The sequence below is a fragment of the Ylistrum balloti genome, unplaced genomic scaffold, assembly GCF_031769215.1.
Source record: "Ylistrum balloti isolate Yb309-2 unplaced genomic scaffold, AGI_CSIRO_Ybal_v1 Utg371024, whole genome shotgun sequence".
NCBI lineage: Eukaryota > Metazoa > Mollusca > Bivalvia > Pectinida > Pectinidae > Ylistrum > Ylistrum balloti.
The window spans coordinates 1-72,089 of NW_026782569.1; the positions used below are offsets into that span (position 1 = coordinate 1).

General features: G+C 33.9%; 2 protein-coding genes across 2 annotated transcripts; one reads left to right on the plus strand and one right to left on the minus strand.

Annotated features, from left to right (window-relative positions):
• The first annotated feature begins 731 nt into the window (after positions 1 to 731).
• LOC132560160 (uncharacterized) lies at positions 732 to 2,580 on the plus strand. The gene is made up of 2 exons (XM_060224812.1): positions 732 to 960; positions 2,303 to 2,580. Exons 1-2 carry the CDS (start codon positions 810 to 812, stop codon positions 2,554 to 2,556), a joined length of 405 nt encoding a protein of 134 aa, XP_060080795.1. The 5' UTR covers positions 732 to 809; the 3' UTR covers positions 2,557 to 2,580.
• Positions 2,581 to 5,866: 3,286 nt separating this feature from the next.
• Positions 5,867 to 40,186, minus strand: LOC132560159 (neuronal acetylcholine receptor subunit alpha-10-like). The gene is made up of 7 exons (XM_060224811.1): positions 40,096 to 40,186; positions 27,302 to 27,511; positions 23,424 to 23,605; positions 16,841 to 16,885; positions 15,942 to 16,051; positions 10,755 to 11,290; positions 5,867 to 6,804 (listed from the first exon to the last, which is right to left on the minus strand). The coding sequence occupies exons 2-7, from the start codon at positions 27,366 to 27,368 to the stop codon at positions 6,161 to 6,163; spliced, it is 1,584 nt and encodes a 527-aa protein (XP_060080794.1). The 5' UTR covers positions 27,369 to 27,511; positions 40,096 to 40,186; the 3' UTR covers positions 5,867 to 6,160.
• Between the last annotated feature and the right edge of the window lie 31,903 nt (positions 40,187 to 72,089).

Consider the following 72,089-nt stretch of genomic DNA (forward strand, 5'->3'; position numbering starts at 1 on the left):
ATTTCAGAACTGAGATATATAATTGGTATCGCAATCAGTGATATGAAATGGTCACACAGTAAACGTGAGCGCTGTGAGACCAACTCAAGTTGTTATTATGGTAGAAATACATCTTTAATACTTTGATAAATATCTTTTTATCAACATTAGATAATTACACGACAATAACAATCCCTGGTCACTTAGAATGTGTTGAACACGGAATCGTGGCGGAATATTCAATTCAATAAGCAAGCTTAATATATAATATCTTTTGATGTCGAAACGTGGCTTATGATATTTCAGATAGTATATCATTTATCTATTTATATAAAAAATTGGAGGGACAAGCATTCTTTGTAAATTATGGTCAGTCAAAAAATGTAGTACATGTATTTTTTTTTCATTTATTTTGATGTAAATATAAGATGCGCTTATCAATTTCAGATCGTGGATTTTATATAAAGTAATGAAGAGTGTTTAGCTTCTGTTTTTTTTCCCATATGAACACTTGAGAAACTATGTAGGTCAGTAAGATTTTATATTTTGCCAATACGAAGTCGGAAGTACTTCTACTGACCCAGTTGTCCAAGGCTGATCACAAACAGTTCATATGTTGGTTTTATTGGGTTCATTATAGACCATATTGAATTTCAATGTTTTACAAATATAAGTATATGTATCATGAATAAAAAAATCATTATTATCTGTAAAGTAAGTGCAATTTTATACCAAGTAATGCAAGTTTAAAATATTGTATTTTTTTTTAAAATCCACAGATAGTATGGACGAAGAATAGAAGGATACCAGTTGTTATCGGATCTAAAGTCATGGGAGACAAACGAGTCCAATTAATCATGGATTACGCACATGACCGCACTCTGTCCATTAAGAACATCAAAGTATCGGATGCAGGCTCATATGAATGTTTAGCTGATTCTAATACAGTCCCTTTAGCCATATACAACGTAACTGTTCTAGGTAAGCACGTGTAGCTACAAGGTTATCAACATTTCTCAAAACTGAGGATCGCAAACAGACGCGCCAAATCCGCTATAAATCGAGCTGAACACCCGCATGGAGTAATAAATAAAACAGTCAAAAAGAATTTAGGATTTTAAAACTATGGACGATTATTAGACTAAGGAATTTGTACATGTATTTCGGAAGAGTAAAATCATATGCGTCTTTGACATAATCCGTTTGTTATACGTTATAGCAAACGATGAGGGAAAGGGGAAGGGGGGAGGGAAGTGAGAAACAATTACAAAGCCTGGAAGTCACAGGAGTATTCCATGAGTGTTCGCTTCTCCTGCAACCAATCTAGCCGAGACATTATAAACAGCAAAAACATTATTCTCTAGATAGAAGACACACGTGGATCGTTAGTTGTCTCATGAGCCAAAGCTAACATTATACATATTGACTACTGACGTACAGACAAAATACGGTTCTCAGGAAAGTGTTATCACAGTGGATGTCACCCTGCACAAATCACTTAACCTCAGTTGCTTTGGATTGCACGCAGCGAGGCTCCCGTATGTTGTTCTATGAGGTACCCACCAGCTGCTACAAGGAAACCAACACACAAAAACATTTCATTTGTTCTTGCAATACATGTTAAATGTTCAATATTGTGGTTGATTGTTACTATGCCTGTTACTTCTACTGCCAATGCATTTTTACCAACTTCAAAAGGTATCCATCTTCGTTGGATAAGACCTACAAAAGATACCTACCGTCCGCTACACATCTGGACAAGTGCTTCAAAGTGCAACCCCAAAAAGTGTTGTTGATAATGATATGATATGAGAGAGAGAGAGAGAGAGAGAGAGAGAGAGAGAGAGAGAGAGAGAGAGAGAGAGAGAGAGAGAGAGAGAGAGAGAGAGAGAGAGAGAGAGAGAGAGAGAGGGGGAAGAGAGGGACACAGAGAGAGAAAGAGAGAGATAGATAGATAGATAGAGAGAGAGGGGGACAGAGAGAGAGAAAGAGAGAGAGAGAGAGAGAGAGAGAGAGAGAGAGAGAGAGAGAGAGAGAGAGAGAGAGAGAGAGAGAGAGAGAGAGAGAGAGAGAGAGAGAGAGAGAGAGAGAGAGAGAGGGGGGAAAAAACATTAAATATATCCTTAGAAATTCATGCTCGGCCGAACGGACACAGCGCGATGGCGTTTTTTATTTGTTTGATTGTTTTTGTTTACTTATTTACTTGTTTTGCTTTTGCCTTTGTTGTGTGCTATTACAGATGTCTCTGAGGCTTATTTGCGAACAAGTAGTTAAAAATTTGATCGGTTCATGGCAAGTAATCTTTTAATTTGCCTTTTTATAGCCAATGAAGAACCTCAAACAATGACAACTCAAACCCAGAAGAACGCCATGACAACTACACAAATGGTGATCAGCTCAGAGGAGATTTCGACGGAAGTGATTACTACTTCCACCCTGACAAGCCGACGCAAGGGAGGCAACAGTACTAGCGTCGAAGAGAAACTTGCGGACCCGAGTGGGAAAGGAGGTCGCTTACGTCATAACCTTGTGGTGCTTCTTACAGTTATGTATTTTGGGATTTTTTGGCTGTTGTAGAATAAAACTTTGTTGCAAAATGAAGTTATTTTTTTCTGTTAATGCAATATTGCGGAAAATGTTTATATATTTTTGCGCGAGAAGGGCATGTATTGTACAAGTATCAACACAGCACAGTATATCACGTTATATCACAATATATACATGATACTGTGCAACATGAAAGGAAAACTTTGAAAAATTCGAACATTTTTGATAAATATTCCAAATCCTGTGATGTATATTCTAAACATTATGTTTTATATATATATATAAAAACATATTCAAAATATGTGCTTTTGTTATAAAATTTCTACAATTTTTTGTTTAATATTGTGACACTGTAGTCTTACATATACATTTATATTCGAAATATTGTATTTTATGTTTTAAAACTTTGTACAATAATGTGTTTTGTATTTCATATTTTGTGATAAAACATATACCGCACTATATTGGGTATAGATAAAAAACAATTATAGTATATAACACAAATGTTACAATATAAATAATGTGATTTTTTCTTCATATACAAACCAAAAGAGTACATACAGCTTTTTTGACACACATAATTTAGAAATTTATGCTGGGCTTTTATATCATGGTGCTGATTTTTTAAAAAAATATTTAGTCATCAAAATTTTAAAAATAGACAGAATTTGTTGTTTTGTAGAAAAAAAAAGTTTTAACTTTTTGGTCAGATATGAATTATTTGTTCATGACTAAATATGGGAATTGACAAGTATGTTTAACGGCTGACTAAAAGTACAATTTATTTGTATTATTGCAACAGAAATACAGTGTTAGTCAATTTGTCGTGGCTTATGTACAATTGCCTTTAAATAAAGGGAGGTACATGTATACTCGAGTTGGTCACAGTTTTCAAACCACTGCCTATGGTTTTCATACTGTTGTTAGGTTTTTTTTTTTTTTTTTGTAAATTTTTTGTTTGTTTTGTAATTGTGATATAATTAAGTGTCACATACAGATAGACCATTTAGAAGCCTGGCTGAATCTGATAAAAATGACAAGATTGGTTCTGTTTTCAATGGGTTAAAAGTTGTAATGCATTGAAGGGATTTTCATAAGGATCTCCATGATATTGTTTGACGATGCTTTCTGTATTGAAGAAAAGAAAAGACACTAAGATTATTATACAGAACATAGAAACAGTTTTAATTCACAATTTCAATCACAAAATTGGACGCAGGATTTAACACATCAAGTGAAATTCATAGTTCATCAGGCAATGTATTAAGATATGATCCTAAAAAAACATAATATTTTCTAATAAAAACACTTACAGTACTATAGACGCTAGACATATTTTCCTAAAACATGAATAGTGGCTTAAAGTCATTATCATAGTTGCATGTATGCACGGTTTAAGGACATGCAGATTTTAAGTATTCCGAGCGTTAAATTCATAGATGGCGTCTATAGAGTATCTGAAATGACAATCAAGAAAAAATTCCAGGGCTGCAGAAACGACACAGGTATCAAGACCGAAATCCTTTGATTTCGAAAATATGTAGGAGAGGCCATTGTATAAATTCAGCTGACGTAATTAATTAACGGATTGGCTCAAGTTGCTCTCAGCACAGATCTTCGTAAATAGTCGGATGCGCGAGAGAAGATATTTTACAACGTACATATAACCATACATACAACAATACAAATCTTTACCTCCTTGAATTTATTAAAGTAAATGTGGTGTGAGACTTTGAAATCCAAGAAAGATAAATCTTGCAAAATTAACATTAAGCGTTGAAGTTGGAATCAAAATGTAGTTTGCCGCATTTTTGCTTATATCAAACTGGGACGTTTTCAACGTTTGCATGTAGTTAGATAATAAATTTGTTTACTGGACATATTTATCATCTTTATACTTAATCATAAGTACCCTCGGGCAATACCAGCTCGAATGTTTGTAAAAAGTGCAGAATTAAGTATCCGGTTATGTTGAACCTCATCTTATACACAGCCGAGACATGGATCAGTCGGGCAGTGTAATTATGACGTTAAACTCTCATAAACACAATGGCCGTCTGTTACAGCTGTGGTGGGACGGCGGCAGGCACACGTATACTATAAGTACTCTAGATATGGTGTATATTGCCTAAATCCGGATTCACGAAGATCTACCTAGTCAGGATTCAGCACGTGCTATATGATTGAATATATCTAACTCGGCACTCGTGAAGTTCTATAAAGTGACACGTATCGCCTAGAAAATTATACATATTTTCTGATACAACATTTACAATATATACAGGTACCATAAAACACTACAAACAAGTACTGCTTAACACGGCAAACGTATAACAAAGAAACGCAAAATTATGTATGGGTATCTTGAGACAGATAAGTGGCATAAGAAGTTTCCCCTTGATCGGTATGAAGTAAAATCGTCTATGAAATTGTCATGGTTCCATTTAAGATCGACTCAATGACCATATACTGTAAACAGCTATCCTTACATATCCTTCGGAAAGGTTGTTATACTATTTTTTTAGACAGCGCACAGAACCAACATCGAAAAATATGATGAGATGAAATAACTTCTTATGGAATTGTGAACAGAAATCTTGATTAAAAAAATCTTTAGAAATGATGTCGGACATTAGGTAGTTAGACGTGAAAAGATAATTTCAGAGTGTAAACAATAATGGATAAACAAATCCATACCTGACGTATGAGATACGTATCCTATACCATACAAGTGGTCATTTCAAAGGTTCTTTGTTATTTTCATGGATGGAATTTTCCATATCGTATCATCCATGAAAGAAATGTATCCTTTCCGTTTCAAGCTTTTTATAAAACTATAAAAAGCAGACCATCGAAAAAACAATTACATTCGTCTATACTCACTCTCTTGAAGTTCATTGCGACGTAACGCCCAAAGGTAACTTTGCTTCATGCATGAGTTAATTTTACGAAAAGGTCTAGCATCGATAAAGACACATAATAAGTACCTTTTACATTTCTTCTATTCAAAATTATCTCTGAAAAGTTATTTTATTTTCAAACAAATGGAATTTATAAATCTTAAAATTGTTTATATTTATGACAACTCAATTTTTGGAAATCTGGTGACTACAATATGTAAAGGTTAAAAAATAGTTATATTTTGAAAACAATACATACGTGTGCAAGAAGGTAGGCAATAAGGATTACATATCATTTTCAACTATGTTACTGATATGTTGCTAGCGCATATACGTGTACACTATGTGTAGTTTCATTCTCTATACAAAATGAACACTCCGGAAGCAATATGACTTCATAAGGTACTCCGACATGACGTCACAATGCCAAATGAACACTACCGAATAAATGCGTTACTAGAACATAGATGTATATACAGAAGTTGGTGTGTTACAGTCAGTGTTGTCACATGAAAAGTACAACTGACAAGTATGGAAACCCGTATGTAAGCATGAAATGAATAGCTTCATAAATGACCTGTTCATCAACTAGCTGATCTGACACACCACGAATGACGTAAATACAACGTAACTGGTGCAAATTATACGTCATAATCACAAGATGAATAGCAGTACATTTTTGTCATGAAATATGATTCAGTAAATATGCATTGGATATGTTGGGATGGTACGTCTTAATCAATTGATTTGTTTTGCATTACATTAGGGCACAATACAAGTAGATACAACGACGAAATAATGTTTCCGAACAGAAATAGCCAGAAAAGGAATCTATCGATCACCATAGCGACCTCCTCCCATTGTTTCTTTAAGTCCTCTTCTCGTTGCCTGGCATTGTTTTGGTCCAAAAGGCACTTCAAAGTATCTAAAATAGCTCCGTTGTAAACATCCGGTTTATCAACCGATGACTCACAACATTTGTTCTCATGACTCTTTTTCAGCGACCCCGGATGTGACCGTTGACGCATATGTTCATCGCAAGCAGATATGATAGGAGTAGAGGCGGTTATTTGTTCGTCATAACCCTCTAGAAACTTGCGACGTTCCTCCTGGCAAACGGTGTTTTGAATGTTTCCATTGAGTTCGCCATTCATGGGCTTGGATATAATCTGTACTACGACCGGCCGTTCTTCTTCATAATAGCATTTGTTGATGTATTTGGTCTCCATGCAGATTCCTTTTGAAAGACACATAATGAAACGTTTGAGTCCAGTGGGTACTCTCTTATTGTATGAACCGCGTGCATGGATACTGGACACACTCACTGCGACAACGACGGAACCGGAAGTGAATGACATCGTTGTTATCAAATATATCCCTGCAAAAATACATACGCGACACATAAGATACATACATGTAATTCATATAGATATGTTATTTATTCTAGCGCAAAATTTAGAATATATCTGGATCCCATTGCGTTTTTAACACCATAATATCAATAACAATGATTTCCAATACATATATTTTCGTTGATTCGTACGTAATTGTAGCTTAAATATTTTGAATCTACGTCAGTTGTTTATTGGTGTAACTATGGTAAGCCTGGTAGCTATGATGACATTAAATTCAGGTCGTATGACTCGGTCTATATTACCTAGAATTGTCACAGTGTAAAACAATAGCAATGATATCTGTCCAAGTAAATCATACTTTGATAATTTATATTTCGGAAATTTGTTTGGATGAAAGTGATCTAAATGAAGCATGCATTAGGATCACTAAGGTTGCTGTAAACCAAATACATTGATCCATTCAAAGTTTGAAGTGCCGACCATTTCGTTTCTCAACGCACGGATTTTACATACATCGGAGTTAGCAAGGTGTAGAGTCATGAAACAGGAATGTAATGACATTCTAGAAATATCAAATATTGATGTATTGAATTTCGGATCTTAGAACGTACCAAGGACAGTGTAATTTCTGAAAAAATGTTTATTGGCTGCTAAATGAATTAGTTAGGCCTAGAACACTGACAAAGAAACACTTGATTCCTGGGTACGACAGGAAATGCCTCTTATAGAATATAATAATTCTCTGCATAGCTTACATCAATATCACATCGGGTTCTACATGTGCGGGACAGAATGATAGCACACAGCCTGTTTCAGATGAAACTGTCGTAAGCTTCACTTAGGTCACCTCAGCCAAAAGCTCGGGATGACCTATTGAGATCACCTTTTGTCCGGCGTCGCGCGTCGTAAACTTCTAACATTTTCAACTTCTTCTGGAAAAGTCCTGAATCGATTTCAATGAAATTTTACAAAAAGTCCTTCCATGGAATAAGGCGCATCAAAATTGAAAATTATATGGTCCCCATCCCCCAGGGGACTGATATGGCATTCTAATGGTATGCGCACTGACCTCAGCTGACCCAAAAGGGCTGTTGGGCGGGGTCAAAATTGACTGAAAATCAAAAAATCAATACCAAGATAATATACAGCCAAATTTTCTTCATGAATTGAAGTGTCTTACGGGGCTTTGTAAAATTTGTAAATTTCATGACACCAGGGATCACATATCCCCTTGGAGATTGGGCAAAATGAACTATATATGTTAATAGGAACAATAATTTTTTGAGCATAATTTGTTTATTTTCTTTCAGAAATAGTTGAAACTTGGTAAGACGTTTTTACTTAGTATTAGCTGTTGAAATGCGCATATTGACCTTGACTGACCCCTAGGGGCAAATTGGCGGGGCCAAAAATGAGTAAAAATTTACTGAAATTCCCGAAATGTTCTACTGTTCCAGGAAAGGAGATTCTATATAAGAACATTCATATCAAGGGTGTAATTTCTTTCAATTCAAACTAGAATCCAAATTAGAAATTTGAGAAAGATCTATACATTACGTCTTAAGAAAAAGTGATTTACAAACTTTCGAAGTCAAAATCCAGGATGGCCGCTTGTGGGCCATTTTGTTTTTTTCTGATCAGTACCAAATTCGAACAGACACAACCAGGGTTCAAAAGGGAAACATACGCATGGAAATTGAGAAAGATCTATGCTGTTGTTCCGAAGAAATATCGATAACAAACTTCTTTGGATAAAAATAGGATGGCCGTCTGTCTATAAAATTAAGAAAGGCGAATCAAGTACTTCTTAAGAAATAGCGATAACAATGTTTCAAAGTCAAAATTAAAGATGACCGCCTTCCGGGCCATTCGGTTTTTGATCAGTCCTAAAATTACATGGGCACAACTAGAGACCAAGAGAAATCTTCAGATAAATTTCAAGAGAGATCCATTAAGTGCTTTTCAAGAAATAGCGCTAACAAAAATTGTTTACGGACGGACGACGGACCACGGACGCAGGGGGATCACCATACGATGGGCTAACAAAGTAGGAACCCACCAACATTATGCACAATGAAAACACACGTCGTAGGTTTTCGATCTACTTCATTTGTTGTTTTCATGCATTTGCTTTAAGTATGTAAAACGCTGCAAGTATGAATAAACATGGCTGAGGTGTTTCCAATAAATCCAACGAACACTATGGTAATGAATGAAACTATGGTGTGCAACCTATAATCAGAGGAATTGAAGACCTGAAGAGTTAGGTCCCTTATCAGAATCAATACTAAAGACGAGATTCTTGTTTGTAACATATTCGTGTGCTGTAATGTTTATTGTTTATCAATTGTACTCCAGAGCGATTAGATGTCTGTTTCAACTATAACTAATCGATGGAAATCGGCCCAAGTGTTGCTGGGAGTGTTTGATAAATAGAATACATTTTCTCCAGTATTGGTGACTATGTCTGACCATATCTCTCAGGCGTTAATTAGATGTACACTTGTTTTAACAGCGTGCGTGTTTAGAACAAAAGCAAAAACGGCACTGATCGGTCAACTTGACAGGAGACGACAAATAAGTTTCATATTTCTTGTCTCTATCTTCCATTTTATCTTATATTCTTTGAAATATTGTAAAAAAATGTGATTATAAATCGATGTCATAATATTTCAAATTACATAATTTGTGTTATTTTTTCTTTTTGCTTGTTTTTGTTCAAATTATTTTCTTTCGATATACTGCAAGCCAAGTTGATGAGACATTGCAAAAATCCGGCTTTACAGAAATCGAGACTGACTCGTTAATAAAAAAACAATGTAACCCAAGATCACGCACTGTAGCACGAGAGAAAACATCAGAAATGAAACAAAAACCAAATGGCTATCAGATCTAATGATATATGGGGAGATTTATCTTTTCTTTGAGATTATTGATTTGATGATAGTCTCACGTCTCCACAATTACAGGGATGCTTGTATTTAATCAACGCATGTGAACCACTCCTGTGGTTCGGTTGGGAAGAATGATCGAGAAAAATCACAGGCACTTCGGAGCCGGAAACATTATTTTACAAATTTTTGCATAAAAGTGTATACAAAACCGTTAAAGACTCTTCCTTTCTTTAAAGACACTTGTTCAAGATGTGATGTAGAACAATGTTACTTTAATTCGAACTCTTCAACGTCTGATATGCATTTGCCTTGTAAAAAAGAACTCATTTAAGTCTATACATAATATGTATGACATTTCGATTAATGCAAAGCTTGTTTTTTTAAATAGAAAAAAAAAAAAAAAAAAAAGAAAGAAAGAAAGAAAACAAAGTCACTTGAAATGTGACAGAGTTTAACCAAAAGTCACACGTATATATCTGGTTGGTTGTCCTATAAAAATAATGTCTTTATACATGTGCTTAACAGCAGGGAAAAACTGATATTTTCCTGGTTCTCAATAGCCTGTGTTAGACGCTTTACACGATGCACTACACAGGCACACTTCTATGGGAGGTTTGTGAAACAGAACCCACCAAGATTAATTATCAAGTTCGATCTGCTGTCAAATAGAGCTTTACAGGCATTTGTCCCCTCGTAAGTACTAATAGGTTCTGTCCACTGGAGGTTAAGATATCATATCGTGATAGACTTGTAGGTTTTTTCCATTCAATGCATAGTTTTTCGTGACAACAATAAGAAATGAGATAATAAACGAATAAAAAAATATAATAATTATCATAGATAAGTAAAAAAAAAAAAAAAAAAAAAAAAAAAAAAAAAAAAAAAAAAAAAAAAAAAAAAAACAAAAAAAACAAAAAAAAAAAAAAAAAAAAAAAAAAAAAAAAAAAAAACAACAACAAAAAAAACAAAAAACAAGTGATGATACCACTTTCCCCTCTGGTTTCTAGCATAATTATTTAAATAATAATTTATTTGCTATATATAGGTTTTTTCAAATATCATTTGAAGAACCAACTTACCCAGAAGCGGGATGTAGAAGGAGGTGGCGGGCGTGTTTTCTGCTATTAGCAGCATGAAGACGGATAAAGATAATAACACAGTCAACCCTAACGTCACCTTCTCTCCACCATCGGGGTGCAACCAAAATCCTAGAAGAGCTAGTGACGATAGCATCACTGATGGTATGATAACGTTGTACAAATAGTAGGTCGTGCGCCGCCGGATGTGGACTGTAAAAGTGACATCTGGGAACGGTTCCTTACAACAAGGGTAGACAACTACGTTTCGAACAGCTTTCGTGTCAATCAGTTCCCATTCTCCATGGCCAACAAAGTTTGAAAGGTCTATAGGGGTTGATCTGTTGAAAATGTCGACTTGAAAGCCATCATATGCCCAAGATCCCATCTTTAGTTTACAGATTTGGTCGTCAAATGGGAAAAACGTTATGTCCATTTCACACGAGCTTTTCAGTTTAACAATTGGTGGCCAGAACACCCGTCCGCTGTATGACACCATTGCTAACGCCTCCATGTACTTTTCGTTGTAGTTAGAGGCACTGTAACAACAGAAAAACAGAGTCATATCAACTGTCCAGACACATCAATTTCACTGTGCGCTCGTGTGACTGCTCTTTTGGGAGCCATTTCTTAACAAAAGCCTTCGGCGAAAAACCAAATCATTTTAGTTTCTAACGAGACCTCGACGCGTGTTTCCCCAACAGAGAACAAACATTCGTGTTGATGAAAGTTTAAAATAAACCTTACAACGAATTCACAACATGCTTTAAGACACTACACAGAAAAAATTGTTGCGGAAATATCAGAGGGACAAATTAAATTAATTTTTACCGATTCATTAACATGTTTCCATAACTAGTAATTATTTACGTAATTTAGACAACAATATACATTTATACGTCTCTGAAAAACCTAAATGTCCGACAGATTCTCATCGAATCAAAAGACATTAAAAACTAATTTTACCCACATGTACCCTCTAGATGGTTGTTTGTTTGTTCTTGGTTTGATTTTTATATTTTTGATTTTTGTTTTTTTACTTGTTTTGTCAGGAAGATTTTTATCGAAATAACACACGTATCACGTCGCCCATTCTATATCCTTCATATTAACGCATATACGAATAAGACAGATACACACCGGTGTGTGGTAAGGAATCTTTCTCGAAGGTAGACCTGTAAGACGTCTTGAACATCTGAATATGTACAAATAATATTTTTCGAAAGGCATATCTATTTCACTTAAGGTATAACGTTAAAAGAATGCCTAGATTGTATTTGTCTTAATCCGGCATAAAAAATTGATTCGAAAAAGAACAGTATATATATATATATACGAGCCAGATCGGTTCCTAATTGTAATGTAACTGTTAACTCAAGAAAACCATTACCTTAAGCAAGAACAAATATTTTCCAAAGTCGTGTCTGATTATTTGTGTTTGATATCTTGTCGGGTTATGAAGTGATATCTTGACCAAGGTAATTTTACAGGACAGAAAGTATGATAAGAATAACGTGGTGTCTGAAATGATGAAACATATTATTAGTCAAATAAGTATTTGTTCGGATACGTGTGCTATCTACGATAGAATAAATATGATCCTGATGGAAACATCAAAAAGTACGTTTCTCTAAGATACTACGTACGGCATTTCTCTATAACAATATTCAGAACCAGTGCCTTTGACCTCATTCTTATCCCCTGTCACATTCAGAATTCCTCTTCATAACCTATATCATTCAGTACTTTTGCTTTATCCATAACTCTTCGTTTTAACTAATTAAATAACCTTCCTTTAAACATCATTCAATACCATTGTTTGCGACTTCATGTAAAACCTTTCCATTTCTTGTTTACCTCATACAAAACAAAATTCATTGACAGACAATTCCAAACCCCTCTCTTAGACCTCATTCAGAACCCCTGCCTGTGACCTAATTCAACATCCCTGCTTGATCTAATTCATAATCCACTTTTTAAATGGACTCCAAGGATGACCAGTTGCCATCAAAACTCCTCGTATACACGGTCGTTTCGTTCTTGTTAAAAAAAAAAAACAAAACAAAAAAAAAAAAAAAACAAAAAAAAAAAAAAAAAAAAAAAAAAAAAAAAAAAAAAAAAAAAAAAAAAAAAAAAAAAAAAAAAAAAAAAAATAGCTTATTTTTTTAGGAACATGGCATTATTTCATTTAATTGATCAAGATCCGCATGGCGGACGTCGTTGATACATTAGAAGACGCTTACCTTATACAGGACGCTGTGTAAACGTCTCTCCTTATATTGCTCTCGTATAATCCATATTAGTTAATGTATAGTTCATGTTTTTCAAGAATTCTTAAATAACATCACAGACAGAGCCGGTGCTCCTTCAGCCAGAGTTATGTTTGAGTTCAGGCAGTAACTGGACGTAGCGAGAAACAGTACGTTGAACGGTTAAGAATAGCGATATTCCTTAATCAGAGGGGTTATTTTAGGAAGTTTTATGTACAAACATTGTTTATAAATGATAACTGTCATCGACTCTAACTGGAAAAATGTAGATCTCCAAGGTAACATGAATCAACGGACGCCTGACAAGTTATCTTTTCTAAATTTCTTAATTCCAGAACAACAAGAATATACCACTTGTCAACAAAATCATCATCTAAATCCAAAGTCAATAAAACGAGGACAAACTGATCACTCCTGAAAAAGCAACTATGAGAATAAGACCATTTATTCCGGATGAGTTTTTTCAACAACACGCGCCATGTAAATCTGTTTTAATCCAAGTTACGTCACATTCCCAAATGATATCACTGTAAACAACAACAGGAACCATTTGGCAAATGTAAACTAACGAGTATCAAACACGTCCGACTTCATATTGCACGTGGAAATCGAATATATTTCCTAGTGGGATTACAATAGCGACCGTAAAACGTCCCCATTATTTTTATCTACCTGCATTTCTCCGAAGCATGTGTGTTGTTAGTTTGTCTGCTAGTTGCCGACATCTTGCATGAAAAAATGTGAAATTGAGATTAGCCCCTGAATAATGAATCAAAAAGACCCACCGTTAAACTCAAGGAAAATATTGGAGAACGCTTCTATGAGGTGAACTGAGAAAGGAGTCAACTCCATCGATGTTTGTGAAGGGTGAATGAGTCTTTTCTTTTATCGACGACACTCGCCAATAAATATGATCCTTTACATAAAAGTGTCAATGTTTATGCTAGTAGATGCATTTTCTTTCGTTAGGTTATATGTCGAAATATTTAGTTTAAGTCTTTAAGTTTAACTTATAAAAAACGTGGATATATAAAAATATCATGATTTAGTTTCCATTTTTCATATGAAGTTTTCATTTTAACCTCGATTCTGTAAAGGTGAAGTGAGAAATGAGAGTTTTATAAATACAAATGTAGCAAATGAAATGGAAACTCGTGAAATATTATGTTAAACTGATAACTTCGATGTTTTCGTACGATTGATATAAAATACAAGGAAATAACATCATGTCAACATAATCAAAATCCAATCTTACATTCAATACATCTAGGTGAAATATGAACAAAAGGAAGATTTACACGGAGAATTCTTAAAACTTACAAGGAGAATAAGACCAGGTGTTCCGGAAGAGTAAGTGTCGTCTACTTAATCGACGACACTGCCACACCAATCCAAGTCACTCCAAGTAGGTAATGGCACAAGGTTTACCACAACAATCTTAATGACCATAAAACGTCCCCATAATTGTTGACGAAGATATTTTACTCAATATCTCTTCATTTGATAACTCACTTTGTACGCATCTATGAAATTATGGCGTCACAATTGAAACAATTGTTATAACCTGTATGACAATAATCACGGGTGCTACACACTGATAAAACAAATATGTAACAGAAGAGACAAAACTGGCTATATTTTTTGGTAATCAGATTAGCATTGAATCTGAAAACAACATCATCATAAATAGTATTTATATAAAAAGTACTGAACTATTTAAATATATACACTTTGTCATAAATTAGGGACTAACAATCTCTTAGACTGGGCCTAATTTTGTTCGCTATATTTAAGGAAGATATTCAATGGGAACAGCAACAAAACTTTACAAAGTCTATAGGGAAAGAGATCTACAGAACCGAAAGTGAAAGTAGGAGTGTCTTTATCACTTTTTGTAGATGTAGTTTGTAGTCTGACCATTCGAAGTTCCACTAAGGACATGCAAACGAAGTTTATATTTTGGAGGAAAACTTTCCCAAACAGTTACACCGCCACCACCATCATTGTGCCTATGCTATACCGATGGATGTGCCGTATTTCTTGGTATCCAAACAAAAGTGCTGTCATTCGGACGTAGTAAAAGGTACTTTTTCATTCGAGAAGTGGCCTCTTCGCCAATTCATTATCTGCCATATCCGGTGGTCACGTACCCGTTGCAGTGTTGTTTGTTTGTGCTTTCAAGTTAACAGACGATGTTTTACTGGTCTTTTGTTCCCATGCGAACATTGACATTCCCTGTCCTCTGAACCTATTTGCAGTGGTGAATGTGGCTCGCCTTGCCTGTCTCCACGAAAGTCAATTTTCTCTATGTATAGTCTGCAATGTCCTGTTTATTGTTCATTAACAGAGAAATGACAGAATGGTTGACATTAACAAGGCATTCGCTTTCCTGTATGCCATACCATTTCAGGGGCTTGCAATGTTTCAGCATTTGTTAAGTTTTGACGTTCAGTTATAAAATACCATCTCACTACATGCATGATGTACTAGTTATATCTGTACAAACTTTGCTTAAAGTGTCAAAACAAACCTTTTACGTTGTTAGAGTGCGGGATACCTGAATTTAATCCTCCTTAAGTTTAGTGTATCGCCTGGTGACATACGTCTCCAAACATGATAAGGAGACATTGCAAGGAGCAAGACAAGGTTTATTTTCACAAAAGGAAAATTAAACTTTTTCTTAAAACATTTATACTCCAACTGATGGTCCCTAACTTATGTATAAGTGTATGTATTCAAAATACTCAGCAACTCATCAATATAACACAATCGTTATGTAGATATTTCCCTCGCTTTTTCCCGCCTTGTACGTTCTGAGATAGACATGATAATTCATCATAATACTGAATGGATTTATGGTTTGCTTTTGTAAGTGTAGACATTAAGTAATTTCGATATACACATTCCTTCAAGTGTTTACCTGTTGTAGAGGACGATATCGGGCAGCCAAAGTTTCGTACATGGAATTCTCAATACTTCTAGTCCGTTATAATCCGCTGGGTCCCAGGACAGCTTCTCGTCATGCCATTCCTGTTATACAAATAATGATAGGTTAATTAGGAATTTACATCACAAAGGAATCGACACTGCAGCTAAAACGTACTGATTTGTGAATTATTAAGAGAATTCAAATAATTGTAATACTAATATAATGCATCTATCTCTTCTGAGCCATGATTTTGACTTTTGGTTTTACACTTGATTCAAATTAACCGTAACGCCATCAAAATACTATCTACACATTCCTAAAATAATATGACACACATACAGAATAAACAGCTTACAACAAACATGCATTCCTGCATTGGAAAAGATCCCATTTCCGTGTACGATATGGTGCTAAATGTTTACAGTGCTCCTTAGAGTATTTAATAGATTTAATGTTATTAACAAGGTTCCTATTTTGAGTACATGAGACGGATTTGATAAGACTTAAATAACATGGCAGGTGTTGTAAATAGACCAAGAGAGGATTCTTTTTGTCAGACAATATTTTTTGACTTATCTGTCCTTGTGCTATTTCGATGGCTTCGCGTAAATCTTTATTTTGATCATATTAACCCATCGTTTCAAGTTTTTTTTTTTAGCGATGTCGCTGTTGTCTATTTTATTTTGTATTTCGTACACTTTCATTAAAATGTCAGAAAATCCAACAGATCTAAGTTTGACAAAAATAAACATATGTTAAAAACTAATTGATAATACATAAAGTACGTATTACACAATTTTAATAGACGAAAATTATATTATTGTTCTTTAATTGTAACATAGATCCCGAAGGTGTGCAAAATACTAGGCAGATAGTAAGTTTAGTCTTACCTGGTCAAGCCAGACGTTGATGGTTAACACTTGATTCCGTTCATCCTGTAACAATATATTAGCAATAATCAACGTAGGTATCCAGACACTTTAAAACTCCAGAACATGCACTCGCGTTTATGATTAATTGAAAAACACGTTCAATACTAACATGTACTATGAATAGATAATTTTGTTTTTCGTGCAAGAATGAATGCAATTTTAAAAGTTTCAAAACTACAGATGAAACAGGATTATGACAGCTGAATTGATTTCCAAGAAACTAGATACAAAGCAACAAATAATCTGAAGACTGTATAACAAACCTGTCATCCATTTGGTCTTTAAAAAACTCCAAAACAGACAAATATTCTACAGTATGAATGTCTGACAAAGGTAAATGTATATGCTCCAGGCTGGACGTAGAAGGAATGTACATGGTCCCTATTATTCAAAGGCTGAGTAGAGACAGATAGTAATTAGTGATTATTTTCCCCCAAATATGAAACAAACCAAACTGAGGCCATTCTGAATCATTTCAAGGCTGTGTATTCTTAAGACAGGTCAGATTGCTATTTTTTTGTTTTGATACTGAGTGTTAGTTTTGCTTTGAACGCTCTATTTAGTTTTATTTTTTATTCTTATTTAGCGACCACTGGTAAATTAAGACCGATTTGTCTTTTTTTCAGATCATTTATCAAGAGACTATTTAAAATATCAATCACGGACGGTTAGCAAATGTAAAGCATTATGAAATACCCTACAGACAAAAAGAACAGTCATCGTATTTAGCTCTATTCAATGTAAAGCTTTTAAACCTATCGAATGACAACTAGCAGGTGTTGTATTGAAATATATTACTACTGCATCATGCAATATTATGCAACGCCAAACGGGGAAGAGATATCGTTAGTTATTGATGCAAACAATAAGGCATTATATTACAATCAATTTTCTGCGTGACATAAGCATTATGTACAGTTGGCCAACCAGAAACGAAAATCAAAACCAACCTTAACAACCCCCTCTCTCCAATTCAAAAAACGATATAAATACATACTGAAATGGTTGCCAAAGTAAAGATGATTATTGATATATAGAGGATATTAACACTTGATTGCAATATTTTGTTTTGAAAGTGAATAATGTTTGGTCATATCTCTAATTAAACTAACAGTAAATCTCTACTTGAAAATTAAGGGTATTTTGTATTTACACTTTTCTTCTGTAAAAGAGTCAAATTGCAGAACGTGAAAATTAAATATATATATATTTTTTATTTCTCACAGTCGCCTTCTGATATTTAAATCCCTGGCGTCATTGACAAGTCCTATAAAGAGGAAACAGCTGTATTGTGAAGTTTAATTAATCCATTTTGTGGCTATGTTGTTTAATTTGTGTGTTTGTGTGTGTGTGTGTTGCATCATGCTATTCACAGGCAAGCCTTTCATACAAATCACGGATTACATTTCCAAGGCTGCAATATTAAAATATCATCATCAATGCGTTGTGAAAACATCATATGATGTTAAGATACATGTTAGAACATAAGTGAAGATCAATGTCAATTAGTTAAGATAAATGTGAGAGAGAAATGTTTCTATAATATTTCGATAAATTCTAGAAAATGAATTGATGAATGTACAGAAATATCGGTATTATATAATGCTTGGTAAACGATTAATGAATGTGAAAGTTAATGGTGACGAAATTCAATAAATGCTTAATGATCTTCAAATTAATTCTGGCAAAAAATGAGAATTTTTGGCACAGAGTTAAGATTAATTATGATACAAATTAGGGATGGAGTTAAAAAATGGGACAGAGTTACAATAAATTATGAGATAAAATTTAGGATGAATTCTTAAATCAATTAAAGATACATGGTAAAATCAGTGTAGGAATTACTTCTAAATGTTTTTGAAAATGCTAATGATTGCATTTCAGTCGAAAATATTTGTTTATTTGTGTTAATAACGAGCATTCCACTATTTGAGAGAAAGAGAATAGCATTACCTATTTATCATCCTCCGCAGACAGGAAGCAAATTGCATTGTATAAAGAAATAGCGCCTGATGAATTCTACACTCTTTGATGCATGTCTTGGAACTATGCCAAGTAACCAGTCTGTCGTGTGAAGCAAGTATTATGACTCCTACTAACACGGTAAGTAATGAACCACAATAATATTTTCTCCCAAAATAGATAAATAATGATAAAACATCATGATCATGACAAACAAGTTCTCATTTATATAACCTCACTTACTGTTTATATTGTTAAGATGCACATCTTTTATCAATCAATCGATAAAAAACAAATATTACTGAACTTGTGTCAGTATTGAACCCCACACGTTGCGTGAGCTGCATTGGAAACATAGATTAACTTTAAGTGCTATATCGGAAAAAAAGGATGTGCTCTGTTTGTAGACTGCGTTTATAAACTTAAACATAGAAGACAAACCAGACTCTGATTGGAACTGAAATATGTCATTTACTTAATTAACAAATGTTGACCGAAAAAAATTAAAATTACAATTTTCTGTTAAGTACCTGTACAGTTATCAACTGTACTCATCGTTTCCCAATCAGAGATATTTTAAGAGTATACTCAGGGCTACAAGGATGGGGATCAAATTACGCCGCCATGTAGCCATATATACAATTGGAAATGTCTGGCTACATCTCCCATTCACATTTACATTATTGTAGCATATGATCTGTTTTGCTGCTATAGTGACTTGACACAATCGTCCTTAAATTTAAAAAGCTACATGTACACTTGAGTAATTATTGTCAGGCTTTCATAGATTATAGTTATAACATGTTTGTACGTCTGACTGTAGAACCTCGAGGAAAAAATCTTGTGTCGGAATCAATATGTACAAATCGTGTGAGTTCCTTTTTCCTGTACCGGACATTGTCATCAAAGATAATGTTATATAAAGCGAATCGGTTATAAAGAGCATTTATGAGATTTAAATAATGTCATACCAAATGTGATATAAAAGGTATGACTCAATTGTGCTTTTAAAAATGTCTTTATTGTGTTGGTCTTTCCTTGTACTTTTCCATGACCATCCGTGAAAACCATTCTTTAATTTATATATAGTGTCCGTGTAATTGAAAGATTATTTGTTATAAACAAAAGATGTGATATTAAATGGGTGCAGTAGAGAGTTCGATATTAAGCGTTGCCATGGTACATACTTCAACAACTATCTAAGCAATGAATGTTTGCAATGATGTTGGTATATACACATAACTCCAGTTGTTAAAACTGACAAACGTAAAATCTTCATCCTTGTTATTAAAATCCATTTGAATACACCATCTTAGATCAATAATATTTGTTCAAACGAAAAATCCGTCTAGATATCATATTGAAAGCAATGAATGTTTTTATGGGAATAACTGTAAAACTATTTGGTGAACTATTTCTTATTAATATCGATATTTCAAGAAACTTATTTTGCTTAACTTTACTATTTCACTCTTTTGAATAATTAAATTTAGTTGTATTACAATTACATAAATGACGTTATCAAAAACTCACAACATTATCTACACGTCTTACTGGAAGAGTTGTTTATGTTTAACGTCGCACCAAGAGCCGCAGTAACTAAATGATGGTCTTCCCATGTATGCAAAGTAAACTCATTTGTTGAGCGTGTGTGTGAGTCTTCCTGAAACTGAAGTCGATAAATAGAGCATCTAAACTGAATTGCAATGTGTGCGTATGTCACAAAATATGTGTTAGGAAATATACAATGTGTATGTATAGGCTGAATCGGATATTATGATTTTGTGATATAAACCGACTATGTTATAATAAGCGAACGTGAGGTACACGTGGATAAATATATCGAAATTGTGTCTATCAAATAATGCCTTTTCATTATTGTTGATAGGTTTATTTCCTACTTCTACAGATATTGACATTCTAGCATCAAACATGTATAACTTAAGTGGAGAATGGCGGAGTTATCTCATTCTTGTAATTACTTGCACCGGTTTCGTAATAGCAAAATTGCTCTACAAATTTTAGAGTGAATTCACTTAACCGTAATTCTAACGACTTCATAGCACTCATCTTAAGTGTAAAATAAATTAAGGAATGATCTTAAGATGATACGCACGTGCTATGTAACCATAAATTTCAGATTAAAAGAACTATTATTTAGATTTATGAGTAACTTTGAATAGTTTATACTGTGATGAACTACATTGCCTTTGTACCTTAAGAATCAGCGTTTGATTCTGACTTTAATATCTAGGTTCACGTTTTTTAATGTTTCAATATCACGCAATTCATGTGATACAAGGTCGACAACAACATGATTTTTATACATGTAAGTGGTTCCTCCCCAAATGGACTATATATTGCAAAAGCCTCTATGAAAATGCACAATATGAACTAACAGCGGGTCATTTATGTGTAAGAGTGTTTATTTTAAAGAAAATAAATATTCTTATCACACTACATCTAAACAATAGAATAATTGAGAAAACATCTATCAAATGTTTAAAGTAAATAAAAAAAAGATGTGTTGAAATGTACAAGCTTCTTAAAAAGTGAAAAAAAAGTCATCTATATGTCCATATCTTATAACGTGAATATTATTGAACTGGGAAGAAAAAAAGTCTGGCATTATGATTGGACCATTTGTTGGAAGACTACATATCTCACAGAATCTTTGACTACGTCATAGAGAGTAAAATTAGTAACTAGTTGTTGATGTTTGGGAATTCAAAACATATTTCTGACAGCAAAGGTGGTAGTGAAATACAAAAGTGCACGAAGGTTTGGTTTCAGATTGCTAAAGTAGATCACACAAATAAACTGTGACTACCATAAACACAAGAAATTGGCCCACAGTATGTATTATATCTCGCCGTATGTTACAGAGAAAGCGAGAATGAAGTTTCCCACAGCATGGATGGGTATCCACTGTAATTTGATTTAGACGAGAAGGTCTTCCAAGGGAGAACGCGTCAGTGATGATTTAGACCAAGATGTAAAAACCGCAATATATATCGTTTCATCTTATTTATGTATAGTTAATGTAATAACGTTTTCTTTTATTTCGTCGTAAAAAGTACATTATTAATATGTAACAACAGACTATTATACCCACAGGCGGCAAGTATTAGAAGAGTATGTCGGCTGATTTTAAACCAGTCTCATGGGCCCTTCATGAAGAATGAACTAAAGATAGGATAACCCACAAAGAAATGATCAAACAAGTCAAATGCTTTAATAATGGAGGCTAATTTGTGGAAAATGTTATAATCCATACGGTTAGTGGGTTCTTTTTACGATGAATTCGCAATTTAGTGTTCATTAAATATATGAGGCAAAATTCACAAATAACATTTGTTGCTTTTTGCGTGTTGTAGATATTGGTTTCAACATGATATCAGAGTTTCATACTGATATGATACTATTGAACAATTAGATTTCATCGATTAAATTCTCAAACTGAAAAAAAATGAAATAATACAGTTTGTTGAATGCCTTGCAATATGATTATCTAATTTAAGAAAAGGTGCTTTCTTACAGGACCGAGTACTGATGAACGACGATTATCGATCGGAAGGGATTCGGGAGTTTTCGTCATAGTTTTTCAGCCTCTTTCACAGTTCCGCTTCCTCCCGATCACTTCGTCATTCAAGAGTCTGGTCAAACACAGAGCGGCGTTTTTGTAATTCCGGTTTCAGTTACTATGTTAATACCATGATAGCAATGCGTGTTCGATCATTTCAAATCCGTGTTTCAAAGCAGTGATAGCTATATCTACAACAATTAGTATATATTAAAATAACCTAGAACAGAAGATGATGAAATTATCCTAACGGATACGGGAAAGGAACGTATGATTTCGTCGCAGCCATATTTATAAGATCGTGTGTGTTGTTGACCAATGGAGTTGTCTACCAGATCATGGTATAACGCGTTTAGACATAACAAAATCACATCATAAACTTTGTCCAGAAAACGAGACTACATAATTTTGAAGTCACTCCTTCTTCTGATTTGTTCTCGTTTATGTAATTATCATAACTCTGCTATCGTATTGGAAGAATTTTTTTACGTGCAACTCAAATCTGTACATTAAACAATGTTGAATACTATTAGATTTAAAGTATTTTAGAGTTTGAATAACTCCAATATCTCTTTTTATTATTTCGATTTAGATTACAATATAACCTCGTTTTAGCGAACTCTATTTCTCGAAGACACTGTTTATTTCGAAGCATCTTATGGTTTCACACTGAATATTCAAGCTCAAATGAATCGAATGCTTGGATAACTCGAAGTTTTCCCATTGTCTCGCTGACTTCGAGATAATGAGGTTCGACTGCATATATTTTTTCTATTTCACAATAAAACTGAATATGAAATATCTTATGCCAGCAGCCCTTATTTGACCGCTGAAGGATCGTCAAATTGTGTCTATTGTTAATATGAATACAAGTTAGGTGACAGATAAACAGAATGACCTCATATCAGAGGATGAACATATACTCCTGTGAATACAGTCCAAATCATCACTGAGTAAATGGGATGTCAAAAAGCAAAATGAAAATAGAAAACTTACGACATCAAATATCTGTGTGATGGTAAGTCCGATCTTGACGTTAACCGGATGTGACGCATTATAGACGGGTCGTGTTTTGTTATTATAAGACCTCATCAGGATCATTAGAAGTCTTTGTTCATCGGTCAGTCGGGGGTTTGTTTCCTTCAGGCAAGATTCCATAGTCTCGTTCTTCGTGTGAGCTGAAAAATAAATGTATGGACAGAATCCGATATTTATTTACACAAAACACGAGTTTGTCTGGACGCCTCTGGTCCGTTTGTTAACGTTCGCCATTTGTTCCTGAAAGGCAATTAGGCGGCAACCTAATGGACATGGCGTATTATCGTAAATCAAATTAGGAATAAACGCAATAGATTTTTATTACTCAAAGAACTGTATTGTACGATAATTTTCTTAATGTAAAATAATTAAATAATAATTTTACGGATTTAATGACTCCATGAAGGATACTTTTTTCATAAATGAAATAAGATAATGAAAACACTGATGAGAAATAGACAAGCGCACAACAGTGCATGGTGATGATTAATGCTAGATTCTAAAAGTACAACTTCAAAATGCAAGGATTCTATGTCTTATCTTCGTACCGTAATATGTGACATTTATTTGATGTACAGGCTCCTTAACATCTAGTAAAATGGTGCTTATTCAGAATTTATGTTCCCATGTTCTATTTCTGAAGAGTCGATCAAAAACTTGATTTATAGGAATATGTTTGATTTTTCCACATGTTCGGTATTTCTTTTCCACAGAACATACATATATCTAACGCCCAGATGTGTAAGAGCATGATCGTGTGGGAGCGGAGAGATTTGTTATTAAGCTGAAACAGACGCTTTACTCAATATCGTCCCGCAAACTACAGGTCTATAAAATTCAGAAAATACAACAGACAAGCGTTTTGAAAGACACAACTGTTAATACATATATCTATTTTCTGTTTGTTTGTTTTTTCTTTATTTTTCAATAAAGCTAATTATAAAAGCAAAGATATGGATATGAATTCGTCTTATTCGAATTTGTGTGTATGCATAAGCCAATTTGTATATTTCCGTGTTGTAAGGTCTCACTGTCTCGTACCAACGCATATTTTAAATGAATAAACCATGTAAATGGTACATGTATTTGATGGGAAAACGGTGACATTTCATCTGTTTTTATTGAGAGTACAGATCTTAAGCAGACAAATAACTAATGCCATAATATGTTATTTACTATTTAAATGGGCGTGCATTTTCAAGTGATTATTGTACGACATTATCAAAAATGTTTTCTAACGAAACTATGACAAAGTTATTTCCAGTCATACTCGTTTTACAAAGGACGATGATGGCTGTCCAGACATTTCTTGCTATGTGGTACAATAGAGTACTGGCGCTAAGTCTTCAACTTGAAGGAACTTTGGTAATGTTTTAATCAAGAAATATATAACCATTCATAAAAAGGCCTCAACCAAATTGTTGAACAATAAACAACTCCTTTCGTAGATATAATAGTACGGTTTCCACCTAGAGAATTCCTATTTCCGTAACTTTTGGGATATTGTTAAGAAACAAAAATCAAAGAGACGAGGCGTTTTATAATCCAGAACTGATAAAATTTTCGAACATAGAATCAGAGGAGCACGTGCTGTTATAAAGCCATCTCCTTTTAAGTCAACACATCAATGCACAGATTTTTGCACAAATTCGTAGTTCAAACGCCGATGAAGATTGCAAGGTATATATTTTCAAACAAAAACATCAGATTTATGAATTAAGTATAACGGCATTTTAATAAAGAAAGGGTTTAACGACAGCTAATACTTTTTGGCATCGACTTGCTCTGGGACAGTGTTTGCAATCCTTTTATGCATATAACGTAAACAAGTGTGTGGTTCTTGTGGCATATCAGCGAGTACATTGTACTAATTATCACCCGACATAAGTAAATATAACGATTTGTGAGAAATTCTGCTAAATCGTAAAATGTCCGATTGTCTGGAAATAGGAAAAAAAAAACACTTTTTGACTTTAAATATGTTCACAAACAAAATGAGAGCGTCAGATACCGACAACTTCCTGGTAAATCTGACCGAGTCACACAGGCACCGCCGTCACTAATGTCTACTTTAGTACAATTTCAGTTTGACTCCGCGTCATTTTATTGGCAATATCCTGCCGCAAAAGGTTTTAGAAAAAAATTCTGACGTCATACTGTGTAGGCTAAACATAAATATTACAAATACCTTTGAATTGAAATAGCAAATTACAAATTTGGATTATATTCTTTTTTTGTTGTGGTTAAAACAACTTCATTTTGTTTACTTGTTGACAAATATGTATTGGCGGAAAGTCTTGAAATAATATTACGTTCTTTTTCATAGGACTACTGACACGAAACAACCGTATTCTACTTAACCTGCGTGAGTACTCCAACAATGTAAATGTACTATCTGTAAAAAAAGGTTGAAGTATTTTTATGGTGCTAGATAAAGTTTTATTTATTTCATTGAAAGCATACCATTTAAAAAAATTGTTTAGCCTTATCGTCTAATAGAGCCCATAAATTGAAAAGGAACATTAATTTTATCTTTATTAAACTACTCTCCCCTGTCTGATTTCAAGCTCGGCGCACTTAGCGACAACAGAATTAAAAAAAAAGTATTTTAAAAAAGTTGCAGGTAGCACAAGATACTGAGTCTTATCCTGAAGCCGAAGCAACAGTATTTCAGTACAAAATGCATTCCGAATCGTATTAGAAGCGCTGAACGCTCAATTGAATTACAGGAAATAGCATGAACCACATTAGTTTAATGCTGATATCTATATTTCTCTATGTGTTACCTATTTGGTAAAAGCAAAATAATTATGATAGAAACTTGAAGTTTGAATGCAATTATCTGGAATAACTCTAAGGAATTATAGATATCATTACTGCATTTTGAAATTGTGGGATGTTGGGTTTGAGGGATTACTAGTGTAAAACATTACCGGTGTCACTGTAGCATCATCTTCTCACTTATTTGCAAACTCAACCTTCATAAATCGGCGTGTTGCAGGAAAATCGCAGATATCCGTATGGACTTAAAAAGACTTATTTGTACCACATCGTAAATAATTTCAAAATATCTCCAAGTTAGTTTCTGTAGGTCACCAAAACAGTATTATCTGAACATAGATTAAGTTTCCGCAACACGGAAAGAGGACGCGAATATAACATATAACATTATGAACACCTAATGCTTTCTGTAAATCATGCATTATATCTAAAATTTGATGGTATATTAGCTAGATTTATTGTAATGTATCTGTCTCTTGCTACGATTACGCATTAACGTTGGTGTTACTGTATCCAGGACCACGCGGTCAGTGCAGTCATATGACACAACATTGTCAAGAAGTCTAATATAGTGTTGCTTTCGATGTCTGCGGTACGGTGTGCCACGTGTAGAGTCATGTGCACGGTAGTACAGAATACGGACACTCATTGACATTACAGAATGGTCCGTGAAGTTGAAATTTTGATGTAAATATTAATTCTTTTCACTGCTTATGACGATGCATACATTGCCTGTCATTTTGTTTCACAAACATAAATTAAAGCACACAAAATCACATTCAATACCATAAACAACAATGGTAGTTTAACAAGTTGATTCATGTGATAATTTTAATGTAAGTAAATGGAGTCAGTACTTATCAATAACTTCTCGTACCAACGAGAGTCAAATGTGACTTAAGTTTTGTTCACATTAATTTCACGTTTGATTCGTGTGCGTTTGATAGTATGATAAAAAGAACGGAAGTTACTTGGTTTTCACAGGAACACTTCAGTGCAAATGTAGATATAATGATTTACCGGCTTAGACGTCCCATTAGCCTGACCAAACTTACCTGACTTTGCGGCCAACAAACACACTGCGACAAGTACCGCCACCTGTCGTGTTGTGTGTTTCGCCATGTCCGCACCGACCTTCTTGCTACGTCACTTCCGCATCATATTCAGTGGGCACTGATGCCGTTCTGTTTATCTTCTCATCTCTTCCAGTCATTCAGTTGCACGAAATAGGCAAACATTTGCTGCATGTTGTTCGCATCATAGTCCTTTAAAAAAGCACACAAAAACAATCCTGTTTACACAAACAATACTTTAAGCAGTAACAACAATAATATGTGTTGACAACCACAGCGTAGTGTTGAACAATCCAATACAGGTAATGAAGCTAGATCACGTGTTAAACAGTGTTGTTACAAGTCACGTTGATAAGAGACTGATCAATGCTGCAGTTTTAGCTACACAAAGCATACAGGAGGCAATCTGTTTTCATATTGCTTGCTTCTCTCAGTTTAAACTTGTAGTACCTGCTCGTTACTTGTCAAAGTACTGTTTATATGTTGATACATTTAACAATCACTTAGCTCTGTTTTGTATGACTTATACTCAGGTATAAGCCGAATACAAGACATTAAATCATCAGATGTAGTGTTTCGATTAATTTCATGATTTAATCCGTATTGCGATTTGTACATGCACGTTATTATTTCTGATTAAATAGGAAAGTTATTTTAAACAAAGAAAGCAAACCATCCTTCTAAAAAAGCTTCCTTTATCATACAGTGTGGACATGTTACCGCCAACGCTTATACTAACATCTCATCTCCCAGTGAATTCACCTCTTGTTTGGCACGGTGTGCTAATGAATGCGATCAGAGAACACTATGCTAAACGCAGGCTTTGCTGTTTTCACCAGCTCTAATTGATAACACCATTTTCATATGATGTAATTTTGAAAAAAAAATAGTGATACACGCCTTAACATGCAGTTCTCCTCCTCCTGGATCATTAGGTAAATGTGTTTTTTCTATTTGGTAAACAACAACGGAACGTATATTACAAAGTGCCCTGTGTTCTGGTGCTAAATCCTGTTAATTGAATTAACGTATTGACAGTGTAAACAAGCAAAAAGGTGTCCAAATGTTCAACACAAATTCTAAACACTCTATGAAATAAATCCATGAAACATTTGACCGACAATGCCTAAAACATTCACAAACACCGAATTAAGCATTTCTGTGAAGTAGATTGAAAAGAAACATCCCATAAAGCTGTACACTACTGCTGAAAATAGACCGAAATAAGCGTCGTCTTTCTCAATAAACGTCATGCCGTATTACTGAGCCTGTATATAATCACTGGCCAGCACCATAGTAATATTTGTTCGATGGCCACAGCACGCGCCTCAAGTCATGCTCTCGTGCAGATGAACGAGATACTGTTCAATTTGCTACAGTGCTAGGGCCTTGTTACTCCGACAAGGTCGAAAAATCAGAAATGATTAACTGACATTGAATGAAGGTCAGCGTGGAGTGCAGGGAAGCGTAACGATGTAATACAGTTACCGGGGAGAGTCTACTCTGCTAAGCATGCTCTTTTGTTCATCGTTGTTTTTGCCTCTATTTCTTTTAGTTTTTTTTTAGATATATTCCATAAACGGAATATTGATGACGTTCATTTTAAAAATATTTGTATTTTTCAAACGTTATTTTCCGTCGTTTTAAGTTTTCTCAGCGTTGGTTTTGCATTTACCATTTACGTTTCTTTCTTCTGTTTTTAGGGGTCGGATAAAAGATTCTTACCTGAGATATTATTTTAGTTGCATGTTTGTGACCGATCCCGAAATTTACAATAAAAGGTAATGACAATTGCCAAAAGCGAAACAGTGCTGCACAAGACCTATACCACTGAAGTAATTAAAGAAAATCCCATACAATACTTATCGATCAAATTTTGTTCTGTATAGACTCCAATTTTACAGCGTTTTGTTAATTGCATTAAAAGATAAGTTACTCGATACGCTATTCGAGATTCTATAATTACCTTTCAAAGTCGTGTTGCTGCGGCAAGGTGGCATGGAAATTGTTTGACACGAGGAAGTGTAGACTGATGTACCGTGTGCATCTTTATTGTTTACCAAATCAAATGTGTCAAGTTGATTATATATAAATCATTCCAAATAGATTCCATTTCTTAATGATACAGTCCAACGTAATTGGTAGTTGTTAAACAGACAGTTTGAGTAGGAACCACAAAATTAACATATCTGTATATTACATACCATAATGTCCAAAGTTTTAACTTGCCTAACACTTAAGAATATTTCATCTTTGTTCATTTATCCACTAACCCACAAGGCATTCTCTTCATTCGAGTAATGGCACGATTCAGAAAATACACGTATACGTGACTTTTTTCTGAAATTTTCATATACATGAATGCATGCATTTGAAATGAGGGCTAGTGCATCAGCCCATCTAGATTTTACAATCCAAAATTTCTTTCGCTCACTTTGGATTTTTCTCAGTCATCTCCTAGATTAAAAAAATGAGACATTCATCATCGTTCATGAGTCCTAGGAGGACGAAAAAAGCTTCATGATGAAGTTTTATGTTATGGCTCTACCGTATCTAATTCTAAATTTGTACTTGTGTCCGTTTTTCTCCTCTTAACATTATTGCTTAGATTTGTTGCAATATGATTTCGTTTTATAAATTGTCTACAATTTCATAAAATCAGGGATTGCACATTCGAACGGATATAACTGTAGTCATACTCGCTATGTCTTATGTAATTCTGCTATGCAGTACATACAAAGTTTTCAGACAAAATAAAAACATATGAAACATCAGTTCCAATTATCAACCTAAGCTGAATTTTCTGCGTATTCTTTTGTTTCCAGTCTGTCGAAATGATAACAGTTAACATCAGAATACAAAGATGTAGGTGATAAATGTCCTAGAGATGTTCGTTATGTCATGCAATATTTCATATATCTGTTGTGCCTAAAGAAATGGGACGTGCAGTCGGTATATTCCCCACAATAAATGTTCATAGTGTTATTATATAGTCTCTTATCAGCAAAAATTCTCCCTAATAAAATAATGATGATAATAGTAAATAATTTTATTATACTGTACTGAATGACGTCGAAGACAAACTAGATGGTTGGTAGGTCATCGGAGACAGCAGCAATAATGATAGCTTTACTGTAATAATGCTAAATCGAGAAATCTAGGGGATTAGCAAAAACAGTCCACACCAGCGACAGGCCGACTAGGACTATGTGTCTCGAGATGCCCGACGATCGATATTTCGGAACCATTCTGACTTACAAATGGCTGCGAACATCCTTTATCTAACCCCAAAAGGACAATTTTTCGTGACGCGTTATCGCCTGACAAAATATGTTAGGTAGGTTGAAACGACTTTAGCACCCCAAAACAACGAATTATCATGACCATGTGCGCGTGACTTAATACTTGCGGGGAACGCTAATGTGTATTTTACCCTTTTCCGTTTCATTTAATGTATTGAGTGAAAATTACACTGTAAGCATATATCGCCGTCTTGTAGGTGTCTAAAATCTTCCCGCCAATTTTATTTTATTTTGATTGGATTTTCTTTCGTATTTGCGTCTCTATATGCATAACAGACACAAATTAACAACTTTCACATGCGTTTATATTCTACCTACGCACCAATTATCGCTTGGTTTCGGAAATAATAAAATACCACTTCGAAAAGAAATCGTTTTGCAGAACCGTGTCACATTTGCGTGGTGTTATAATAGATTTTAATTCCAGAGCTGTATACACCTACAAGCGTTACAAGTTTCAATGTCATATCATACCCTAATCATCTTTGCGGTCTTAAAAACACGTTTGCCCTCAGTTTGAAACAAGACAAGTAGAAATAAAGGGGGAGAGTATGCATGAATATTTCTCCGAATAGGGGCCTTAACGAGGGTGATTACTAAGAGATAGGCACAAAATTCTATCCAATCAAAATACTTTTGAATATATGATAAGTTATAATAGTTGAAATGATTATGCAATTTCGCTTGTTTTTATAATTATTTGCCAATAACAGTAACATATTCCGCATTTAAAGAAATCAACAATCGTTACGTTAGATATCGTGAAAAAGGAATCGCATAAAATATGTCCTGGTCTCAAATCGGTTCGTTTGAAATTCTGTGTCATGAAGCTATCCGTGAGCAATTTCATTTCATCATTTTGTGGATTAAATAACAAGCAAGATGGATGTTAATTCTATTCTTGTTTTTATCTTTATAACAGATCGTCTTTAGATCTTAATTCTAAATTCAATACATGATATGAGGTTTAATCACTCTACTTCTTCTAAAAATTAAAAATATTTTGCTCACGAAAGAAGGTTGCTCCCATTCATATATGCGCTTTCATCGAACTCATCAAAGACATTGTCAATAGATATCTAGCTTTTTTCACGCAGTATACATATTTGTAAACATTCGTGAATCAGCTTAACATAGTTCACATAACATATCGGCACACTGTATCCATTACTTTAGAAGAAAACCCATATATCTGTTTTCAGTGTGATGTTCTTACAAAATAGCGTTTAAACTGTAAATAGATGATTTTTCAAATTAGGGACATATTGGTCATGACCGATGCCCAAATTTAAAAAAAAAATAAATATTTTGTGCTTATAACAATGCTCCACATATTTACGTTCGGTCCGTCAAAAAAAACTGCAATTGAGACAAGCGTGTGGAATGGCTTTAAGACTAGTATATTAAAACAATAAATAATGTTAAAACGCATACAACCGATAGAAAAATATTAAACCATGATGTCTCAAGGTCAGGTACTGCAGATCAAGATTTCATTGAAAGTATGTAGCAGACTCCATGGGGATATTGTAAGCGCTTTCTATATACAATCAAGCTTGTGACTACAGCTGCAAGGTAATGTATGCATGCCACGGGAACGTCATCAAACGTCAATAAAGCTGGGAAACATTTCCACGTTGTGTTAAACACAAATAGAATGCCTGGTTTATCTATCGCTTCAGGGATAAATAAAGTTTAGTGATTACAAAAAGAGCGGCATTATTCCAGACTTCGGATGAAAATAAACTTGTGTTAATTTTTTTTGAAAAGTTCAATGCAATTCCATCTGGACGAGATGGCCGTGACTTTCATTCGAATAGTGGCACAGTTAGGAATAAACACTTATACTCGAAGCTGATCTGAAATCAGATATGTGTGGCAATAGATAAATTATTGGGGCCAGTCCACATCCCTATCTAGATTTTGAATTTTCCTTCCATCACTATGGATCTTCCCAGGTCGCCTCGCAGTATTACAACTTAGAGCCTTAGGCATCACGGATAAGGCTTAGAAAGAGGAAATAGCTGTATGATGCAGTTTAACTCATAATTTGTCTCTGATGTATTAAATCAATTGTGCTGAAATGTGCTATTCACTCCTGTGTCTGTGGTTTAACTTTTAAATTTTAACGGTATCATATAGAAGTATAGAAAGAGTTATTACTTTATTTCATTTCATATTGAGTCCTAGAAGAATATAACAACTGTATGATGCAGTTTATGTCATTGTTTGGCTCTAATGTTTTACTTCTATTGTAATGAAAGGTGCTTTTTACTCTGGCGTCCTTGGTTTAATCCTTTAACTTTAATGTTACCATATAGAAGCAAGTTTCATCGTATGTGTTATACAATTGTATTTTGCGTTATTGTATGGTAATCTATTGGTTAAGTTATTAAGTTTTAGCGATAACCAGATAGAATAAAGGTCTTCAAAATAAATTAATGGTGGATGTGATATTCTAAGCCCGGTTCACAACATCACAGTACATAATATCGACAGCTGATCACAAAGAGGTTAAAGAGATGCAGGTCAACGAAAGCGAGCTTTATGGTCGTCATCTCGTTGGAGAGTGTAATGTTTCTTGTGCTACTATACATCTATACGATAATGTATGTGCGACTGGTGAGTTGATTTATATAACCTAGATTGATGTGACATATGAGGTAGATGAGACTGACCTTTTTCCAGAACATACGACTTGATTTGACTTTGCTCATAATGTATTTATCGATTATGTGTATAAGTCTTTGATGGGTCAATATTCAGACTGTTTAACAATTTTTGAGTTTTTGACTTCCTTTCTAGAGTTATCAAATGTTGATATTCATGTATAGAGTATATAAACACACAAAAAAATGTGGTTGTTTATTTTTCGCAGAAACCTTATGTGGATCTCCCTCTCTCTCTTTCTGTCATATTTCGAATTGTTTTTGTTTTTGCTTGCGTTCGTTGCGTAATTTTGTATTATACGTAATACAACTGTAATTACATCAAGATATCAAATAGTGGAATGCTACATGAATTATGTTGTCAAGTATTGATCATCCTGAATCTGAGACACAAACATGTTTAAATTTCAACACTGTCCTTCAAGAGCATATCAAATAATGTGTTGGGAATATCAACAATTTCCCTGACACTAGCTGAAAGAACGTGGACAAGTTGAAAATGCATTTTACATCTAGCTGTGATACAAGCATTAAAACCGTTAACATGAACGTAAAAGCTGACATATAGAGGATGCAATGTACTGTGTTACACTTTGTCTAGCGGTTTCATGTTTGAACGTTCACAACATATACATTTTATGGGTTTTTAACCCTTTTGTCAATTATGCATATACACTGCACTAAAACCACAAAATTCCATACAATTCGCCGGCGATCGATACACTGTATTATGTATTAATATCATTATTCATATATTTACATTGTTGAAATAATAAAACAACAAAGAATATACAGACATGTCAACAGAATATTCATTCAAAATCAAATTTGATGAAACTCGATCAAAATATGAACAATTTATTTTTATTTTTTTTTTTTACTTTTAAATGAAGAATGAGATCTGGCGGTCCTAAAGAGTAGGCGATGACAACCGAAACACAAATTTTGGTTATTGGTTTTTCGAAGGAAGTAATATTAGCACGTGCTTACAAGAATATTGCACAAGGAAATAGAATATTCGGTGATAAGATAACTATGACGACAGTAGAGCTTCTCAATAATCTTTATCAACCAGAATCTTTAAAGAGCCTGTGCTGTTGGTTTTCGATATCTTGTCACATGACAGGTGTTTTTACCCCAGATTTGAACAATTTAGGACCTTAGCATATCACTGATGAGTCGCAGAACACGAAACAACTATGTGATGCTTTCTACTGAAAAACGCTTTTTCTTGTGTGTCTTTGAAACAGGTAAAATTTCAGAAAGTATAACGAAACATTACTCGGATGCAAAAGTGAATTGTCATGAAATTCACAGCTCGATTTCAATTTAAGCGTTGCTTTAAGCTTGGCATTGAATGAAACATTAACATGTTTAATGTTAAGCAAGTTTAGGCTATTCACGTGGTTGATTAGGGCTTTCACACATACAGTTCAATTTAGTTGATTTTATGATCCATACTAAGGAAGTTTCAAATAAAAACATAGACAGAGACAGGCCTGCTTGCTGTTAAAACCTCATCACTATCACTGCACAAGACATCTTAATTGTTAGTAACACGACAACGATTTTTGTTACAAACATAGGCAAAAAGAGATCCAGAAGATGTTAATGAATATTTTGCCAACATCTAAGGTCAACACTGAATAACAATTCTTACAATTTCAATTATTTTTCATATTACACAAAATATACAAAAATTTCAAACGTCGATAAATAAAACAGCCAACAGACTTTTCTTTCAAAAATTGAATTCAATGAAGTTAGGGAAAAATATAAACAAAAGAAAGATTTACACGACTGGAAAAAATCAGAATAAGACCAGGCCCCACTTGTATAAAACATCTTAACTTGAGATTTCCTCAAGTCGAGATTTTCCTCAGCTGATATCTCCTCAAAAACGGCTTGTATAAAATGTTCTCAAGGAACAGGAGGAAGTCATCGGCTAGGATGTCCTGAAATTCCTTGAGGAATTTTCAAACAAGATATTTTCAAGGAGATATTAGCTGAGGAAAATCTGGGCTTGAGGAAATCTGAAATTGAGATATGTTATACAAGTGGGGCAAGGTGTTTTGGAGGTAAGCACCTAATGCTTCATCGATTCCACTTGCCATTTAAACAACGGTCAACTAAAATTACAAAATTTGACAATTCTCATTCATAAATATGTAATAAACGCTGTCATTTTATTTCGGTGTTAGTATAATACTACGAAAAATAACGTTTATTTTATGGTTTTCTGTTTTCTCCTTCCTAAATCTGTGAGGGATATGTCTTGTTTCAAGTTACATAAGCCAAATTGTAAATCATTATCATTCTACGTTTCTACCATATTTTGCATTCAATGTTCTTTTGCAGTATGTTTAATGTGGAAAAGTATTTATATGATGATCGGACGATTTAAGGGCAGTACCAATTGATATCATAATAATACAGGTTTTTATTTTATCGACGAAAAGAATAAGTATATTCGAAACATTTTACAGATAACTGACAAAAATAAAGTTCTCCAGAAAAGGTTTGTATTTCAGATATATTTACGATGGTCGAGTGAAGCATCTGACCTCGTTAGCATTACTGATAATTTGTAGGAGTGTTTCCAGATTTTTTATCAGGGAATTCCGGCTTTAGTCCACCACATAAACCTAACTGTGGCAAACTTCAATTGTCCCCGAGTGTCAACAGGACGTGAAGCAACAAAAGACTAGACTGAATGTGAACATGTGAAAGTTTCATAAAGAAGTAGAAGAAACGAGAACATGCTGATAACAAAATTTGCATTGGGAGTACACATGTAAGATATGTTCTCCGAATTTTGTGTTTGCTTTCCTCCGTTGAAAAAAAGGCACCCATAGGGGCAGATCACAATAAAAGGCAATGCTTGTATACACGGTGAATCGCTTAGTGATGAAATAAAGCTGATCATTTACTGAGCTCTGTGTGAACATACCGTCGAGAGAATAGTGTACCTAGTATTCCTTTTTCTAAAATGTCAACTGCTATTTGTTGTAAGATGATAAAATGAAGAGAAAAAGAAAGCCTAGTATACAGTACACATAAAGGTACATTGTGCTCAGAGCAACCTAGCTAATGAGCCAACAGATCGAAAAACAAGATTATAAATATCGACACCATCATTGACAGGCGATACCATTCGGCGAGATTACTTACATTGTAAAACCTGATTTATTTTACAAGGTGCACAATATGCAAGTGCAAGCCAATGACAGTAAAATAAAGTATCCGTTTCGGTATCTGGCACCGTTGCATTAAGATTTGTTAAGTCATATTTGAAATATTTAAGTATCTTAGATAACTAAAATCACCGCTCAGAAAATGTCAAGGTATACTTGTTGTTCTCAAGAAAATATAAGAATAGTTAAGAAAATAGAATTCTTTATTACTTATTTTGAAACCTGTAGCAGTGCACAGATATCAACTTTACTACAAGAAACTCTCTTTAGAGTGTTTTTGCCCGTAATTTGCGCGGTTTTTAGTATTCGCAGGATATCTGGATCATTAGCAATGGCTGGGCAAGTCATTAACAAAGAGGCTTTTATGACGTCCTTTATCTTGGTGTTGTGCAATTCTAAGTTCGTTAAGGATAGGACCAGACAAAAGACATCTTTAACTGAGATATTTGAGTAAGATTTTGCGTTTTATTAACTACATCTCCGTCATGTAGCAGGTACATTGGAATGGTTTTTTTTCATTCTCTGAAGAATAGCTATTGAACAATTAAATATTCACGACTCAATCCTATCGATTTTTTTTATAGTAGTTTTATTCAGCAATCCAAGATGGCTGACTCGCATAGAACGTAAATGTGGTATCAATTTCGCTATAAAACTCCAAACTGTATACACTAGACAAATGTTATATCACATCGTAATTCTTATATGAAACACTGCATGTATTACCATAAGGCTTTAAAAATAAAACGGCATACTAAATTACATAATAAACTGGAAATGGCTGATAATATATAAAACATACACTGAAAAAAAATAATGCGTTCTGTTGTGAGGATTTCTTTCCAGCGACACACGCGAATCAGATATAATTCGAGAGATTTCGATTATCATACTAGTTGAATGCAAAGGCCTTCATTCCTTTGAAGAACAGTTAAATGTATTTATAAACCAGTTTATATGGGTAGCAAAATCAAAAGCTTAAACACGTACTGTAGTGAAAGAGAGCTCTACCTATTACCTAAAATTTACCCTAACTTAACTGTTTTGCAATTTACGTCTGAGAAGTTTTGCAAATACATATAACAATCCTTCAATGCAACGATCTCATTAAAGATCGATTACTCAAAGCGGAAATGATGTGTTTTATGACGGTACATCGGAATAGAAAGCAGAAAAAACCTTCATAGAGGCCAATCTGCCAGCATTTCCGAATCATTCTTATTCTTCCATCGGATGCAATATTCTAATTTTAGTGTCTCTTTAAAATTCTAGGGAATTGTTTGTTATTCAATAAATATAACCCTATGCAAATAGAAACTGTTTGTTTCAAACACGAAAAAGAGGTAGGGATAGTAATCTAATGTCAAGGTCAACTCTCATGTTTAACACGTGTAAACACGTACCAATCACATCACGTGTAAACCTATATTAACATACCCTCACATGTTAACCCACATTGTATGTTATATCATCCGCTTTGTCAATTAGAATCATTTCACGTGTAAAAGCAAGCTAACATTGTCTCACTTCATGTGTAAATTCACACTAACTTCACATCACGTGTAAAAGAACGTGACATGTAATCGTTTTTCATGTACGATCTCGTTAACATCACCTAATATTTAAAACTGCGATAAGAGCATCACTCATTTTAAGCCATGTTGAAATCACGTCACGTGCATAACACGTCACATGTACAATTAACATGATGTTACGTGTATCAACACGTTAATATCCACTTACACTCAAATTCACGTTATACCTAACATTACGTGTAAAACCAAGGCAACATCGTCTTATGTGTAAAACAATGTTATTTATATGTTAAACCCGCATAATCATTTAGTACAATTTCACGAGAAAAATCATATTAACATTGTCTCACATGCGAAACCATTTTCACTTTAGGTTTAAAATCACATTTGACATCAAGGAAATACCAACATGACAACATAATATTAATTCAAACTCAAATTCTATAAAATCAGGGGGGGGGGGGGATGAACAAAAGAATGATTTACACATAGATAACGTATGACTACGTTAATATCACCTCTCATGTAAACCATGGTACCTGTTAGATCATCTAAAATGTATGATCACGTTAACATCACCTCTCATGTAAACAACGGTACCTGTTAGATCATCTAAAATGTATGATCACGTTAACATCACCTCACGTGTAAACCACGGTACCTGTTAGATCATCTAAAATGTATGATCACGTTAACATCACCTCACGTGTAAACCACGGTACCTGTTAGATCATCTAAAATGTATGACCAGGATAATATCACCTCACCTGTTAACCACGGTACATGTTGGATCATCAAATGTGTGTAACCACGTTAATATCACCTCAAGAATAAACCACGGTAGCTGTTAGATCACCTTAAGTGTATGACATCACCTCACGTGTAAACCACGGTACATGCTGGATCACCTCAAGTGAATCACCACGTAAACATCACCTCACGTGTAAACCACGACACCTATTAGATCATTTCAAAGGCATGATTATTTCAACATCACCTCACGTGTAAACCACGACACCTGTTAGATCTACTCAAAGGCATGATCATTTCAACATCACCTGACGTAACGTATAAAATCACCTAAACATCACTCCACATGAAAACCACGTCAATATCGCTTTACACGTAAACCAAGTTACAGACAAGATCAGCTTATGTGTATAATGACATTAAGATTTCATGAAGAACAATTATAAAATCACTGTACGTGCATAACCATGTTAACCACACTGCACATGTTATACAACGTTAACACTACCTCACACAACCTTCTATTCACGTGTTATAGCTACATTATCTTCACGTCACGTTTTTAACCAAGTTATATTCACGTCACATGTACAACCACGTTAACTTCACTTCACGTGCAAAACCACGTTTATGTCATCTTACGTTATTAATAATATTAACATAACTGCACATGAATACTACTCACGTTTATCGTCACACTAACCTTATCTGACTTAAACATTAACGTCAAGTCACGTGTTCCACCACGTTGATAATAATCTACGCTGTTCTTTGTTAGGAAGCATCTTTCACAATTATTTTGTCAATAAATTTAACCTTTTACGTAATTGTTTACGGATAATTACCATTTGCAATTAAAGAACACTGCAGCAGCTTATTAAACACCGGAAGACGATAATTAAGAGCTCCTTGCTTGAAGCGATAATAATATATATTACGATGTGACAACTATGCCCTTAGGAATGCTGAAAATTTCATTTGATTTCAAGCCAAACTAAATAATCGCCATCTTTTTATTCTTTATATTGAGTGACATCAACATTATATGATATTAGAATATAAATATCTATTGTACAAGGAGTGAAATAATTAAAATGGTGATTACAGGAATGAAGATTGATACAATACACTGAAACGTTATAAGCTTTCCCCATTATTCATATCATTTGTGTAACCCTGATCTATCGATGACTTTTTCAGATCAACAGTACACGCTCGTACAAACATCTAACGATCGACAGAAAAGCTGCAGAACTGTTGTGTTCGACCGAAGGAACATATTGTCAAAATCAGACAACATTCTACCAAATATATCATACGTCTTACCTTGATAGCATAGTTTTCTTCCTAGAATACATAAACCATCATGATCCGTTATGAAATCATGTTCTTGTTCTGCCTTGGTACTTGGTAGTTACAGTAAGATTCCAGTGTTGAGAACGTGTAGAGTAGTAAATAATGTGCGGTCTCCTGTGACATCGCGTCAACAGTAATCCCAACCATTAGACGCTATCACTGAGGGGAATACACACACAATCGATTTGTTTAGACGAGGATTACTCATTTTGTTCGTCTTTATTGTAAAAGGAAAGTTGGACAAAATGTATCAACTAAGTTTCTATAACTACAAATAAACGATAAAAAAGTACATTGTATATAATTTTTGACAGACAGTTACAATGATCAGACAATACATTGTATATAATTTTTGACAGACAGTTACAATGATCAGACAATACATTGTATATAATTTTTGACAGACAGTTACAATGATCAGACAATACATTGTATATAATCATGGACAGACAGTTACAATGATCAGACAATACATTGTATATAATCATGGACAGACAGTTACAATGATCAGACAATACATTGTATATAATTATTGACAGACAGTTACAATGATCAGACAATACATACAATGATCAGACAATACATTGTATATAATCATGGACAGACAGTTACAATGATCAGACAATACATTGTATATAATCATGTATATAATCATGGACAGACAGTTACAATGATCAGACAATACATTGTATATAATCATGGGCAGACAGTTAAAATGATCAGACAATACATTGTATATAATCATGGACAGACAGATACAATGATCAGACAATACATTGTATATAATCATGGACAGACAGTTACAATGATCAGACAATACATTGTATATAATCATGGACAGACAGTTACAATGATCAGACAATACATTGTATATAATCATGGACAGACAGTTACAATGATCAGACAATACATTGTATATAATCATGGGCAGACAGTTACAATGATCGGACAATACATTGTATATAATCATGGGCAGACAGTTACAGTGATCAGACAATACATTGTATATAATCATGGACAGACAGTTACAATGATCAGACAATACATTGTATATAATCATGGACAGACAGTTACAATGATCAGACAATACATTGTATATAATCATGGGCAGACAGTTACAATGATCGGACAATACATTGTATATAATCATGGGCAGATAGTTACAGTAATCAGACAATACATTGTATATAATCATGGATCGACAGTTACAGTGATCAGACAATACACTGTATATAATCAAGGATAGATAGTTACATTGATCAGACAATACATTGTATATAATCAAGGACAGACGGTTACAATGATCAGACAATACATTGTATATAATCAAGGACAGACAGTTACAATGATCAGACAATACATTGTATATAATCAAGGACAGACAGTTACAATGATCAGACAATACATTGTATATAATCATGGACAGACAGTTACAATGATCGGACAATACATTGTATATAATCATGGACAGACAGTTACAATGATCAGACAATACATTGTATATAATCATGGACAGACAGTTACAATGATCAGACAATACATTGTATATAATCATGGACAGACAGTTACAATGATCAGACAATACATTGTATATAATCATGGACAGACAGTTACAATGATCAGACAATACATTGTATATAATCATGGACAGACAGTTACAATGATCAGACAATACATTGTATATAATCATGGGCAGACAGTTACAATGATCAGACAATACATTGTATATAATCATAGAACGACAGTTACAATGATCAGACAATACATTGTATAGAATCATGCACAGACAGTTACAATGATTAGACAATACATTGTAAAAAATCGTGGATAGACTGTTAACTAAATCAAATATTGTACTTGAAGCTATCTACCCCACGACTTTCACCTCACTTAAACGCAAATAGGGCAAACTACGCACAAAATACGTATGGGGATAAAGATGAAAAAGTACAAAGACAACAAAACCGCGGAAAACGACATTTGCTATATCCAAAACACCTGAAATACATATTTTGAATCAATCCAAGAAACTAATGCCAAGTTTCTAAACACGGTTATCATCAACGGAACTACAAGGCATGCTGACTGGCATCAAACACGTCAAACTTAATATCGTACAGCGAAATGAAATATCATCCCATGTGACGACATTGGAACTTCTCCATAATCTTATCAACTTAAAACGTCGTGCACTCTCAAGTGTACCTTTTCATTTGTCAAATTCAATAAATCTTTGAAAGTAAATCCAAAATAAACAGTAATACTCTAAAGCAAGGGGACAAAGATATTTTGCAATGATCGAAGACATGTATGCCTACCACATACTTTGTTTTGAATTCCCTCTCGCTAAATAATTTTAGTTTATGTTTCGTGTTTTTGTTTATATTGCAAAACGACATGACAAGAAATTCTTTAGGGGATGCTCGTGCGAATTATATATGATTTAAAACATGTTTGTTGCATTCTTATTTATCTATTTTCTTTTTAGATTTATATTCCTAGTTTGAAATTAGATTTTTACTTTTTTAGAATTATCAACCTTGAAAGTCAGAACATACACTATACATCAAACTTGCTACATCGTCTGTATATCCATCTTCACTAGAAGGATTAATCCATTGTAAATTTATTTGATAAAAGACACGCATGTGAAATCGTAAGTAGAAAACATAGTACGGGTTAAATGACACACACAATCAATGTTTTAAGGCAGAAACAACATTTAAGAAAGTAGCAAAGGTAATAAGTTTCGATTGCATTCCGTTTCACCACCTGTAGCAAAACGTAACCTTTTGTTTTCAATGCAAATGATAAGAATGTTATTGTTGTACATTTTGGAGCTTTTATGAGTAATATTGTGGGGAACATCGACGAATTCACATGCTTTCAGGCATGGTGTCACAACAAATACTGATCTCACTGATTACTAACGGACATTTACCGAAATGATGGCTTGACCGATCTTTCCCATCTTTAGATAATGAAGATGAAGACATAATGGCAGGCGAGATCGCGTAAATATGAGAAGATGTATTTCTTGCACGATGTGACTCGTTCGCCAGTATGAAGGTTAATTATCCAATATTAGCATGACGGGTGTTCTCCATAGTTTAAATCTAGATTCAGTGGACATAATGCTTTCGGAAAAATTCAACAGGGAAAAGTCTCTACATCACATATATTTAGTTATGATACCTGCACGGTAACACATCATTCCTATATAAAAATATACAAAATTATAAAGATAATTTATGAATTCGGTTTAGTTTCACTTGTTTATGGTATACACTTAAACATCTCATCTCCTTTTCAAATCATGAATCACAATTGCTTGAGATATTAGATTATTATTTAATATAATTTAAAGTATGATTAAAGAGGAACTTTTAATTTGTGTTTACGTCATGCATATATACACATGTATTTATATGCACCAAGCGTAACAATTAAGATTGTTCAAAAGGCACACAAGTGAATAGCGTCTTCTAATAATTCAGAGTTAGATCTAGTAGAGCGAAACAATAAATTAAACTGCATCATACAGCTGGTTCGTCCTTTTAGGACTCGTCAGCAATGCTAAGGGCCTAACCTGGTATATTCTGAACAGGGCCACTATTTAAATGTATTATCACATGGTATGCAGGTTACTATTAACCTCCGGGACCTTAAGTCTACAACAGTTTCTTCCACCTTGCTTGTTGCAAACAAAATAAAGTCATTTGTATCAGTAGTAAACGACGTCTGAAAGAAAGGACAAGTACACATGAACCTTTTTGCTTTCTGTCAATCAGTATTCTGCATCTGACACCTTTCCTAATTAGCAAAAAATACATTGACATCACACTGTGAAACGAAAAGAACCCCGTCAGCTGGATGCGACAGCGGTTGACAACATATGGTTCCGTTGACCTTCAACTTATAACACCAGAAAGAGGTGCATGCTATAAATCGATTGCAAATAGACAAAACAAATGTCATTAGCTGAAGAGAAAGAAACACATTGAAATATAAAATAACAAAGCTAAAATAAACCATAGAGGTATTCATAACTTTATACCTTGTCGGATTTTAATTCACGGTAGGTAGGTGGATTTATCGCCAATCGATTGATTAAATACATGGCGATGCTAATTCCTCACGCGGGAGACATCGATATGAAAGTGTCTTAAATATCTAATGGTATTGTTATTGCTAACAGCTAGGTTTCAACAAAAGGTATCTGTTTAGAAAACATAAACAACCAAGAGAAGATATTGCTCTGGAATTTGAGACTCTGTTGGACGTATTGAGATGATTAAAAATATTTGTAACTTTAAAAGAAAAAGAACCAAAGATAAACGTTACTCTCGATAAAGGCTAGTTTTGTTATCATGCACTTGTATGCACTTTATATTTACTTGAATTTCATACCTGATGATAGATAATGAAATATTATTTCTTCGTAAAACAAATAGAAAATGTGTTGTTTTTTTCGTTTTTTTTTTTAAAATAAAGATTCAATATATATTTTCTTGTGAAATACAAGAATATATTATTTCGATTACATTATTATTAGTAATGATAAACATGAAACCCATCCATTGGTAATATATATTTTCCGGTGTTGACCAATAAGAGCTATGCTTTCATGTCACTGCATTGGAATTCGCCAATTTCTCTTTTCAGATGTAAATGAAACGTAGGTTGGCTAACTTTGTTTTCCAGGTATTCCAGTTGTTGTCTAATTTGGTATATAAAACAGATTTGTAATCGTTTCTTACCAGAGAACTGCATCACTCGTAGAATAATACAGCCCGTTTAAAATGACATTGTTCAGCGTAACACCAAACTATTTGACGTCAATGAATTAGGTACTATTTTCGGAACCCTTTTTAAATATCGGTTTCTATTATGTCTGGATCGGTTTTTATTTATTTATTTTTTTTTAGAAATGAATCAAAGTTTGATAGTTTCCACTTTATTTTTCATTTGTGCGACGCACTAATGAAAAATATAGATATTCCGTCATACTCGTGAAATTAATTTGTACATATGATAATAAACTGGCAAATTTTAATATTTTTATTGATTTTATCAAGAAATTAGCAAACAAAATTTGGTTTCTTAGACTTTCTACGCATATAGTTAACTGCTTCGACAATTATTCAAATTGTTGCTACTTGTAGATTCTTAATGAACCATGATAAAAACAACAGGAAAATGCCAACATGGCACCATTATCAAAATCCAAACTTAAATTCAGTGAAAATATGGAAAAAAATAAACAAAAGAAAGATTTACAAGGATAGTATGATAAAGTGAAGAGAGGCATGCATTTTTTCTGTACACGAGTTGCATTTTAAGTCATATAAGCCAACAATCGCATAAATACTTGCGCTCAGAAAACAGAATGTTTATGCCATCTCGAGAAAATCTTAATTATGAAACTATAGGTATGTAGAACAAACTTTGAACAGAAGGAGAAAGAAAATTCGAGACAAAAAGCGAATAAAAGTCCATTGTTTCATCGATGGCAACCACCACATAAATGTTTGTCAATCCAAATAAGTAAAATGACATTACACTAGTGTTTTCGGAAAAAAGAATTAAAGAGAAAATATGTTGAGTAGATAATAGCAACTTGTTAATGAAAACCGTATCTATATTTTCAAGATAGTCGCAATAATGTTCGTTTTGGATCCAAAGTAGGAAAAACAAGAGACACTCATAATTTATGTAAATGTCATATTCTTTTTTTTTCGTGTGAATGTAAAATTTGGTAGTGTTGTGACCATTGTTGTCTTACCCTAGCCAAAATTTAGAGTGTTGTATTGAAGTGAATAGTATTGTCTTACCTTAGCTAAAATTAAGATTGCGGTATTGAAGTGAACATTGTTGTATTAACTTTGCTAAAATAAAGAGTTTGGCATTGAAATGAACATATTGTTGTCTTGCCTTAGCTAAAATAAAGATTGCGGTATTGAAGTGAACATTGTTGTATTAACTTTGCTAAAATGAAGAGTTTGGCATTGAAATGAACATATTGTTGTCTTGCCTTAGCTAAAGTTTAATGTTATGAAGTGAAGTGAACTTTATTGTTATGACATACGTAAATGTTCTATAGTTTGGTGGTGACTCTTAGTTTATTGTAGGGAAATATCACGGAATGATCAGTGGTAAACAATACCGTTGAATTAAATGATTAAAAAGCATGTCATTTCATTCGATTTTATAGTAACGTTAACGTTAACCATAACAAAAAACATCTCTATTGATTTTTTCATTCATTGCATAGATCACCATTTCATGAATGTATTTAGTTATAATTAATTATTAAGTAACAATTTAAAAATGTATTAAATATGTAAGACACATACACCACCAATCGCTATATCACACAGATCACACATGTTCTGTAACTTTGATCGATTAGGCTACACAGAATCAACGTTCCATGTACGGGTTGCATCCCTTAACACACTCTCTGTTCATGAAAACAAAGAAATTGTATCCAATACCTATGTGGGTTGGTGAGGAGAATTTCTACAAATGAATTCATGTTCATTAGATCGTTATTGAGTGTAACATGTGTTGGTTGCTTTGTCAAAAGACCAAATGAAGCTGTATTATAGGCGACACGTGTGGTTATAATAACCGTCCATGCCACACCCTCTAGGGAACACGCCAATATCATTTGATTAATCTTTTAATGTTAATCGAACTTGTCGTGTTTGCATATAGGTGATTATGATTCATAACATACAGAGTTTTGTCAATCAATCGAGGCTTTATTTTCATTTCTATTTGTATAATGTAACACATGTCCATCAGTTTTGCACTATTCATGATGTAGATCTGTAACATATTGTTGGTTTTTATATCGACAAATTATGTCAGTCAAGTGTTTTCTTCTCAGCCAACTTGACACTTCAGCTCTCATTTGAGAGCATTTCGTTACTTTGACTGTGATGAATCTCCATGTGAATATTTAATTCATTAATAAAATAATCGATATGAAATTCTGTGTCCGATTCTGACAAATTTAAAATCTGGCAGAGAAAATCGTAATTATCAAACGAAATATGCAACCAGTCTTAAAATATAAAAATATTTGGTGGCAGGCATACCATTTGATACATTCTAGGTTAAACAAATCCAGAAATATAACATGTGAACACAAATAAATATCAAATTAAATATAGGTTAAAGGAGTTCAAGCTATGTACAAGGTATACATTTTTTATGCTAGTCATCTAAAGTTTGTGTTTAAACTGTCACCTTAGCTCCCTCTTTATATTTTAAGCATTTTTCTCATCGATAAAACCATATGCTGTGGCAACGTATGTTTCAGCTTGCCGTTTGAATGCTTTACATATTTGTGTTACTTCAGAGATGTCGCTTATTGAACATATGCAATAATAATAATCTTATTTACTCCACAGGCATAGCATATATGTAATTTACCTCTGGCGGTGCATCCAATGTTTACATACGATTTCTGTCTTTATGTGAAATGGTCACGGCTATTTTCTGACTGGCTCCTCGTCAAATAAAACCCTCTGTTCATTTGCAAAGAGCAAATTAATTAATATCACATCACTGAAATTAATTTCTGGAAGCATCTATTTTCCCTGCAGTGATAAGTGTGTGTATTGCTTCTAAGTTATTTATTTTAAGCTTGAAAAATTCCAGTTGTAATCAAAACTACAATTAGTATACATATATAAGCAATCATGTACAATGTAAGTTGATCCATTTTTTATTATATATGATAAAGTTTATTGATAGAGAACAAATTTAGAATCTAAACAAGTATAGCGATTAATGGGTTACCGGAAGTAATCAACCTACATTTGACCACTACAGAATTCTCATGTATGCTTTTCTGCACACACACACACACACACACACACACACACACACACACACACACACACACACTCTCTCTCTCTCTCTCTCTCTCTCTCTCTCTCTCTCTCTCTCTCTCTCTCTCTCTCTCTCTCTCTCTCTCTCTCTCTCTCTCTCTCTCACACACACACACACACACACACACACACACACACACACACACACACACACTCTCTCTCTCTCTCTCTCTCTCTCTCTCTCTCTCTCTCTCTCTCTCTCTCTCTCTCTCACACACACACACACACACACACACACACACACACACATACACACACACACACACACACACATATATATATATATATATAATACAACATGCATGTTCTTTTATCTTTTATTTCGTATTGTTTTCAATTTGATTTTGTTTCGTTAATCCGTTATACCATGAAAAAATTGGCCCCCCTGTATCATTCTGCGAGGCGCTAAATGATCTGAATAACGGGGTTAACCTCTTACAATATAACCTGTCTCTGCTAATGAAATATCTAACATCCTACACAATTAACAGTTTAAAATTTACATGAAATATTATAAGATTATATTGATCGTTGGTCAGAATACTGCTGAGAAGTTTAAAAATAGAATGATATAATACTGTATTGATTTTCGTCAGTTTGAGATACCAGCTAGCCCTACGTTTTCATATTATCAATTTCGTACTTTCTCATCACATAATAGTGTTTAAAAGGAACACCCTTTTCTGTTTTTCTTCCGTTCTATATGACGTAATGCTGGTTGAAAGAACTAACCTAACAAAAAATAAAGATTAAATTTAAATTTTCAGAAATGTAGATACAACAGTGGGAACTGCGGTCACACTGAAACTATTGGAACAACAAGAAAAACATGTGAAAAATAACAGATCATGATGAGGTATTACACGGAGCATCACTAATTGATAATTATCCAAAACAAGATGGTAGGCAATACAGAAACTCTAAACAAAAGGAAGGACATAATGAAGAATGGAATAGAAGTCTGTCATGATGTCGGTCTGTGACATATGATGCCATTTCGTCTTCGAAATCAAATAGTCCCTGTATAATTCTAAAAATCCGTGACCATTAAGATACAGGGTGTCAGACAACGTCAGAGCTGTTTGTATACTTACAATGAAAATAATCATCTAATGCGTGTTAATATGACATATGACAACAAATTCCTGTGATTTTAGTACCTCGAGGATATGGAGGATTACTGCGTAGCAAAACGCAATTGCCCTGTCGACTGTACCGCCTCTGATGACGATAAGACGACGGAGAAAACACAATTCAGAAAGCCGAAATCGATTGTCAGGTCACTGTGGGAAATGAAATTAATCAAAACCTCAGAACAAATTCGAAATCCTGTTCTGAACATTATAAATTACAAACTCGCAAATGAAATAAACTTACAAACCCCTCGGAATCACAATTAGCGTACATGAAACACTGTATTAGCGGCTGTAATGATGATGATGATGCATGGTATCTCATGTCATGGTGGTTTTCGCACTGACGCAGAAGAACGCTGAAGAAGGTAATCTACTTGTAATTTTAGCGATAATGATGTATTTCAAATCAAATATATGAATAGATTAATGAGTTATTAATAATACAAAAACACCATGAAAAAAGTCAACTAGATGTATATATTACATTAATATACAAATTCAAGCAATTTTCTGAAAAGTTATGCGTATCGTGTGATTTGAAATACAGCCTTTGATTAATAAACATTGTACTATATACCACCGGAAATAATACGTGAAACATATTTTGTTTATACAAAATCTACTTCTTTTTAGTTTTCGTATTAATATATACAACTGTAGTGTTGCAAGCCCCTGTGGTCATCGGTGTGTCTGGATAAAAAAAGAATCTAACAAATACAAAAATAATTGCGTCATTTAGATTATGATATAAAATCAAACCAAAATTTCTTGTCTAAAATTCTTTAACTAGGAAATTATTTTTTTTTTGTATTGGACAGGCTAATAATCGATTGACAAATTAAAGTTTCTGTCCAGTGTTAATGGAAAAGACAGGTTTTACTGAAGATAATTCACGGTTTCCAAGAAAAACAAATATAAAGTCGTTAGATTCGAAACGACCTTTCATTGTTTGCGGATTCGAAATCTTGGTTGCAGACCTTGACCAATAATTGATTAATGTAATCTGTACAGTGCTGAAAGCCGTCGGGCTTCCTTATGTCCCACAAATTGAATAAAAACAAATTACTCGACACAATGAAGTTATATCTAGTCAGTAATTTTGTGTTTATCACCAGAGAAAGATCAATGCTGAGCAAGTCAAATGCATCTTTCATTACAAACCGGAAATCATTTCGTCGAGGTAGTGACGAGGGGAAAGGTCTGAGGGGTTGAAGGTCAAGGACAATTTGATGAAAATTGCAATGCTATATCCTGATAAGATGTCTGTTGAAAGCTCGTTAGACATCAGTCCCTAAATCATCCTTTTAGCTACAGTACTAAACCTCAAACTAAACAAAAATTGTAATTGCAATATTGTACAAGTATTTTGATGTCCATCTATTTTCATATTTATCATCAATATCCCTTTATCGAATTCTCACTTATCCAGATATTCCTTTATCCTCATTCTATTACTTCAGATCCCCATCTGTTAAATTCTCACTAATCCGGGTGCTTTTCTGTCCCCTCTATCCTGCTCTTACTTATCCAGTTGCCCAACAATTTGGTGCTCACTGATCCGAATGTTCCTCCCCAAGTCCCTCTAATTAGGAAATTCCTGTACAATGATTAATTTGATTGATCCATTATCAATGTTTTCATAATCCGTATTTTCCTCCGGTAAGTTACGGTAACAATCTCTATTGATTTTCGAAATTACATGTCTATATGTTTCATTTGTTAATTGTGAATTATCCAGATTATCTGACCATATATGTGAATGCTTACATTAAGACCTACAATGCACCTGAAAGATATCGATAACAGTACGCCTTGTAACCGTCTGTAATAAAAAAAGTGCACCATGTGACCTGTCTCTTGTGAGTAACTTCAATGCGCATGTCATAATACACTTAGTACAGTTTGGCCACGACTGACAAGTAATAGACATGGGAGTGAATTGATTGAGGTACGTGGTCGTTGATCAGAGGTCTAATTTATCATGAGAGACTCCGTTCTGTCAGTTCTAACCAGGTTATGAACTTTAGTCGGGTTCGCTATATTTCACTTACTCGGATATAAACAAAATGTCCACAGTGTTTCTGATTCAACTCTTTTGTAAATCAGTGATGAAGTTCAACTGTTGTTTACACTTAGCAACACACTGGCTTGATCATTATATCAAACACAGTTTACTGTCAATTATAACAAGCTTTGTTCAGTTCGGAAACTATCACTGATGTCAAAACCTGAAACAGAAAGCCGTTTGGATGCTTTGCGCAATAAGAATTTACCTTTAACGTTGCACAAAAATGAATTAAGGCTTTACCACAAAACATTCCTTTAAGTCATTACTGTTTCTGTGACTATACATGTATATTGATATATAGGTTCCGAATGATACTGATTTGAATTACCTGATGTAATTGTATCCGGTTTTGTATCTATAATAAGACTCGAACTCACTGTCTACCACACCAAATCTCCTAGCCAGGAAATTCGACAACTGCCCAACCGACTACACCACCACAACCCCCCCCCCCCCCCCCCTCCATCCAAAAAGGATGTTTGGAAATTGGGCTAATAGACAGCTGGAAATTCTTGACGTGGTCATATTGGGAAATTGTCTTTCATGTGCTATCTAATATTGACAATGGATCATTATCGATATAAACTACTTTTTATCAAGTTGTACTTGCTAATAAGTGTTATTATTATAAATGAATGTTTAGTCATGACACCATATCCGGTTTGATACGACATATCGCCTTCACGTATGCTTCAGGAGTGAAAGCTAGCTGACACAGAGCACTAACGAGCAACATCGTGTCTTTGATCCTGTATCATAAGATTATATATACGTGTGTAGATTGATTTTATCTGTGAAACCTATCTGGGTCATAACTGACAGATTAAAGAAGCACGTTATGTCCATCACCCATCAGCTATAGACAGTAATGTTTATCTAGTGCTTCGTAATTCACTGAATCATGAACCATTTTTATTAAACGATCTCTGAAAAGAACGATAATCTACATACTCTAAATTGAATTGTGTCCTTACATTTCATTGAAATCTTATCAGATAAATATATTTTGGCAAAGAGGAAAAGAGTACTAGAATAAATCTACGGAATGATATTGCCATCAAACATGACGGCTTAGGGGGTTATGTCGTTCTGTGTCAATTATGAAACATTATTCTCGTTTGCAACATATGGAAATTCTTTTAATAAGTACTCAGAAACATGTAGCTGTCTTAAATTGGAGTTTTATTTCATTTGCATTTTATTACCATAGCCCATTCAGAAAATAAGATTTTTTTCCGCAAAATACTTTTGTCTTTGGAAGCAATCGTTCTGTGCATTTTAGTTTTGGGACAGAAATGGCGTTATTGGTTCCAAGTGAGAATTGTCCTTGTAACAGTTATGACTTCCCGAAACCAAGAGCTTCTTTGGCTACGGAAGAGTTTATACAATCAAAAGGAACGGATATTGCAATGCTGATAAATACGCTTAAAGCAGATTACTTTTACTAGTTGATTAATGGTGTTTGGTATGTGCGAGATAATCTAAATATCCTTCAGACGTGTCACATTAAAAAGAATGTTTTCAAATGTTTCGCCGCTGACTTCGAACGACCAATATATAGCCTCCTTTCAAGTGAACACTTATACACATGCAGTAGAATCTAGTTTCACTGAACGTTTGTTGTTTTGCAGTTGTGGTCTAATATGTGTCATGAAAATATGTTCCATTAGTCAACTCATATTTTTAAATTATATATCAAACATTACTTTTTCCGGTGTAAAATATTGATAATACAGGGTACATACAAATTTTATACACCAGATAATGCAAAACTGTCGAATCATCAAACCTCTCACAGAGTTTTCATTTTGAGAATATGACATGGATGAAACTTTACTTGCTCTTTTATATCTCCCCGTATCTTATTGTACATTATTCCCAAACACACTATCATTGAAGGATACTACTTCGCTAACTTTTTGGCATTGTTTGAGTCATCGCCCTTCAATGCGACCTCTCATCTTAAAGTTAGAAAAAAACGCCAAAGTTCAAGATGGCAGAGTCGACCTGTGATGTTGTGACACGCATGTTAATAGAAAAGTTGAATATCCGACATGTAGATGTAACTAAGGCACTGGCGTAAAAGAAGACATTGGAATCATTTACAAAGTCATTTTTTTGTTGTCAAACGCCAATCTTAGATTTAGAAAAATGGAGCTTACTACCGAAATTGAGCTGGTGCATATAGTATCAGGGGCAATGATTTCCTAGAAAAACTAAAACGATACAAAACGTCAATACCAGGCAACTTCTGGAAGCCTAACGGAGACAGAGGTAGATACCAGATGCAATTTATCAAAAGTGTGCAAATTAAATTGTCTGACCTGATACAGTTTCATGATCGAACGAGCGCCAAATACAGTAATGATCAGAGAAACGACAGATGTGAAGAAATCCTTTTGCATGTATAAATAAATGTTGGTTTCATGCACGATTGATTTTATTGTTGGGTTGATTTATCTCAAGGTTAACCAAGATAGACAGTGACATTTCCAGATGTCTAAAACAAGGACAACACAACCTGCAGGGGGATGTAGTATTCATTCGAAAAACAGTATTTAATAGTCTTTAAACAAGGATATGAACCTACATCACTTTTATTTTTGAAATATAAATAAGAATCGGCAGTAGTGGATTATAATGTTATTGATATTACTGGTGTATTTATAAAGATATATATAGTAGTACCAACACTGAATAATCGATGGTATTTTACAATCATGATCTGACACATGATATTCAATACAGTCATTATCTTTGAGAAAATTACATTTCTCAATGGATTCATAGTATCGTGAGGGAATCATTGAAATTAACTCATATGAAATTCCATTTGTTCTTCCTTGATTTTAATTCTAAATTAAATCCTGCTAGGTTTGTTTTATGATGTCTAAGTACAAGTCATTAACGTTCGGACACATTGCCTCCGATCTTTCAAAATTACATGGGTATATTTACTTAACATTTTTTTCACCAACGTCAAATGAATTCTTACCTCATGTGGGATGTATGTTGCATTTGTCATCAGCCGGTTCCATAATTCAGATTAAGATATATCATCACCAGGAAAAAGTATCGATAACAATTATCGAACTTCATGTAAGTCAATGACACTACTCAGAAGAATTCTCTTCATAATCCGATAGCAGTAACGTTTCTAGGGAAGGCAAACTTGTTTATTAGGCCGTGTCTGACGAAATCTACACCATCTTTGTATATTGCAATTACGTTTTATTAAAGAAAACATGGCAGTTATGTGTGTATTTATGAATTGCTTTAGGCAGATAATTGCTTTTCAGTAATGTATATATTTATAAAACTATATCTGGCCCTTTAAGTTTACGTATACAAAAGAAGCCTGTTATCAATGGTAGTTATATGTACACATTGTAATATTATCTATAATTATGCCTTCTTCTGACGGTGGAAGCTCTCTTTGGGGGCCAATTATCTAGCGCCGAACTGATGTCACAGAGTGTTCTAATAATTGTTTGGTGAGAGGGTAGGTAGTGTACCACGAACCTGCATTATACTTTTAGTACAATAAATATATAGATATCGCTTTATGTTTCTAAACATGCACTAAACGGACAACACATATTGAAAAGAAGACAAAGCAAGCTATGCCTTGTAAATATCGTTTTGTTAATTAAAAATACGAAGTTAGCAAATGGCTTGGCATGAAAACGTGTTGAATATATATTTCATTAATTTATGACGACTACTGGGATTGATTATGAATGTTGAATTCTTGACAGCTGTATAAATGAAGTTATTTGAAATCGCCCCACCCTTCTATCCCCTCCCCTTTTTTTACTTTTAATCATCTGTCGATTTAACTGAGTCATCTAGAGTTCCCTGGGAATGTGTTTTAAAAGTCCTGTTACTGTATATTTGTAATTTGAGATCTCATACGTTGGTATCGAACATGTTTTCTCTTTGTAATTGAAATATGCTTGAAAGTTATAGAATTTCTGTTTGAATGTAAGGGATCGAGGTTTTGCAAAACACAATTCACGCGAAAATCCTACATTTTCAATACAACTTTGCTGATTAATAAGTTAAACTCTTGACAGATGTTGATATCAATTTTACAGTCGAATCTCATTATTTCGAAATCGGCGGAACCGTGGGAAAGCCTCGAGTTATCCGAGTGTTCGATTTAAATGAATTCCAAAGTTAAGTGTGACATTTGGCCGGGACGGATGGAATACTTCGAAATATACAGGGTCTTCAAGTTAAACGAGTTCGAGATAACGAAGTTCGACTTTACACAAAGATATAAGCTTATGATATCAAGAACGGGTAAAGGTAAAGAACCTCATATCATACATGCTACCTAGTAGTTAGGTAGTAACACGAAACTGGAAATGACCGATTGCTCAACGTACGCCTATTTTACCTTCTACGAACACAAAAAGTCGGGATCCTGTCCCTGATCTCTCATTAGAAATGGTGTTGAATCATTAGTCTGACTACGTGGGCTCTATGGTTACCTTTCCGACATCATCACCGTCTGCTGATTGCAAGCCAAAATGGTTAATATGATATCAAGCCACAATGTGGATTTCAATAAAAGAAAAAAAATAAGAAGAAAGTATCAACCTGTCAACATGATCATGATCCGAATTCAAATTCAGTAAAAACATGACAATGTATATAAATAATAAGACTATGTGTAAAGGAAGAGTTAGTTTTATGTTTTATTTTAGAAATCAGGGCAGGTCAAAGGTTAATCCTGAATGCATGAATATCGTTCTTTGTTCGACTATGTTGCATTACCCTCATTCGAAGGTTCATAGTCTACAAACATGTTAAAGTATCTAATTTTGTCTCCGTTGCTTCAATGAAAAAGGTCTGATATGGATATTCCATATTATAGGAACGTCGCCTTTGCTGAAGATTTGGCATCAATTCATTTCCTTCTTGTATCGTTATTTTTTAGGAAGGAAGATCGTTGTTGACATTTGTTTGTTATTTAGTGTGTCGTCAGTTCATGTGGTAATCATTATTCATTATCGAGTGTCTCTCTATCTCTACAGCTCTGGTTACTCTCCAAGTTCTTGTTTTGATGTCTAAGTTCATCTGTTCTGTCCTCCATATTTTTCTTTGATGTCAGCTAAGTCCATCTGTACTGTTCTTTCGTTACAATTGTACACTAGTTGAAGGATGTTATTAATAATTTCTATTGTAGTTTGTAAAGAACTGTGTTGAACGAAATATGCGTTCCCTGGATAATTCGCCGTTCAACCGTTCAGAAAATATTAGAAAAAACAATCTCATACAACAAGTTACGGCTAATCAGAACTGCAATCATGATAAAGTACTCATCCACATAGCGAGCCTCGCCATATCCAATTTTATACATTTTTTTTCTTTGTAGTATATAGCAATGTCTGTACAACGCCTCCAAGCATGATCCAGAATCTCGTAATTAATCATAAAGATAGATATGTTACTTATAACAACATAGTGTATGATCATGTCTATGACGAACTTCTTAAGCTGCACTCTGTCTATGCTAAACCTATAATTTATGCATTTTTATATGTAAATTGTTTAATTTTCCTGAGCGACATAAATTCTTTAAAAAGAAACGGCGATGTGATTGATAGTAATGTATGTTTCAAATGTATCTTTGTAAGTTCGTAAAGCTAACATGGCATGGTGTATATCAAAATCTGACTCCGAAACTGCCCAAGGACCTCTTAAAGTAGTAATGAGGGTCATGACCAGACCCAGCTGTACATGTATTGGAACTGAAAATGAGTCTTCAGGGGAAGAGATCCTGCCGGATTCATATGTTATACTCATACATGCAAAACTTACTTAGGCTTAGTGCAAAGATAGTCTTTGTTTCTTCAAATGGCAAGAACTATTAATTCTCATCGACCTGCATTTCAAATTCGCCATGTGTGTAATATTTCCAACGAAAAAAAATCAAAATATAGACAAAACAAAAAGACATTAGACTATAATCATTGGAATGGGTGTATGATTAATAATATTACTAAATAAAGCTTCTCTTCATAATTTTGTTGTTCCTGTTGAAAAAGCCCCGTTATCCAGAGTTAGACATGGCAAATTATGATCTTTGTCTTTAAGATAACCAAAAAGTCTATCTGTAGCAAAAAAGCATGAAAAATCCTGTCTACTGTCAACACGTATTCCAAACCATTATTAGAATTCAAAGCACTGAATCACACATTTATTACACACACACATTTATATCTAGAATCTTGTAAATAATATCGGCGGTGTGGTCCAATACTGGTACTGGATCACATATACACTCAGTATCTAAAGTGAAAAAAAATTGATGTAAAATATTTTGGATATCTAATTACCATTTTACATACAACTTGGGATGTTTTTCTGTCTTCTATCACGGACCTTCGGCGTCCACCGGCCGAAGGGATTATCGAGACACCTAAATTTACACAACCGCATTCGATTTAGATTTGTAACTTTGTATTTGTTTTATGTTTTATGTATGTGACGTAATTTATGTAATATTTGTGTCTTGATAGAGGGGCGGGTTGCCTCAGAAATATGACAGTTCGCTTGTCCTTACTGTTGCTATTACTGTACATGATTCTAAGGTTTGAAATGGCTTCTATAAGCAGAATGGAATTGAAGAGATCAATTCAGTTCTACTCACTCGATGCTTAATTGAGGAAAATGTCAAATACTTAATCACGGAAGTGCTAGGTCCTTGGGCAGCCTTATTAAGGATTAGTGACAATTTGAAGAGCTGTTCAAAAACCCGTAACCTCGGGTAGAGTGTACTTCAGTAGAGTGACGTAGGTTTATTATACAGGCAGAAAAACAAAAGAGGTTTGTTTGTGATTTCGCTTTTTAAGGACTTATTTGCAGCGCTGTTAAACATATAAACTACTACTGCAATAAGTAAAAACAGTACATAATACTTTAATAATGTATGCATTATCTTATTTTTGTTTTTTGCAAGCAATTTCTTCTAGTTATCAGCCCTCATTTGCCAAGCTTATAGTGTTGCCCAGTTTTCGTAGTTACACAAAACGTACTTCCTCGATCCTGATTTGGTTTTCTGGTATACTGTACATAAGATATAAGTGAATCCCATTTTGATATCAGAAATCTTTATAAATACACAGGTTGCTAAAAAGTACCATGGATGCTATCTAAGTCTTCTAGACAGGATTAGACGTTGATAATACAAGTGTATTCACTGGTTATAAGCGTTGATCTTAATATAGCTTCCTTGCAATGCATATTTGAATTCAAAGATTATAAAGAAAAATGAAATTTTGTGTTTGTGAAATTAGTATCTTATTGAAACAACTTTGAATATCACGCTACTCAAATATATTGCTGAGATCTAGGCTATTGTATAATATCTTAGATTTGAGGATCGAAATACCGTTGTGAAGTAATTAATTCTATGTATCAAATAACATTCTGTGACTAGAATTGTGGCTTTCATACGAATAGGATATTGGTTTATGATATGAATGTAAATGTATTTCACGGCGGGGTACTCCCATTGTTAACTAATTTATCACAATGTTGTTTTATAGTAACTGTGATGAATAAGATTAGGTAACGTAATGACTGTAACTTTTCTATGTAGAATTTTCACAGTTGTGATAAGCGTCAGTTGTTAGATCAATTTCTGGGTATTTTATTACAGGTGAAAACCTCTATATTGATTTCTCAGGTAGTTAGCTGATATCTTTTTCTGCACAACATTTCATCAAGTATGTGCAAAATGGAGATTTTAATACGAGCCGTAAAACCGCCCTTGATATTCTTGCAGAAGACGAGCTATATGGTATTAATGATAAAATAGCTATTACAGGTTTTGATTTGATTTGATTTTTTAGAAATTTAAAAGTGTTTATATCGTCACTGATAAGGCCTATAGGGACGAAACATCTTTACGATGCAGTTGAATTCATTATAAGGCTCTACAGTATCTATTGAAAGAGTTGCTATTCATTTGTGTGTCCTATGCCATCATCATTGACGCTTAGGTCGCTTGTGTATAAACCTCCCTCGTTAAAAAGGAACGAAAGTAAATACAAATACCTATATTGCGTTGTGCCCAAGCTTCTGAATTCATTTTAGAATTAGTTTCTTTACTTATATGCAAAATAATGCAATTTAAAATGACGGTGAAGTAGGCTTCATGATTCCGATTTCTTCACGAATTTCAAACAATAGATTGGATACGTGCTAATGGATTGATTTTACAAAGCTGAATTAGCATTCAGAGAGCTAATTTATTCTATTAATGGGTTTCTCCTAAATGCATTTTATACGTGATGAAAGCTTTGCTGCAAAATATCAATTTTAAGAAGATTGAAACTTAATGTGTTTATCTTATGTGTTTAACTCATCTAAAACATACAAAAATACCAACATGGCAACGTAATCATAACAAAATCTCAAATTTATGAAACTAGGTCAAAACATGAACAAAAGAAAGATTCACGTGGAAGTTCAAGGAGAATAAGACCAGGTGTTCCGAAAGAGAAAACTTTTTTACATCCGCCATATAATTAATTAATAAATGTCAGAATCCCAAATGAAAACGAGATATACAGCAACGGAACCAACAGGATAGCTACTGAGTATTAAACACGTCAAACTGCATATCGCACAACATAGAATATGTGTCAATGACCAAAAAACCGCAACAAATGTTCACCAACCTACATCTTTTGAAACCACGTGTTGTGAGTTTGTCAGTCGCCGACATCTTGCATGAAAATCGTGTTATTGGGATCAGGCCTTTGATTATCGAACCAACTGTGACATGTTCATGCAAACGCCATGCTATTGTAAATTGGCGATGCATGATTGATGACTATATATATATTCACAGCTTACATAGGTCGAGAATCGATTTGAAATCAATTGTAAAGTTTCGTCAGATTTAACGTCAAAAGAGTCACTGTCGTTTTGAGCCCATATCAGATATATAAGTTTTAGATTTTTTTTATCCAAATGATATTCCAGTTCCAAATTATATAAATAAATAATATAGATGATAGTACTATCATTTCCTGTATCAGCAAGCACAAATTACATACACCTCATCATTATCACAAAAAAAGTTATTTGTATATATTTCTTGCTCGTTCAGTCTACAGAGGTATATTCTGTGATGTTTGATTATAACATAAATCTTTTTTTCATTGAAACGATTATATGTATAATCAAAACATCATTATAACACAAGACTCTTCTATTGTCTATTGCAAAATATTTGGCATAGCTGATGCTATTTATTTTAACTTGTTTTATTTCAATTCATCACTGAGTATCTGAAACAGCTAACACTTTGGCGAGTTATGTTAACGTATGCTTTTAATCTTTTAAAAACCCAGTATGGTCGAGTTATCTTAATCAGACAAAGATCCTCACAATGGATTAACAAAATAAACATTTTACTATTCTGTACCGTTGATATGAAACTTGTCAACGTTAGAAAATGGAGAATGTCATGGCATTTGCCGAAAGCGTGGGCATAAACGATAGAAATACGAGATGCTTAAATAAATTGCAATAAAGTTCCGACAGGTGTCGACTGAAATTGTTTCTTGGGGAATGTTTTCACGAGTGTTGCTGACGATAAAGCATGTTGGTATCTGACTGCTCACCGCTGCTGACTGCACGTGGTGCGTCTAAATTGTTCCCCAACGATATTTCAAGGCCCTGTACAGGCATTTCAGCACGTGGGAGAAAATAAAGAGACTAAACACGTTTCTCTTTTGGCTCTACCAGTATAAAAGCGTATGAGATGTTTCTTATGTTTTCAATAGCAGGAAGCGACCCGTCGTTCTGATCCTATTGACCTGTAGTCCTTTTAGCGTTTGTACGATTCAAGCTTATGGAGAGAGAGAGAGAGAGAGAGAGAGAGAGAGAGAGAGAGAGAGAGAGAGAGAGAGAGAGAGAGAGAGAGAGAGAGAGAGAGAGAAAGAGAGAGAGAGGAGAGACAGAGAGAGAGACAGAGAGAGGGGGGGTGTGAGAAAGGATAATTCAGTATTTTATCAGCTTATGAACGTTTATATGCCGACCAAAACCCGTTTTGGTTTCGATGATTTTGTGTAATGTACCAGACATGTGATAATCATGTATCATGTGTTAGTAACTTTTGTGACTACCATTAGCTAGGATCACAACATTACAATGCCAGTGCAAATGGCCTGTATATAGGCGAACGGTGTGAGCTGGGGTGGAATATGTTATCCCTAACAAACAATAGCATTTGATATCTCATTGCACTAGCATGTATAAAAAGGAACTGACTTTAGATATTATTTCTTATGGGATTTCATGAAACCAGTATTAAGTAGTAAAAGAAGCCTTGATGAGTAATGCTTGAAACGCTGAGACGAGTTTCATTATATGCCATACAAAATGAAAACACATGTAATTACAAAACTCTGAAAAAAGTGGCAATTGACAGGTTTTAACGTAACAATGTAAATGACGGAGTTTCAAACGGAGGTAGCCAGTGAGAAGCGTTAACGGTGACATACATGTATACTTAATGTCTATCAGATGGAACAAGATTTGCAAACTTCAAGGATATAGCGTTTCACGCCGCAAAATTATATAGATGTAGACAAAGGAACATATTTCAGATTTCAGCTCCTGCCAAGTCATCACAAAATTTTTCAGCGTCAGTTATTTTCTGTCTGACAACACGATCGTAGTCTAATGATTTATAACTAAATCATTACGTATGACATGAAGATTACAAATGTACGTCTGATACAGGTGAAGGACACATAGATGACTTCCGCGAGTTGGCAATTACAAATTATTACAGTCAAAATAGTTTATATTGATAGATGTGTACAATTGTAACTTGTTTTTCATGTCACTGGACTGTATCCAAGACATATGGTCTTGTCAGTTCATTTACTATAATGAATTATCAAGAAAGACAACCCTGACATAAATGCCTGCTGTGTGTTATCTGTAAAGTAAACACTGAAAAGTAATTAAACGTATTTAGATATTCCGATAATGTAACGGTAGAGGTAATAACTTAGATAACATATCAAAGCAATTTGGCAGACAATTTAAAATTAAATGTTTTTTTCAAGATAAACACAGGTAAGAATTTAGAAAATGTGTTTTTAATGTAGAATAGTGTTTCGGTGGTATGTGACTAATCACTTTCTGTGGCCAGAAAATATTATGCGCGTATTTGTTGGTTATTTCTCATTAATTTGTTGTTGTTTGTGTTGATGAATATAATTATTTCTTATCAATTAATGATATCAAAGAATTTAAAACATAATAGATATTGACAAACAAAGTTGACTGATTAATGGCGTGTGTTCTACAATGGACCATACCAGTTAAAACGAGTTTTTTCATCAATGTTTTGTGACTGATTTGTTGCTTATCTGTTGTGTACAAGATGTGGGATACAGTTTTATTGTTAGAAAATTAAACAGATAATAACAGAAATAACAAAGAAAACACCAACAAGTCAACAGAATCATAATAAGTAAAACCAGAACAAGTGGGAATAAAAGAAGATTTACACCGAGACTCCTTAAAAAGTACACAAGTGTATCAAAAGAGTAAGCGTCTTCTGTTTATAGAAATAAAAGTAAGCTGTGTAACGATCGTTTTTAAAGTGGACACGATTAGCAAAGAAATAACGGTTGATCCAACACGTCCGACTGCATAATTCTCGATGAAATCGCAATAAAGATCGTAAAACTTTCCTATCATTTCCATCAACCTGCATCTTTTGAAACGGTTTGTCGTGAGTTTGTCAGATGCCGACACCTTGCACAAAATTCGTGACACCTTCGAATCGTTTGCGACATGTGAACACCATGTATTTGGAATGCAGAAATGGATAAAATAGAATGGAAATTGCAATCATCACATTTGTTATAGTATATGGTAAAAAACCTGTCCCTGTGGATTTCCATCCTCAATATGATCACTTTCGCTCTCTGCACCTCTGAAAAACATGTCAAGGCAAAATTGAAGGTTCCGTGTGCGACACCTTATGGAACGGGCGAGACGAAAAGACTAGTGTGATTCCTTAATGTATATCAAACGAATCTCGGGGCCGTATAACGGTTTATCGTAATGGTTCTGTATCCTCAAAAGGAGCGCATTAGCAGGTGATTGGTCATCATACTTCTCCTGAAGTCAAACACATCGCTTCGCTTGTGCTTTCAAGTTTGCCACGACATGTTCCATGGGTGCAGAGAGCGAAAGTGACCGTAACCCCAAGAGAATCAAAGATGCTGGATTCCATTCCAAGATATAAATGGTTGTCGAAGAATAGTTTTGTGTCCTTGATTTCCAGTTTAGGTGGGTTTATACGATTGGCATTGCCAATACATTTCTCGTTATCTAAAGCCACTACATCAATATATTTGAAAGTGATGTTGATGGACGTTGCAAGGTCTTTATGACCAGTTTTGATAAGATATTCGATAAAGTCATTGCGATATGAACAAAATAGTCAACCAAGAGACTGACACAATTAGTTCTCAAAAGTATTCTGAAAATCGAACAAGTTCCTCTTCCGTTATCTGATGAAGTTTTATTACAAATGAAATTATAAGGTTTATGATTCATCAGTACGGTCCCAATTTTCGTTGAAGATTTTGTTCCGCAACAATGTGAGAATACTAAGTTTATCAAGACAAACACATGTTTCTTGTTATCAGATAATTTTTCCTTGAGTCAAACACATTTTTCTTAATTTGTTCGATTTAGCACCAGGATTATATAGACAATACAACGCTAACTCCGAGTTTAGAAACGATGTGTATTTAGTGAATTAACATGAAAGATGTCTTATTGGTCTATTTTTTATTTAAGTCATTCGTAAACATTTTGCCATATAGCTAAAAAAACAAAAACAAAAACAGCAATAACAACAACAACAAAGGGCGTCTGTTTCATTATTAATTTACATTTGACTTTCTCACTATAGTCTATATCTTTGTTTAAATTTTTGTTTTTGTTTGACTGCTTCCTGATATATGCACTAATTTAGAAACTACGTAAAAAAATATATGTTTTATGACATGGAAACATAAGATATCTTATGACAGTATTTCATTGAGAAAGGTTATGTTAAGACACGTCCGATATACTACAGTTAATTGTGTAAATCATGGTACTAAATATCACGTGATATGATAGGAAGGTTTAGTCTGGACATGCTCTCTTCATTTTATTGTCGAATACAAGCGTTTGTAGTTTTTAGTATATAGCAATATCGTCACGTATCTATGACGAGATATTGGTGACAAGAGACATTTTTATAGTAGATGTTGGACATGACCAGACAGTGTTATCATCTGATGTATAGATAATGCGAGATAGTCCCGATATAGTTGCGTAACACTTCCGTGCAATTTCCAATGACGTCAATACTTCTTTGGCAAGCATTGTTTTTATGCATAATTACATTTTATACTTGTCGTGTGTACTGTTGTACAAAGTACATTATAGTCTCACGATACATGAAGAGCTACAGGACGAGGTTAGCGATTTCTACTAAGTTTCCTTTCAAGCAAAGACATTTCAAAAACCAACTTCAACTAAACTAGATACAATATCATGAAACGACCGGATGCTAAGTGTACGAAAGTACGCCCCGCCGAACGCGTATCTACTCAAATGCTTCCTCTTATCCACAAAAATTGAATTAAAAGTATTGTGGCTAGCACGCATTCGGCATTGATTTTTTTAGAAACGTATCGTTTTATGCAACTTGAGCAAATAGCTATATGGACTAACATTAAGAAAAGGGGACTATGTACCATACGTTGGATTGGAAATGAATTGTGGGGTTTGCAGCGTTACACTGGTGAAAGCTTCTATTATCTTGTGTAATCTAATTGGTGTCCTAACGCATCAATTGATGCCAAATGACGACACAAATACAAGTACGTCATATATACTATTTCCGGACGTGCATAGGGCAGGGGAGATATTGCTAATCTCCCCTACTATATATATGCAGTAATTCGATATTTCCTCTGTTTGTAATAGAAATTTGGTAAAAAGTACACCAGAAAATAGCTCATTTAAATTTAGAGTAAGATACAGTTAAACCGAATGGTGAATTGAACTGCAGTCTTCCGAATCATCACTTCAAGTATGCACACTTCCTCATAAAGAAATAGCTATTGCGGAACCGAATCAACCCGCCGTCAAGTGTGTCTTGTAATTAATTAAGCAACGAAGTTCCCATACTTAATTCCATTAAGCACGATATTTAATTATCATTTCATTGTATTGTTAGATTAAAAAAAATACGCTACGAAATTGCAATATATTTAATTGGAACTTAATTTCTAGTGAAAAAGGCGGGAGATGAATGTAATAAAGTTCTTATAATTAAATCTGAAACATGCATTAAGAATTCATTTAAAGTCGATATTAGATATTAATATGAATGGCACAAAAACATTGAAAACATTTTCTGAGCTTTTTTTCATCCTTAAACCCTAGCAGGTGCCTTAAAATACGTTGATGGTGAGTTTAGATAGGGAAAACGAATCTTCCTCGATTAATGAGCCCTAATGTGTTTATCAAATGACAATTTTTGTCGGCTTGTTATTCGAAGAAATCGATTATTTTTTTGTGTGTGTTTTTCTTTTTTTTATTTTTTTTTCTATACAAGAATGTTCACTAGTTTTAAAGTACCAAACCTGCTATTCTGAAAATCCATTAGGAAAAATGTTTCAAATATCACGAAAAGAGCTGGGTCTTGTGAAATGGTCACAAATGTATTTGTGTTGTGACGTTCAATTACCAACTCATTTCAACACGAAAATCTTTCTTCATATCCATTTCATAATTATTCCAAACAATGTCAATTTTGATTTAAACATATTTTATTGTATCAGTTATATACAAGGGATTGGGCACAAGTTATCCAACTTATATTAAGCCCTTTCCCAACAACATATTTACAAAATATATATATTCAAGGTGGCTTTTTAAATTTATTATAGAAAATGAGTTCTGCTGAGATGAAAGGAGACAGTAGAAAGAGAGCGAGATGGAAAGACAGAAGGTGAGGAGGGGAGGAGATAGAGGTGAATCAAAATCTATTTGTATTGATAATAAATTGCTGAGTGTGAAGACATATTTTACTGTTTTCGTCTTTGGATCATACATTACTTCCATGTAAGCTTAGCTGCAGGTCTAAGGGGATGAAATCGTTTAGTTATCGGTAAAAAATAATTCTGTGATCTGCATACTTATTACAAACAAAAAAGAAATGGTATGTGTCTTCAACAGAATGACCATATTGGCAGTGTTGATAATCAATTAAATTTGCATGAAATAAGTCATTATTTAATGTACTAGATCCATTTCTTAGTCTTGCATGCAAAATATTACTTTTTCTATCACCAATTGTATAATAAATGGGAACTTTAACATTTTGTAGTGAACAAAGAGATTTTTGAAAACTGTGACTGACTCATTCTGTCTGATATTAATATCTAAATTGTTCCAGAGCCGAATAGAACAATGTCAAAGTATTATAATAAAAACAATGTCGGTGTCAACATTGAAGTAAATAGAAATGTGACACCATTTTTAAAACAAAATTTGGTTTTAAACAATTAATTATATCATCTTCGCTAACATATTACTGTAAAATGTAGACTAATTTAGTAGACTATAAGATCAGATAAGAAATACAAAAACTCTTGTAGATTACACAACATACAGATTTGCAAGTTTAGGGAAGTGTCATGGTCGCCGGCATTAAGTAATACTATCTTTCCTTGTGTGTTAAGCGTTCTGAAGATTTCAACGCTTGGCTTATTAGTTGTCGTAAACCTTACTTAAATTTGCTAAGATTGACATGGCGGCAACCGCTGTTTAAGTAAAGTATGCTTACTGTTACGCAATACTTGGCATTTACTATCTCAATGTTAACCGTGTAAATGTTCTTTTGTTAATGTTTTACCCAGGTTGGCAACGATTTTTTTTACGTCTTTATAACTTTTGCAAATGGAGTCTAAATATAGACTTCGCTCTTCAAATACATTTACTTAATTAATAAAGAAAATTACGATTGGGTTTTGTTTAAAAATTATTTGTATTGATGTCTATTCCAATTAACTGTTAAAATGATAATTAACAATGCAACATTTTCCCAATCTGTTCAGGAAAAAAACCCTTTACTAAGCTAATTTAACTGTCTTTTCTAGAATGTTTATTTTAACTAATTACTTCCTGGAGTTTCAATAATGATACTTTGTTACACACAATATTGTCTTCTGGGAGAACACGGGGAATGTTGAATAACAATGCTGTTATGTATAGTCTTCTAGAACATTGGATTTCGGAATTCAACAAGCCTACTTCAGAAAAGAGCTGGGAGGTCAATGGCCTTCGTATGCAATACTTTGCATGGTAAATAGTGAGAGTGTTTAAAATTTTGAAATCATGTTTCAATCAATGAAAATATAAATAAAATAACAATGTCTTTAAATTCAATTTAACTTACACCAAAAAGCAAAGTAACACGATGATATAATGGATGTCAGTGCTGAAGTATTGTGAAATCATATACTTTGATGAGGCTCAATTTTCAGGTTTTGTTTTTAAATTCTATTTCATGGTCATAGCCAGGTACATCTAATCATTTTGACGATTCATTCAAATATGAATTTCTGGGGTAAGATCATCACGAAAATCAACAAAAATATTAATGCCCACGAAACTTCATGATTCTACAATTTGATGTTATTTCTTTCTCAACGTTCGGTCTTATTTCTTTGTTTATTGTCGACATACTCGTTTTATAACGATTTTTTATAACATTGTATTGCACCTGAGTAAAGAATCTTATTCTTCGAAGTTGTTTTTCCTTATTCGAAAATGCAATGAGCATTGATTTCTTTCTTTTTATTGGTTAATGTCACAATGTCCCCTGATGTAATCTCGATCGTCGATCTTTCGGTTTACTAGGATATAGCCAATGTATTTTTATTACGAACAATGTATCTCAGAAGGAGGCAAACTATTGATTTCCCAGATATACTGGGATTCCTCACAATTACGATGGAAAATATGACCAGGTGTTCCGAATGTAATTCGTCTTCTTCTTCATCAAGGTCACCCGTCATTTTCATCTAGGACATATTGACGTAACCAATGACAGACAGAGCTGTATCTCGTACATATCTATATATATTCCTTGCATTTCTGATGCATTCATCTGACTTTTTCTAAACTTCCTTCATTAATCAATAAATGTCAGTGTGAACGTTCTGATCGATGAAACTATTATATTTATAACAAAGAAAAATATATCATAGGTGGTTGGAAAGAATACACTTCTGAATAATGTAATTCGGCCAATATTTACTGTGCTGCGCTGGTGATTAGATGCATATTGATGATGTGATATCTTTGTAAGATCTCTGTAAAAACACATGTATTTTGCCCTTGTGTATTGTCATTCAACGATTATATCACTGTACGTTAACATCTTGCTGAATTTCACATCAGTGTTTATTTTTGGTGTGCTTATTCAAAATCTATATATTTGTTTGTTATCACAATATCAAACCACAAAGAGATTTCGTGTTGTTTTTCCCTTTAATTTTCAACATGGGGTACACGTATTTTTTATTTGTTTTATCTACAGTTTCCGAAACCAATACATCAGACATCACAAACAACATAACCAGACAAACATGTATTGTGGTCTTGTTACAAACGGCAGCTTTCAATTGAGTTTTCGGAAGTCATTGGCTGAGCAGACACCACATGTATTTTGGCTTTTAACAGATTAGTTTGCATGTGACTGAGTGTCCTTGGGCCTATATGTTTACTGTTTTGTGTAGGAGGTATGCTGTACAGAATGCTTTGACGTATGCATACCAATTGCGACCTTTTAGAACTACAGTTAATGCGGAGTTCGAAGATATCTATGTAACTTTGTGTTACATGAAACCCCTCCATAATTTTGTACATTTTTCTCGGTTTAAAATTTGTATGCGTAAATAAGCTGTAAAAATAATAGGACGTTCTGTATTCCATTTGTAAAAAGACTGATGTTTTAGAATATTTTTGTTGAACATATTAACTTCAGATTTTGAGTTGTTAAGTTCTACAAAGTAGAATTGTTTAAAATGCAAACTCTCGTAATTAGATCAATGTCTGTGCTGTTCTATTGTTGCAATATTCTTAATTCATTGAAGTCACGTACATTTTACACACTAGGGCAAACTTTTGGCCTCGTTTCAATACAAAAAGTATCAGTTTAATTAGAACAACTCCTAATTGGAGTGAACGTTAAATATTAAAGTTACAATTTTCAGTTTCAATTTTTTAATGGAGATGAGTTTAAAACTAAACGTGACAGTTTCATTATAATATTCTCTATTTTTCGCACGTCCATTCATCAGCGCATTAACCTCTGATCTATTGGTGACGTTGTTGCATTTGAACTCGTCTAAATTGTACCGCTTAGGTAGTTAATTGCCAAATGTTTTGTAACCAGTTGAATGATTATTCGATGCAAAATGCGCTCGTTCCAAGTTGAATTAGTTGATTATTATTGTTAGTAAACGTCAATATTTTGGCACGTCAATTCATTAGCGTATTAACCTCTGACTTGTTGGTAAATAAGTTTATTATTATTATTGGTAAGCGTCAATATTTTACAACAAGATGGGTGAATATGAATGACTTGATAAAATGAGGCTAGAACAATCAACAGCATTTTATGACAAAGGAAATATCAACATGCCAATTCAATGAAACGAGGATGAAATATAAACATATGAAAGTTTGACACGGCGACTCCTAAAAACGTTCAAGGAGAATAATACCATATGTTTTTTGACAAAGGCGCGTCCTCTGCTTTACCGACGATAACTGCCTTATTTATCTTGGTGAACCAAAGAAAGTAATATCATGTTCCCAAAGCCAAACACACATACATACTTTGTACCTTCTACTTTTCATTTAGATTTTCATATTTCAAGAGTAATTTATATAGCTTTATATATTATATGTGTTGCGAATCTAATTGACGCGTTGATATGCTTTGGCTAACTGGTAAATTTAAATCCGCCCCTAAGGAGCATTCACGGTGGTGTACATCACTATATAAACGGATGTGTTTTGCACTCTGTTATAGACTGATCGAATCGCCCACCGTTCCCGTATATCAAGGACTTGCTAATGTCCTGTATCACAATGACTTAAGCAAAATAAAGTTGGAAGCATATTTTACATTGTATAGAAAATGGCAACTATTACTATACATAGATCATGATTTTTTGTGTAAAAGCATATTATAATATAGAAGATGAAAAAAGCTTTTAAAGCAACCCAGGACAACCATGGGTACATATCTAATATCAGTGTTATGTGCCATATAGTAACATTTCAATGTATAAATTATTACGGGTATACGTAAAATTAGTCACTTTAATGCTAAGAAGGTATCAGTTCGTGGAACAAAATACCTAACAAGGCTGTAACCGCTGTATAGTCACATAATTTGTTTGGACCCTGCTTCAACTAGATACTGCAAATATCCAAAATTGATTGTTATGATCCCAAAGCGTTAGTTAGAACTTTTGAAGGTTGAAATTCCTAATGATACGTTCAGTAGTTCGCTTCAACACAATGTATTGATTAGGTCAGGTAATATAACTGTTCATTACCATGATGATCTTGGTACGATTTTCTCATTAGGCATGAAAGGATATGTAGTCAAACTATCGAAACACAAATTTGTTTTTTCGGATTATCTGGTTCTTTCTTCATGTTCATATCCATTGCGCTGAATATAAGTCTCCACAAATGGTTTTGTAAACATTAACGACAATGTGTCTATTCGATAAAGCGGTTCATTGTAGTCTGAATATGACTCAAACAAAGAATTAAGACCCAAACACATAAAATCGCGAGATTGCACTTTTTACATCAAGTCATTTCTCATTAATACTAGAAACTTGGTTTTTGAAATCTAAGGTGTTCTTGTGACATTAATTCCAAATATCTCTTCTGTAATACGCAAGAGATAAATTCATTGCTTGACTCTCGTTCAATCGAAAGTCTGAAAACAAGTTACATGCTTTCCGACTTTTTTAAAATGACATTTTCTGCTTGAAGGAATCAAGAGAGACTTGTGATTGCTTGGAAAGTTGAACCTACATTGGGAATTAAATACCAGCACTTGTATGCGACAAACTGATGACTTTTCCAACAAAATTATATTTGCTCTGCAGCGAAAGAGACACAATAGATACATGTTGTTTTCATTATTGTATTTATACATAGTGATATATATTTGCAGCAATAACCATCAATCGTTTGAGTGGAAAGGGATCCAATTTCTTGTCTGTATCAGTTTCAGGGAAGCTTTACACTTCGGAAGTAAATGGTTTCACTCTTGCAACTGTTATAGAAATTGAAGAGGAAATGTTTTGCTAGATATCACAAATGTTCATCATAAAACATCAATGACGTCATTATTAGGAAATACGGAGAAACATTCGCCGCAATTTAATTTTGCTATGTTCTCTTTTTGTCAATAGGTCGAAAATAAAAGATGAACTAAAGTTCTATGTTTAAAGCGGATACATGTGGTTTAATGTCAACACATGGATTCCTAATAGGGCGAATATGAACAATTTTCAGCAAGTGTTATATCAAAAGATTGTCTAATGTTTTCCCGTATACAATTAACTCTACCCTGTCAAAATTAACATCACAGAACATGTAATACCGATATGTCATGGAAATCTCAATTGTATCAATGTTTATATGATATCAGGGCAAATACATAGATATTTACAGAAGAAAGTTTTGTTCGGAAGCTCC

Coding starts and splice junctions, on each gene's coding strand:
- LOC132560160 (XM_060224812.1), top strand. CDS start 810: ATGGGAGACAAACGAGTCCAATTAATCATGGATTACGCACATGACCGC. Junction 961..2,302: donor ATACAACGTAACTGTTCTAG/GTAAGCACGTGT, acceptor GCCTTTTTATAG/CCAATGAAGAACCTCAAACA.
- LOC132560159 (XM_060224811.1), bottom strand. CDS start 27,368: ATGGCGAAACACACAACACGACAGGTGGCGGTACTTGTCGCAGTGTGT. Junction 23,606..27,301: donor TTTGTTGGCCGCAAAGTCAG/GTAAGTTTGGTC, acceptor TTTATTTTTCAG/CTCACACGAAGAACGAGACT. Junction 16,886..23,423: donor TCACACAGATATTTGATGTC/GTAAGTTTTCTA, acceptor ATATTGTTACAG/GATGAACGGAATCAAGTGTT.